General features: G+C 45.3%; 3 protein-coding genes across 3 annotated transcripts; 2 read left to right on the top strand and 1 right to left on the bottom strand.

Moving 5' to 3' along the window:
- The first annotated feature begins 41274 nt into the window (after positions 1-41274).
- On the top strand, positions 41275-44533 carry LOC125545561 (MLO-like protein 1). Its single transcript, XM_048709558.2, has 13 exons — positions 41275-41522; positions 41636-41693; positions 41810-42003; positions 42425-42541; positions 42633-42687; positions 42830-42921; positions 43051-43125; positions 43216-43304; positions 43400-43449; positions 43527-43567; positions 43657-43866; positions 44075-44142; positions 44256-44533. Exons 1-13 carry the CDS (start codon positions 41397-41399, stop codon positions 44527-44529), a joined length of 1449 nt encoding a protein of 482 aa, XP_048565515.1. The 5' UTR covers positions 41275-41396; the 3' UTR covers positions 44530-44533.
- Positions 44534-44638: 105 nt separating this feature from the next.
- Positions 44639-48810, bottom strand: LOC125545563 (protein serine/threonine kinase). The gene is made up of 13 exons (XM_048709559.2): positions 48543-48810; positions 48399-48445; positions 47851-47921; positions 47650-47763; positions 47130-47305; positions 46950-47038; positions 46736-46853; positions 46258-46331; positions 46132-46179; positions 45883-46042; positions 45453-45578; positions 45247-45312; positions 44639-45169 (listed from the first exon to the last, which is right to left on the bottom strand). Exons 1-13 carry the CDS (start codon positions 48624-48626, stop codon positions 44879-44881), a joined length of 1464 nt encoding a protein of 487 aa, XP_048565516.1. The 5' UTR covers positions 48627-48810; the 3' UTR covers positions 44639-44878.
- A 7323-nt stretch (positions 48811-56133) lies between these two features.
- Positions 56134-56970, top strand: LOC125548933 (protein AUXIN-REGULATED GENE INVOLVED IN ORGAN SIZE). Its single transcript, XM_048712448.2, has one exon. The coding sequence runs from the start codon at positions 56439-56441 to the stop codon at positions 56772-56774; it is 336 nt and encodes a 111-aa protein (XP_048568405.1). The 5' UTR covers positions 56134-56438; the 3' UTR covers positions 56775-56970.
- Positions 56971-72089: the final 15119 nt, after the last annotated feature.

The raw sequence follows: 72089 nt of genomic DNA, 5'->3' as shown, positions 1-72089 counted from the left end.
TACGGCACCTCCGAGTTTTAGCACACGTTCATCTCGATGACGATCCCCGGACTCTGATCCAGCAAAGTGTCGGGGAAGAGTTCCGTCAGCACGACAGCGTGGTGACGATCTTGATGTTCTACTGTCGCAGGGCTTCACCTAAGCACCGCTACAATATTATCGAGGATTATGATGGAAGGGGGCACCGCACACGGCTAAGAAAACGATCACGTTGATCAACTTGTGTGTCTAGGGGTGCCCCCTGCCCCCGTATATAAAGGAGCAAGGGGAGGAGGCCGGCCGGCCCTATGGCGCGCCAAGGAGGAGGAGTCCTCCTCCTAGTAGGAGTAGGACTCCCCTCTTTCCTACTCCTACTAGCAGGGGGAAAGGAAGGGGGAGAGGGAGAAGGAAAAGGGGGGCGCCGCCCCCCCCCCCCCTCTCCTAGTCCAATTCGGACCAGGGGGAGGAGGCGTGCGGCCCACCCTGGCTGCCCCTCTCTCTCTCCACTAAGGCCCATTACTTCTCCCGGGGGGTTCCGGTAACCCTCCGGCACTCCAGTTTTCACCGAAATCACCCGGAACACTTCCGGTGTCCGAATATAGTCGTCCAATATATCAATCTTTATGTCTCGACCATTTCAAGACTCCTCGTCATGTCCGTGATCACATACGGGACTCCGAACTAACTTCGGTACATCAAAACTCATAAACTCATAATATAACTGTCATCGAAACCTTAAGCGTGCGGACCCTACGGGTTCGAGAACAATGTAGACATGACCGAGACATGTCTCCGGTCAATAACCAATAGCGGAACCTGGATGCTCATATTGGCTCCCACATATTCTATGAAGATCTTTATCGGTCAGACCGCATAACAACGTACGTTGTTCCCTTTGTCATCGGTATGTGACTTGCCCGAGATTCGATCGTCGGTATCTTAATACCTAGTTCAATCTCGTTACCGGCAAGTCTCTTTACTCGTTTCGTAATACATCATCTCAAAACTAACTCATTAGTTGCAATGCTTGCAAGGCTTATGTAATGTGCATTACCGAGAGGGCCCAGAGATACCTCTCCGACAATCGGAGTGACAAATCCTAATCTCGAAATACGCCAACCCAACATTTACCTTTGGAGACACCTGTAGAGCTCCTTTATAATCACCCAGTTACGTTGTGACATTTGGTAGGACACAAAGTGTTCCTCCGGCAAATGGGAGTTGCATAATCTCATAGTCATAGGAACATGTATAAGTCATTAAGAAAGCAATAGCAACATACTAAACGATCGGGTGCTAAGCTAATGGAATGGGTCATGTCAATCCCATCATTCTTCTAATGATGTGATCCCGTTAATCAAATAACAACTCTTTTGTTCATGGTGAGGAAACATAACCATCTTCGATTAACGAGCTAGTCAAGTAGAGGCATACTAGTGACGTTTAGTTTGTCTATGTATTCACACAAGTATATTATGTTTTCGGATAATACAATTATAGCATGAATAATAAACATTTATCATGATATAAGGAAATAAAATAATAACATTATTATTGCCTCTAGGGCATATTTCCTTCACATGCAACCCAAGCGCCGACGTTAGTGGCGCCGCTCTAAGTCCCGCCATAGCAAAAACAGCGATAACAGCGCAAGAGAGAATAATAGTCCGCTCGACTCTGGAAGAAACAGCAACTGCACCACCCCGGTGGCAGAAAACGATCAAGATGCAAATTGCAAACATAGTACGGATCCGACGTCCGAACACGATGATGCCAAGGATAAGCCTCATCAAACCCCGTCTGGGGAAGAAAGCAGTCTGGACGAAGATGCGCGCATCATGCCGAAAACACACTTGGAGCAAGAGAACCTCCGCAGAAGGCTTATTGCCACAGCGAGGAGCCTGAAGAAACAGAAGCAAAGGCTCAAGGTAGCACAAGATACGCTCAACAGCAGGTGGAACAAAGTAACAAAGTATGGTGGAAGCTACCATAAAAATAGATATCCAAAGCGCAAGCTATTACCGGAATTCGACGATGAGGCCTTAGAGCCCACACAGCCGAAGAATGATACGGCCAACCGGCCGGATCCACAACCTTGTGAGCGCGATAGAGCGGCTAACAAGGTCGCGCATAAGCCAACACATGATCAACATGAGAACTTGCGCCAAAAATCCGGCGTGACTAGATCCATCTATGGATCTAGGAAGCGCACTCCGGTACAAAACCAAAACCGAATACTATAACCGTCCGAACATCATGGCACATCCCAATACAGGGGTGCCGCACACCCCCTATGTTTCACCGATGAAGTGCTGGATCATGAATTCCCAGAGGGATTCAAACCGGTGAACATAGAGGCGTACGACGAGACCACGGACCCTGGAGTCTGGATAGAGGACTTCATCCTCCATATTCATACGACTCGTGGAGACGATCTCCATGCCATTAAATACTTGCCCCTCAAGCTTAAAGGGCCAGCTCGGCACTGGCTGAAAAGCTGTAGCGCCCCGAGACCGATGTGCCAGGTGTCCTCCAGTTATTTGCTGTTGTTTCCTTGTCATTGCTTGCGTGTCACGCATTGCATACCATGTCATCATGTGCATTTCATTTGCATACATGTTCGTCTCATGCATCCGAGCATTTTCCCCGTTGTCCGTTTTTTGCAATCCGGCGCTCCTATGTCACCCGGTGTCCCTTTCTACCTCTTTTCATGTGCGGGTGCCAAACGTTTTCGGATTGGACCGAGAATTGTCATGCGGCCCTGGTTTACTACCGGTAGACCACCTGTCAAGTTTCGTGCCATTTGGACTTCGTTTGATACTCCAACGGATAACCGAGGGACCGAAAAGGCCTCGTGTGTGTTGCAGCCCAACACCCTTCCACAGTGGCCCAAAACCCACCTAAACCCCCTCCATCATCTCGGACGTTCGATCACGATCGCGTGGCCGAAAACCGTACCTCATTTGGACTCTCCTAGCTCCCTCTACCTATAAATATGTGCACCCCGTTCATTTTCACGGACGAAACCCTAGTCTTCCACCTCCCCGCGCCGCCAGACATGTCCGCGCCCGCCGGACGCGTCCAGCCTCCACCTCACTCCGGCGAATCAGGAGATGCCACGTCACCCCGCCGCCGCTCTCCTCCAACAGCGCGCCGCCACGTCAGCCGGCCTCCTCCCTCTCTCTCCTCCGCGCCCGCCGACGGCCCGCGGGGCCCGCAGCCGACCCGCGCGGCCCGCGCGTCGCCCGCGGCCGCCCGAGCCGCCCGCGCGCCCGGCCGCCTCCGAGCGCCGCCGCCCCGCCACGGCTTCCGCCGGATCTCCGCCGCCGCCTCTGCCCTGCTCTTCCGCTCCCGCCGCCGCTTCTCCGCCACCGGTCGGCGCCGCCGCCGCCGCGCAAGCTCGCCGGAGCGCCCGCGCCTCCACGACGCCGGTCGGCGCCGCCGCCATGGCGCTCGCGCCTCGCCTGCCCCTCCTCGCCGCCGGCCCCGCGAGGCTCGTCGGAGCTCGCCGGCCGCGCCCCAGCTCCGGCCACCTCCCTCGATCTCCGGCGACCTCGTTTTCCTCTCCGGCGATCTCCTCGGATTGCGTGCCTCCAGATCCACATTCGAGTCATGGTTGACTTTTTCCTCGGAAACCCTAATTATTTTGCATACTTTGGCATGTCATAACTCTGCATCCGTAGCTCCGATTAGTGCGTGTAGCATATCAAAATGTTCGTCTCGACGAGTATATCATTTCATCTCACTGCATCATTTAATTTTGAGCTCATCTTGATGCCCGAAATGCTGTTGGAAGAGGGCTATGTGATGAATTTGCCAGATCTGTTTCAGCAAATAGCCTTTTGTCATTTTTGCCATGATTAATGTGTGCATGATATGATCCTGAGCTCTACATGAGTTTTGTTATATACCATGCCATCTTTATAGAGGTGCTTGCCATGTATTTTTGTGATATTTGTGGTGACTAGCACAAGCTTGCAAAGTAGCGTAATCGGTAATGTTGATTTCAGGGACTTAGAATTTCACTAAGTCCTTGTCCTGATTTTGTCGTTATTGCATATGTTCATGATGTTTCCTAGTGATCTGTGCCTCTTTTGAGGATGATCAGTAAGGATGATTTGTTAACATTGTGGTGCGCTATCCATCCATGTCTTTGTTTGTACTTATGGAGCACCCTAGCTTGAGTCAATCGAGCTCTACTTTTGCTATAAAATGTTCCTGGCAGATTGTTAACTTGTTTAGCGATTTTGCCGAGGTTGTTGCTATTGATCCCTGTATGCTATGTTGTTGTTCTTGCCATGTCTAGCTCCTATGCCATGTCTTATTGATGGGTGTATGCTTAGTTTGTCATGCCATGCCCTGTAGTGAGTGCATCGAGCTTGTTAACATGCCTACTCGTTAACTGTTTTGCATGCTCCAGTTTTTTCGCGAAGTCTGAATCTGTTTATGTTTTTGCCATGTTCACATGCTTGTAATTGTATTCTCTGATCCCTTTTGGCTCAAGGTCACTAAGGGACTTTTGTTAAGTTCTTAGAATAGCTTCATTCCATGCCTTCCTTTGCCATGATATTTTTCTGTAGCATGTAGTTTTCATGCTCTAAAGATTGCTTCCTGATGATAAATTCCAGACTTGTGTTGATTTCACTAAGTCTGAAACCTGTTATCATTTGCTCTTTTGCCATGCTTGGTTGAACCTGTTAATGGATGAATTAGCCGTAGCTCAGTGTTCATCTTTTGTCAAGCTTCATGAGTGGATCCCTAGCATGTATTTTTTTTGTCATGTTTGAGTGTTGTAGCATATTTATCTTGTTGCATTTAGATGGCTACTTGCTGATTATCGCAGATCGCTGCCATATTTGTTTTGCTTGCCATTTCCAAACCGTGCATCCGATTCCGGTGATCTTTATATCGATTTCAACCGAAATCACCTCACCTTTCCAGTGGCACTCTTGGATATCCAAGTTGAGGCCAGTTTCAATCATTCCTTTGCAAATCATGCATATGCATCGCATACCGCATCCCGCATATCATACCATGTTCGTGTGTTGGTTGTTTACTATGTTGTGTGCTTCTTTCCGGTGTTGCTTCTTCAGGTTGGTTCTGTTAACGTCGCGTTTGTGAGGACCCGTTCGACTACGTCCGTTTGTCTTCTTCATGGACTCGTTCTTCTTCCTTGCGGGATCTCAGGCAAGATGACCATACCATCGAAATCACTTCTATCTTTGCTTGCTAGTTGCTCGCTCTTTTGCTATGTCTATGCTGCGATACCTACCACTTTCTTATCATGCCTCCTATATTGTTGAACCAAGCCTCTAACCCACCTTCTCCTAGCAAACCGTTGTTTGGCTATGTTACCGCTTTGCTCAGCCCTTCTTATAGCGTTGTTAGTTGCAGGTGAAGATTGGAGCTTGTTCCATGTTTGGAACATGGATATTTTGTTGGGATATCACAATATATCTTATTTAATTAACGCATCTATATACTTGGTAAAGGGTGGAAGGATCGGCCTTATGCCTGGTGTTTTATTCCACTCTTGCCGCCCTAGTTTCTGTCATATCGGTGTTATGTTCCCGGATTTTGCGTTCCTTACGCGGTTGGGTTATAATGGGAACCCCTTGACAGTTCGCCTTGAATAAAACTCCTCCAGCAATGCCAAACCTTGGTTTTACCATTTGCACTAACAACCTACCACCTTCCCTTGGGTTCTGCAGACTCAAGGGTCATCTTTATTTTAACCCCCCCCCCCCGGGCCAGTGCTTCTCTAAGTGCTGGTCCGAACCGAGCTGCCTGCGGGGCCACCTCGGGGAAACTTGAGGGTTGGTTTTACTCGTAGATAGTCTCATCTGAGTGTGCCCTGAGAACGAGATATGTGCAGCTCCTATCGGGATTTTTCGGCACATTCGGGCGGTGTTGCTGGACTTGTTTTACCATTGTCGAGGATGTCTTGTAACCTGGATGCCGAGCCTGATCGGATTGTCTTGGGAGAAGGAATATCCTTCGTTGACCGTGAGAGCTTGTGATGGGCTAAGTTGGGACACCCCTGCAAGGATTTGAACTTTCGAAAGCCATGCCCACGGTTATGGGCAGATGAGAATTTGTTAATGTCTGGTTGTAGAAAACCTGAAGTTGACCTTAATTAAAATACATCAACCGCGTGTGTAACCGTGATGGTCTCTTCTCGGCGGAGTCCGGGAAGTGAACACGGTGTTGGAGTTTATGTTTGACGTAGGTTGTTCTAGGATCACTTATTGATTATAGATTCTCAACCGTGCCTTGCCTTCTCTTCTCGCTCTCTTTGCGTATGTTAGCCACCATATATGCTAGTCGCTTGCTGCAGCTCCACCTCATACCATTTCCTTACTTATAAGCTTAAATAGTCTTGATCGCGAGGGTGTGAGATTGCTGAGTCCCCGTGACTCACAGATACTTCCAAAACCAGCTTACAGGTGCTGTTGAACCGTGCAGATGACGCAACCAAGCTCAAGGAGGAGCTCAATGAAGATCTTGTCCTTTGTGTTGTTTCGTTCTAGTTGATCAGTAGTGGAGCCTAGTTGGGGTCGATCGGGGATCTGTGTAGCTTTTGGGGTAGTCTTCTTTTATTTTGGTTCCGTAGTCGGACCTTGATTGTATCTGTATGATGTAATGCTTTATTCATGTAATTGTGTGAAGTGGCGATTGTAAGCCAACTATGTATCTCTTTCCCTTATGTATTACATGGGTTGTGTGAAGATTACCTCACTTGCGACATTGCTTTCAATGCGGTTATGCCTCTAAGTCGTGCTTCGACATGTGGGAGATATAGCCGCATCGAGGGCGTTACAAGTTGGTATCAGAGTCTTCCCCGACTTTAGGAGCCCCCTGCTTGATCGAATCGCAAGCGTTGTTGAGTCTAGAAAAATGTTTTGAGTCATTTAGGATTATATTTATCAGAGAGTTAGGAATTCTTTTTAGTCCTCAGTCCCTTCGTCGCTCTGGTGAGGCATCCTGACGTAGAGTTTTGACTCTTCTCTTCTCAAGTTTTCACTAAAAAAATTTAGGATCACGCTGGTATCTTGGAATTGTTCCGATGGTTTTGTGACGAGAACATTGTTCTTGGTGCCTCCTGACATTTAGGGGTTGTGGCAGTGTCCCGGGGAGTTGAGCTCCGAGGTGTTGTCGTCACGATTTTATCGTTGCGGTTCTGGAATACCTGAGTTTAGTTTCGCCGACATCAAAAATCTCTTTTATGCAGTTGTTGGTGAGATAACCTCGACGTCACCTAGTACTGGGGCAGGAGTTCGGGAGTATTGCCATAACTCGTACAACGGATGCTTTTTGAAGGTTGAGGTAGACGATTTCCGAAGGTTTCTTGGTTATGTGTTGAAGGATGGATACAGCTGGATGTAGGATTTGTTAGTTTGGGTGAGATATTATGCTTCCCCTGTATCCCCAACACCTGATTGCATAACCGGAAAATTTTGGGAGTTTATAAGTGGGAAATCAAGTAGCTCTTAGGATATCTTTCCGATATATGTATGATATGAAATTGGGGTTCGACGTCTAGTGGTCCGCCTATTCATGGTTGGTTTTATAGTGGTCTCGTTGTGTCTTAAGGAGTCCTTGGCTATGCCGACTCGGGGACGCTTCGTATGTCATGTGCACTGCCTTGTACATGATGGTGTTGTACGATCGAGCCCGTGTAGGCCCCACCATGAAAACTTCGGACGAAATCTCTATCATATGTTTGTTCCGGCTTATTCTGCAAGCCAATCCTTTGTTTTGTTTTGAGTTGTGGTATTCGAGTTGCTTCGAAGTCAAATGTGGATTCCATCCCTTTCCTAAGCGGTGTTCTCATATTTCTATGTGAATACTAATCCTTCATGGTAATTGAGATTGTCATGTTAATCCTTTTCAACCGGTGTGTTTCTCTTCAAGTGGATCCGATCATTTTAACATCGCAAGATCACCTCTCGGCTTTCTCAACGGTGTTTGTTTCATCCGTCTCTAAGTTGCCTTTGTTTTTCCTGCCCACCCACCCTTTTTCTTCAAGGATTCAGATTTCTTGATCAAGTGTCCATCTTATTCATGTGAAGTCTCTTCATTATTTTCTTTCGATGTTTGTATCCGGTGATTCTCAGGAAGATTCTAACGGAGATTCAAGTTCGTCACTCTTCACTCATTTTCTTCTCCGGTGGTTTAAATTCAAGCGTTATTGATCATATCTTTTTCCTCGTTTCAAATACCTTCTCTTGCCGGTGCTCCTCATATTCATTCATTTCTCGCTATTCTATTGTTCTGGAGAGCTAAAGATATCTCGAAGATTCATGTTTCCACTCTGCTTTCCTAATCCTTTCAAGCTCTTTCGAGGGTTTTATCTCATACTGGCCATTTAATTCAACCGGTGCTTTCTCTCTTTTAAATCGTTCTACGGTGTATCTTTTCAGTGGGCCATAACCCACAGGTCTTTTCCCAGGATCTTATCTGACTCTTCTTATTTTCCCGGAGCTATCCTCAAATTTCTTTTCGAAGTTTGATGTAAGAATGATTTATCATCAGTCAAATGTCTTTCTCCAAGATCTTTCAAAAATTCTTATCATCATTGGCTCAACCTCTTCGCTTTTGATTCTTCCGGAGTGTCTAAATAATTCATGGTGGTGTTTCTCATCGTCATTCTCTGCATTTGAAGACCGAAGAAGATTTTTCTCTCAATCTTGTTCCATTCTCCTTAAGATTTGTGGTTCTAGTTCAAGGCCATCCTCTCATAATTGTTTTGATTGTGAGAATTCTTTCCACCTATCCAGAGCAATTCAGGAGTCTTTTCAGTTTGTTTATCTGAAGGCCATCATCTCAGGATTATTCATTCCAGCTTTCAGTTATCATTCTCCAATCTTACCGGTGCGACGATTAAATATCCTCTTATCAGTTCGTGCTCTCTTCGTTCTCATGTATCTTAACTCTCTCATGTATGTTCGTTCATTTGTTAATCCTTACCGGTGATTCATCCTTTTAATTTATTCGTTGTTTCAATCCTTCCGGTGGACCGTCGAAGACCTTTTCCCAAGTTGGCGCAATATATATCTTAATCCTTTCTACGAGAATAAGTACTATGTCAAATCCGTTGCTTGTCATCAATTTAAATTGGTGAAGGATACGCATAACGTAATTCTTATTCTTGTTCATCCAAGTGATTAATTCCTTTTTCCGGAGTGGTTCATCATATCACATTCTCAGTTCGAGATGCCTTATCTTTTCTTCCCGGAGTTCCAAGCTCTCATCATCACGAAATTCCATCTTAAATCATTACAAGGTTTCACCTTGTGTTTTCAACTTCACTTTCTTGTCGTTACCCTTTGTTACCGGAGTTCTTCATGAAGGTTCTACATGATGGGTCATCAAGGTTTTATTTCCTTCTCGAAGTGTTCATCAACATTCTTTTCTAAGGAGCTCAAGTATTCTTCTTCGTGCAATCCGGAGTGCAAATTCTTTCTACCATATTATTGGAGATGGTATTATGTCATTCTTGATAATTTGAGTTCATGTTTCATGTTTCACAAGTTATCGAGAATGGGGTATTTTAAATCCATCAATCTCTTCTTTGGAATTACCTTGGGTTATATTTCACCTAAAGCCTTCCCTAAGGATTGTTACTATTTATGGTGCTTATAGAGGACCCAAGTTCTTCTTTCATCCTTCCGGTGAAATAAGCGTTCTCGTCTCCTTGTTCATACTAATCCAATTCTTTTTCCCGTGAGTGGCGGGTTGTCACCTCATAATTTTGAGATGTATTCCATAAGACCATATCAAGCTTATTCTTTTCATTGTGGGTTTTCCAACAACTCCGTCCGAACCTTATCCTAAGGATGCCTTCTCAAACTCTTTTGTGACAGAAGTTGACATTTTCTTCTCCATTCTTTTATTTCAATGATCTATCTTCTATTATTTTCTTCCGAAGGCTTTGTGATGTTGCTTTCTCTCCCATCATCCCGTTTTTTCAAAGATCATGTTCTTTTCATGCCTATACATTTAACCGGAGTGTCGTGTCCTCTGCTCAAGTTCTTTTCATCGTATCAAGTCTTGCATAACTTCTCTAACGGAGTGCTGACCGAATTTGTTCTTCCTTGGTACTCTTCCCTACCGGAGTGTTTTCAACTTCGTTCATCTTCGTTGCATTCTTTTCTCGAAATGGCTAAATCTTTCCAAGGTTCGTTGGTTTCACTCGTTTGTCAAAGGAGCAACTTAGTTTTACCTCTTCTCTTTCTCTTCCGTTTTCCCTCCGGTGCCATTCTAGATCTTGGGACGAGATCCTCTCGTAGTGGAGTGTTGTAGCGCCCTGAGACCGATGTGCCAGGTGTCCTCCAGTTATTCGCTGTTGTTGCCTTGTCATTGCTTGCATGTCATGCATTGCATACCATGTCATCATGTGCATTTCATTTGCATACATGTTCGTCTCATGCATCCGAGCATTTCCCCGTTGTCCGTTTTGCAATCCGGCGCTCCTATGTCACCCGGTGTCCCTTTCTACCTCTTTTCATGTGCGGGTGTCAAACATTTTCGGATTGGACCAAGACTTGTCATGCGGCCTTGGTTTACTACCGGTAGACCGCCTGTCAAGTTTCGTGCCATTTGGACTTCGTTTGATACTCCAACGGTTAACCGAGGGACCGAAAAGGCCTCGTGTGTGTTGCAGCCCAACACCCTTCCAAAGTGGCCCAAAACCCACCTAAACCCCCTCCATCATCTCGGTCGTTCGATCACGATCGCGTGGCCGAAAACCGCACCTCATTTGGACTCTCCTAGCTCCCTCTACCTATAAATATGTGCACCCCGTTCATTTTCGCGGACGAAACCCTAGTCTTCCACCTCCCCGCGCCGCCGGACGCGTCCAGCCTCCACCTCACTCCGGCGAATCAGGAGATGCCACGTCGCCCCGCCGCCGCTCTCCTCCAACAGCGTGCCACCACGTCAGCCGGCCTCCTCCCTCTCTCTCTTTCGCGCCCGCCGCCGGTCCGCGGGGCCCGCAGCAGGCCCGCGCGTCGCCCGCGGCCGCCCGAGCCGCTCGCGCGCCCGGCCGCCTCCGAGCGCTGCCGCCCCGCCGCGGCTTCCGCCGGATCTCCGCCGCCGCCTCTGCCCTGCTCCGCCGCTCGCCGCCGCCGCTTCTCCGCCACCGGCCGACGCCGCCGCCGCCGCGCAAGCTCGCCGAAGCGCCCGCGCCTCCACGACGCCGGTCGCCGCCGCCATGGCGCTCGCGCCTCGCCTGCCCCTCCTTGCCGCCGGCCCCGCGAGGCTCGTTGGAGCTCGCCGGCCGCGCCCCAGCTCCGGCCACCTCCCTCGATCTCCAGCAACCTTGTTTTCCTCTCCGGCGATCTCCTCGGATTGCGTGCCTCCAGATCCAGATTCAAGTCACGGTTGACTTTTTCCCCAGAAACCCTAATTATTTTGCATACTTTGGCATGTCGTAACTCTGCATCCGTAGCTCTGATTCGTGCATGTAGCATATCAAAATGTTCGTCTCGACGAGTATATCATTTCATCTCATTGCATCATTTTCATTTGAGCTCATCTTCATGCCCGAAATGCTGTTGGAAGAGGGCTATGTGATGAATTTGCCAGATCTGTTTCAGCAAATAGCCTTTTGTCATTTTTGCCATGATTAATGTGTGCATGATATGATCCTGAGCTCTACATGAGTTTGGTTATATACTATGCCATCTTTACAGAGGTGCTTGCCATGTATTTTTGTGATATTTGTGGTGACTAGCACAAGCTTGCAAAGTAGTGTAATCGGTAATGTTGATTTCAGGGACTTAGAATTTCATTAAGTCCTTGTCCTGATTTTGTCGTTATGCCATATGTTCATGATGTTTCCTAGTGATCTGTGCCTCTTTTGAGGATGATCAGTAAGGATGATTTGTTAACATTGTGGTGCACTATCCATCCATGTCTTTGTTTGTATTTATGGAGCACCCTAGCTTGAGTCAATCGAGCTCTACTTTTGCTATAAAATGTTCCTCGAAGATTGTTAACTTGTTTAGCGATTTTGCCGAGGTTGTTGCTATTGATCCATGTATGCTATGTTGTTGTTCTTGCCATGTCTAGCTTCTATGACATGTCTTATTGATGGGTATATGCTTAGTTTGTCATGCCATGCCTTGTAGTGAGTGCATCGAGCTCGTCAACATGCCTACTCATTAACTGTTTTGCATGCTCCAGGTTTTTCGCGAAGTCTGAATCTGTTTATATTTTGGCCATGTTCACATGCTTACAATTGTATTCTCTAATCCCTTTTGGCTCAAGGTCACTAAGGGACTTTTGTGAAGTTCTTAAAATAGCTTCATGCCATGCCTTGCTTTGCCATGATATTTTTCTGTAGCATGTATTTTTCATGCTCTAAAGATTGCTTCCTGATGATAAATTCCAGACTTGTGTTGATTTCACTAAGTCTGAAACCTGTTATCATTTGCTCTTTTGCCATGCTTGGTTGAACCTGTTAATGGATGAATTAGCCATAGCTCAGTGTTCATCTTTTGTCAAGCTTCATGAGTGGATCCCTAGCATGTATTTTGTTGTCATGTTTGAGTGTTGTAGCATATTTATCTTGTTGCATTTAGATGGCTACTTGTTGATTATCGCAGACCGGTGCCATATTTGTTTTGCTTGCCTTTTCCAAACCGTGCATCCGATTCCGGTGATCTTTATATCGATTTCAACCAAAATCATCTCACCTTTCCAGTGGCACTCTTGGATATCCAAGTTGAGGCCAGTTTCAACCATTCCTTTGCAAATCATGCATATGCATCGCATACCGCATCCCGCATATCATACCATGTTCGTGTGTTGGTTGTTTACTATGTTGTGTGCTTCTTTCCGGTGTTGCTTCTTCGGGTTGGTTTAACGTCGCGTTTGTGAGGACCTGTTCGACTACATCCGTTTGTCTTCTTCATGGACTCGTTCTTCTTCCTTGCGGGATCTCAGGCAAGATGAGCATACCCTCGAAATCACTTCTATCTTTGCTTTCTAGTTGCTCGCTCTTTTGCTATGCCTATGCTGCGATACCTACCACTTGCTTATCATGCCTCCTATATTGTTGAACCAAGCCTCTAACCCACCTTGTCCTAACAAACCGTTGTTTGGCTATGTTACCGCTTTGCTCAGCCCTTCTTATAGCGTTGTTAGTTGCAGGTGAAGATTGGAGCTTGTTCCATGTTTGGAACATGGATATTTTGTTGGGATATCACAATATCTCTTATTTAATTAACGCATCTATATACTTGGTAAAGGGTGGAAGGCTCGGCCTTATGCCTGGTGTTTTGTTCCACTCTTGCCGCCCTAGTTTCCGTTATATCGGTGTTATGTTCCCGGATTTTGCGTTCCTTACGCGGTTGGGTTATAATGGGAACCCCTTGACAGTTCGTCTTGAATAAAACTCCTCCAGGAATGCCCAACCTTGGTTTTACCATTTGCACTAACAACCTACCACCTTCCCTGAAGGAAATATGCCCTAGAGGTAATAATAAAGTAGAATTGTATTAACCGAAAACATAATACATGTGTGAATACATAGACAAACAAAGTGTCACTAGTATGCCTCTACTTGACTAGCTCGTTAATCAAAGATGGTTATGTTTCCTAACCATGAACAAAGAGTTGTTATTTGATTAACGAGATCACATCATTAGTTGAATGATCTGATTGACATGACCCATTCCATTAGCTTAGCACCCGATCGTTTAGTATGTTGCTATTGCTTTCTTCATGACTTATACATGTTCCTATGACTATGAGATTATGCAACTCCCGTTTGCCGGAGGAACACTTTGGGTGCTACCAAACGTCACAACGTAACTGGGTGATTATAAAGGAGCATTACAGGTGTCTCCAAAGGTAGATGTTGGGTTGGCGTATTTCGAGATTAGGATTTGTCACTCCGATTGTCGGAGAGGTATCTCTGGGCCCTCTCGGTAATGCACATCACATAAGCCTTGCAAGCATTGCAACTAATGAGTTAGTTGCGGGATGATGTATTACAGAACAAGTAAAGAGACTTGCCGGTAACGAGATCGAACTCGATATTGGATACCGATGATCGAATCTCGGGCAAGTAACATACCGATGACAAAGGGAACAACGTATGTTGTTATGCGATCTGACCGATAAATATCTTCGTAGAATATGTAGGAGCCAATATGGGCATCCAGGTCCCGCTATTGGTTATTGACCGGAGACGTGTCTCGGTCATGTCTACATTGTTCTCGAACCCGTAGGGTCCGCACGCTTAAGGTTACGATGACAGTTATATTATGAGTTTATGCATTTTGATATACCGAAGGTTGTTCGGAGTCCCGAGATGAGATCACGGACATGACGAGGAACTCCGGAATGGTCCGGAGATAAAGTTTGATATATATGATAATAGTGTTTGGTCACCGGAAGGGTTCCGGAAATCACCGGAAGGGGTTCCGGATGTTTCCCGAAATGTTTGGGTACGAGAACACTTTATTTGGGCCAAAGGGGAAAGCCCACATGGTTTTTGGAAAGCGCAAAAGGAAGTTTTGCGGAGTCCAGGGGCCAGACGCCAGGATCCCTGGCGTCTGGGTCCAGACGCCGGGATCCCTGGCGTCTGGCCCTGGAGTCCGAGAAGGACTCTTGCCTATCCGGTGAAACCGACTTTGTGAAGGCTTTAACTCCAAGTTTCGACCCCAGGGCTCAAGATATAAATAGAGGGGCAGGGCTAGCACCAAAGATAGATCAAGAAACACAAGTTGATCCACGTGATCTATTCCTTAGCCGTGTGCGGTGCCCCCAACCACCATAGTCCTCGATAATGCTGTAGCGGAGTTTAGGCGAAGCCCTGCTGCTGTAGTGCATCAAGATCGTCACCACGCCGTCGTGCTGACGGAACTCTTCCCCGACACTTTGCTGGTTCGGAGTCCGGGGATCGTCATCGAGCTGAACGTGTGCTCGAACTCGGAGGTGCCGTAGTTTCGGTGCTTGATCGGTTGGATCGTGAAGACGTACGACTACTTCCTCTACATCGTGTCAACGCTTCCGCAGTCGGTCTGCGTGGGTACGTAGACAGCACTCTCCCTTCTCGTTGCTATGCATCACATGATCTTGCGTGTGCGTAGGAAATTTTTTGAAATTACTACGAAACCCAACAGTGGCATCCGAGCCTAGGTTATTTATGTTGATGTTATATGCACGAGTAGAACACAAGTGAGTTGTGGGCGATATAAGTCATACTGCCTACCAGCATGTCATACTTTGGTTCGGCGGCATTGTTGGACGAGACGACCCGGACCAACATTACGCGTACGCTTACGCAAGACCGGTTTCCCCGACGTGCTTTGCACATAGGTGGCTTGCGGGCGACTGTCTCTCCAACTTTAGTTGAACCAAGTATGGCTACGCCCGGTCCTTGTAAGGTTAAAACGGAGTCTATTTGACAAACTATCGTTGTGGTTTTGATGCGTAGGTGAGATTGGTTCTTGCTTAAGCCCGTAGCAGCTACGTAAAACTTGCAACAACAAAGTAGAGGACGTCTAACTTGTTTTTGCAGGGCATGTTGTGATGTGATATGGTCAAGACATGATGCTGAATTTTATTGTATGAGATGATCATGTTTTGTAACCGAGTTATCGGCAACTGGCAGGAGCCTTATAGTTGTCGTTTTATTGTATGCAATGAAATCGCGATGTAATGCTTTACTTTATTACTAAGCAGTAGTGATAGTCGTGGAAGCACAAGCTTGGCGAGACGACAACGATGCTACGATGGAGATCAAGGTGTCACGCCGGTGATGATGGTGATCACGACGGTGCTTCGGAGATGGAGATCACAAGCACGAGATGATGATGGCCATATCATATCACTTATATTGATTGCATGTGATGTTTATCCTTTTATGCATCTTATCTTGCTTTGATTGACGGTAGCATTATAAGATGATCTCTCACTAAATTATCAAGAAGTGTTCTCCTTGAGTATGCACCATTGCAAAAGTTCTTCGTGCTGAGACACCACGTGATGATCGGGTGTGATAGGTTCTACGTTCAAATACAACGGGTGCAAAACAGTTGCACACGCAGAATACTCAGGTTATACTTGACGAGCCAAGCATATACAGATATGGCCTCGGAACACGGAGACTGAAAGGTCGAGTGTGAATCATATAGTAGATATGATCAACATAGTAATGTTCACCGATGAAACTACTCCATCTCACGTGATGATCGGACATGGTTTAGTTGATTTGGATCACGTGATCACTTAGAAGATTAGAGGGATGTCTTTCTAAGTGGGAGTTCTTAAATAATATGATTAATTGAACTTTAATTTATCATGAACTTAGTCCTGGTAGTATTAGCATATCTATGTTGCAGATCAATAGCTTGCGTTGTTGCTTTCATATGTTTATTTTGATATGTTCCTAGAGAAAATTGTGTTGAAAAATGTTAGTAGCAATGATGCGGATTGGATCCGTGATCTGAGGTTTATCCTCATTGCTGCACAGAAGAATTATGTCCTTGATGCACCGCTAGGTGACAGACCTATTGCAGGAGCAGATGCAGACGTTATGAACGTTTGGCTAGCTCAATATGATGACTACTTGATAGTTTAAGTGCACCATGCTTAACGGCTTAGAATTGGGACTTCAAAGACGTTTTGAACGTCATGGACCATATGAGATGTTCCAGGAGTTGAAGTTAATATTTCAAGCAAATACCCGAGTTGAGAGATATGAAGTCTCCAACAAGTTCTATAGCTAAAAGATGGAGGAGAATCGCTCAACTAGTGAGAATGTGGTCAGATTGTCTGGGTACTACAATCGCTTGAATCAAGTGGGAGTTAATATTCCAGATAAAATAGTGATTGACAGAATTCTCTATTCACCATCACCAAGTTAGTAGAACTTTGTGATGAACTATAATATGCAAGGGATAACGGAAACAACTCCCAAGCTCTTCGTGATGCTGAAATCAACGAAGGTAGAAATCAAGAAAACATCAAGTGTTGATGGTTGACAAGATCACTAGTTTCAAGAAAAGGGCAGAGGGAAGAAGGGGAACTTCAAGAAGAACAGCAAGCAAGTTGCTGCTCAAGTGAAGAAGCCCAAGTCTGGTCCTAAGCCTGAGACTAAGTGCTTCTACTGCAAAGGGACTGGTCACTGGAAGCGGACCTACCCCAAGTGATTGGCGAATAAGAAGGATGGCAAAGTGAACATAAGTATATTTGATATACATGTTATTGATGTGTACTTTACTAGTGTTCATAGCAAACCCTCAGTATTTGATACTAGTTCAGTTGCTAAGATTAGTAACTCGAAACGGGAGTTGCAGAATAAACAGAGACTAGTTAAGGGTGAAGTGACGATGTGTGTTGGAAGTGGTTCCAAGATTGATATGATCATCATCGTACACTCCCTATAATTTCGGGATTAGTGTTGAACCTAAATAAGTGTTATTTGGTGTTTGCGTTGAGCATGAATATGATTTGATCATGTTTATTGTAATACGGTTATTCATTTAAGTAAGAGAATAAATTGTTGTTCTGTTTATATGAATAAAACCTTATATGGTTACACACCCAATGAAAATAGTTCGTTGGATCTCGATCGTAGTGATACACATAATCATAATATTGAAACCAAAAGATGCAAAGTTAATAATGATAGTGCAACTTATTTGTAGCACTGCTATTTAGGTCATATTGGTGTAAAGCGCATGAAGAAACTCCATGCTGATGGGCTTTTGGAATCACTTGATTATGAATCAGTTGATGCTTGCGAACCATGCCTCATGGGCAAGATGACTAAGACTCTGTTCTTCGGAACAATGGAGCGAGCAACAGATTTGTTGGAAATCATACATACTGATATATGTGGTCCGATGAATATTGAGGCTCGCGACAGGTATCATTATTTTCTTATCTTCACAGATGATTTGAGCAGATATGAGTATATCTACTTGATGAAACATAAGTCTGAAACATTTGAAAAGTTCAAAGAATTTCAGAGTGAAGTGAAAAATCATCGTAACAAGAAAATAAAGTTTCTACGATCTGATCGTAGAGAAGAGTGTTTGAGTTACGAGTTTGGCCTTCAGTTAAAAAACAATGTGAAATAGTTTCACTACTCATGCCACCTGGAACACCACAATGTAATGGTGTGTCCGAACGTCATAACCATACTTTATTAGATATGGTGCGATCTATGATGTTTCTTACCGATCTACCACTATCGTTTTGGGGTTATGCATTAAAGACAGTTGCATTCATGTTAAAAGGGCACCATCAAAATCCGTTGAGACGACGCCTTATGAACTGTGGTTTGGCAAGAAACCAAAGTTGTCGTTTCTGAAAGTTTGGGGCTGCGATGCTTATCTGAAAAAGCTTCAACCTGATAAGCTCGAACCCAAATCGGAGAAATGTGTCTTCATAGGATATCCAAAGGAAACTATTGGATACACCTTCTATCACAGATCCGAAGGCAAGACTTTTGTTGCTAAATTCGGAAACTTTCTGGAAAAGGAGTTTCTCTTGAAAGAAGTGAGTGGGAGGAAAGTAGAAAACTTGATAAGGTAATTGTACCTTCTCCCTTGTTGGAAAGTAGTTCATCACAGAAATCTGTTCTTGTGACTACTACACCAATTAGTGAGGAAGCTAATGATGATGATCATGTAACTTCAGATCAAGTTACTACTGAATCTCGTAGGTAAACCAGAGTGAGATCCGCACCAGAGTGGTACGGTAATCCTGTTCTGGAAGTCATGTTACTAGACCATGATGAACTTGCGAACTATGAGGAAGCGATGATGAGCCCAGATTCTGCGAAATGATTTGAGGCCATGAAATCTGAGATATGATCCATGTATGAGAACAAAGTATGGACTTTGATGGATTTGCCCGATGATCGGCAAGCCATAGAAAATAAATGGATCTTCAAGAGGAAGACGGACGCTGATAGTAGTGTTACTATCTACAAAGCTAGAATTGTCGCAAAAGGTTTTTCGACAAGTTCAAGGTGTTGACGACGATGAGAGTTTCTCACTCGTATCTATGCTTGAGTCTGTCCGAATCATGTTAGCAATTGCCGCATTTTATGAAATCTGGCAAATGGATAAACAAAACTGCATTCCTTAATGGATTTACTAAAGAAGAGTTGTATATGATGCAACCAGAAGGTTTTGTCAATCTGAAAGGTGCTAACAAAATGTGCAAACTCCAGCGATCCATCTGTGGACTGGTGCAAGCATCTCAGAGTTGGAATATACACTTTGATGAGTTGATCAAAGCATATAGTTTTATACAGACTTGCGGTGAAGCTTGTATTTACAAGAAAGTGAGTGGGAGCACTACAACCTTTCTGATAAGTATATGTGAATGACATATTGTTGATCAGAAATAATGTAGAATTATTCTGTAAAGCATAAAGGAGTGTTTGAAAGGAATTTTTCAAAGAAAGACTTCGGTGAAGCTGCTTACATATTGAGCTTCAAGATCTATAGAGATAGATCAAGACGCTTGATAAGTTTTTTCAATGAGTACATACCTTGACAAGATTTTGAAATAGTTCAAAATGGAGCAGTCAAAGAAAGAGTTCTTGCCTGTATTACAAGGTGTGAAGTTGAGTAAGACTCAAAGCCCGACCACGGCAGAAGATGGAAAGAGAATGAAAGTCATTCCCTATGCCTCAGTCATAGGTTCTATAAAGTATGTCATGCTGTATACCAGATCTATTGTATACCCTGCACTGATTAAGCAAGGAAGTACGATAGTGATCTAGGAGTAGATCACTGGACAGCGGTCAGAATTATCCTTAGTGAAATAAGGATATGTTTCTCGATTATGGACATGACAAAAAGGTTCGTCGTAAAAAGTTACGTTGATGCAAGTTTTGACACAGATCTGGATGACTCTAAGTCTCAATCTAGATACATATTGAAAGTGGGAGCAATTAGCTAGAGTAGCTCCATGCAGAGCATTGTAGACATAGAATTCGCAAAATACTTACGGATTTGTATGTGACAGACCCGTTGACTAATATTATCTCACAAGCAAAACTTGATCACACCTTAGTACTCTTTGGGTGTTAATCACATAAACGATGTGAACTAGAGTATTGACTCTAGTAAACCCTTTGGGTGTTGGTCACATATCGATGTGGACTATGGGTGCTAATCACATGGTGATGTGAACTATTGCTGTTAAATCACATGACGATGTGAACTAGATTATTGACTCTAGTGCAAGTGGGAGACTGAAGGAAATATGCCCTAGAGGCAATAATAAAGTTATTATTTATTTCCTTATATCATGATAAATGTTTATTATTCATGCTAGAATTGTATTAACCGGAAACATAATACATGTGTGAATACATAGACAAACAGAGTGTCACTAGTATGCCTCTACTTGACTAGCTCGTTAATCAAAGATGGTTATGTTTCCTAACCATGAACAAAGAGTTGTTATTTGATTAACGAGATCACATCATTAGTTGAATGATCTGATTGACATGACCCATTCCATTAGCTTAGCACCCGATCGTTTAGTATGTTGTTATTGCTTTCTTCATGACTTATACATGTTCCTATGACTATGAGATTATGCAACTCCCGTTTGCCGGAGGAACACTTTGGGTGCTACCAAACGTCACAACGTAACTGGGTGATTATAAAGGAGCATTACAGGTGTCTCCAAAGGTAGATGTTGGGTTGGCGTATTTCGAGATTAGGATTTGTCACTCCGATTGTCGGAGAGGTATCTCTGGGCCCTCTCGGTAATGCACATCACATAAGCCTTACAAGCATTGCAACTAATGAGTTAGTTGCGGGATGATGTATTACAGAACGAGTAAAGAGACTTGCCGGTAACGAGATTGAACTAGGTATTGGATACCGACGATCGAATCTCGGGCAAGTAACATACCGATGACAAAGGGAACAACGTATGTTGTTATGCGGTCTGACCGATAAAGATCTTCGTAGAATATGTAGGAGCCAATATGGGCATCCAGGTCCCGCTATTGGTTATTGACCGGAGACGTGTCTCGGTCATGTCTACATTGTTCTCGAACCCGTAGGGTCCGCACGCTTAAGGTTACGATGACAGTTATATTATGAGTTTATGCATTTTGATATACCGAAGGTTGTTCGGAGTCCCGAGATGAGATCACGGACATGACGAGGAACTCCGGAATGGTCCGGAGATAAAGTTTGATATATATGATAATAGTGTTTGGTCACCGGAAGGGTTCCGGAAATCACCGGAAAGGGTTCCGGATGTTTCCCGAAATGTTTGGGTACGAGAACACTTTATTTGGGCCAAAGGGGAAAGCCCACAAGGTTTTTGGAAAGCGCAAAAGGAAGTTTTGCGGAGTCCAGGGGCCAGACGCCAGGGATCCTGGCGTCTGGCCCTGGAGTCCGAGAAGGACTCTTGCCTATCGGGTGAAACCGACTTTGTGAAGGCTTTAACTCCAAGTTTCGACCCCAGGGCTAAAGATATAAATAGAGGGGCAGGGCTAGCACCAAAGATAGATCAAGAAACACAAGTTGATCCACGTGATCTATTCCTTAGCCGTGTGCGGTGCCCCCAACCACCATAGTCCTCGATAATACTGTAGCGGAGTTTAGGCGAAGCCCTGCTGCTGTAGTGCATCAAGATCATCACCACGCCGTCGTGCTGACGGAACTCTTCCCCGACACTTTGCTGGATCGGAGTCCGGGGATCGTCATCGAGCTGAACGTGTGCTCGAACTCGGAGGTGCCATAGTTTCGGTGCTTGATCAGTTGGATCGGGAAGACGTACGACTACTTCCTCTACGTTGTGTCAACGCTTCCGCAGTCGGTCTGCGTGGGTACGTAGACAGCACTCTCCCTTCTCGTTGCTATGCATCACATGATCTTGCGTGTGCGTAGGAAATTTTTTGAAATTACTACGAAACCCAACATTCCCTTGGGTTCTGCAGACTCAAGGGTCATCTTTATTTTAACCCCCCCCCCCCCCCGGGGGGGGGGGGCAGTGCTTCTCTAAGTGCTGGTCCGAACCGAGCTGCCTGCGGGGCCACTTCGGGGAAACTTGAGGGTTGGTTTTACTCGTAGCTAGTCTCATCTGAGTGTGCCCTGAGAACGAGATATGTGCAGCTCCTATCGGGATTTGTCGGCACATTCGGGCGGTGTTGCTGGACTTGTTTTACCATTGTCGAGGATGTCTTGTAACCTGGATGCCGAGCCTGATCGGATTGTCTTGGGAGAAGGAATATCCTTCGTTGACCGTGAGAGCTTGTGATGGGCTAAGTTGGGACACCCCTGCAAGGATTTGAACTTTCGAAAGCCATGCCCACGGTTATGGGCAGATGAGAATTTGTTAATGTCTGGTTGTAGAAAACCTGAAGTTGACCTTAATTAAAATACATCAACCGCGTGTGTAACCGTGATGGTCTCTTCTCGGCGGAGTCCCGGAAGTGAACACGGTGTTGGAGTTATGTTTGACGTAGGTTGTTCTAGGATCACTTCTTGATCATAGATTCTCGGCCGTGCCTTGCCTTCTCTTCTCGCTCTCTTTGCGTATGTTAGCCACCATATATGCTAGTCGCTTGCTGCAGCTCCACCTCATACCATTTCCTTACCTATAAGCTTAAATAGTCTTGATCGCGAGGGTGTGAGATTGCTGAGTTCCCGTGACTCACAGATACTTCCAAAACCAGCTTGCAGCTGCTGTTGAACCGTGCAGATGACGCAACCAAGCTCAAGGAGGAGCTCGATGAAGATCTTGTCCTTTGTGTTGTTTCGTTCTAGTTGATCAGTAGTGGAGCCCAGTTGGGGTCGATCGGGGATCTGTGTAGCTTTTGGGGTAGTCTTCTTTTATTTTGGTTCCGTAGTCAGACCTTGATTGTATCCGGATGATGTAATGCTTTATTCATGTAATTGTGTGAAGTGGCGATTGTAAGCCAACTATGTATCTCTTTCCCTTATGTATTACATGGGTTGTGTGAAGATTACCTCACTTGCGACATTGCTTTCAATGCGGTTATGCCTCTAAGTCGTGCTTCGACACGTGGGAGATATAGCCGCATCGAGGGCATTACAAAAGCCTCCCCAAAACTCAATTGGAAGTTGGGAGGAGCTCGAGGACGCTTTCCGGGACAATTTTCAAGGTACTTATGTCCGACCTCCGGATGCAGACGATTTAAGTCATATAGTCCAACAGTCCGGAGAGCCCGCCCGAAAGCTTTGGAATAGGTTCCTCACCAAGAAGAACCAAATCATCGACTGTCTGGACGCCGAAGCCTTAGCAGCTTTTAAACACAGCGTCCGAGACGAATGGCTCGCCAGACACCTCGGCCAAGAAAAACCAAGAACGATGGCAGCCCTAACAATCCTCATGACCCGCTTTTGTGCGGGTGAGGACAGCTGGTTGGCCCGTAGCAGCACCAGCGACCCAAGCACATCCGAATTTAGGGATGGCAATGGTAAACCACGACGCAACAAAAACAAGCGTCGAAATAAAGAAGGTAGCCCAAATAACACGGCGGTAAACGCCGGATTCAGGGGCTCCCGACCAGGTCAGTGGAAAAAGCCTTTCAAAGGCAGCAGAGAAGGACAATTTGGCCTAAACAAAATTCTTGACAAACTCTGTCAGATTCACGGCACCCCAAACAAACCTGCAAATCATACCCACAGAGAATTGAGTCTTCAAGCATGCCGGTAAGCTAAACGCCGAACACAAAGGGGAAGGGACACCAAGCAAAGACGAGGATGAACCTCGCCAGCAAAGCGCCGGAGGACAGAAAAAGTTCCCGCCAGAGGTTAAAACCGTAAACATGATCCATGTGACAAAGAGGAGAAGCAATCATGCACTCCGATGCACACGAGCCATAGAGCCCTTCACCCCTAGGTTCAACCCCTGGTTGGCCTGCCCGATCACTTTTGATCGTAGGGATCACGACACTAATATCCGGCGCAAAGGACTGACGACCTTGGTGTTAGACCCAATCATAAATGGGCACCATTTCACACGAGTCCTCATGGACGGCGGCAGTGATCTAAATCTGATATATCAGGACACAGTCCGCAAAATGGGGATAGACCCGACACAAATAAGCCACAGTAATACTACCTCCAAGGGAGTAATACCAGGCCAAGAGGCCCGCTGTATGGGCTCTCTACTACTAGAGGTGGTATTCGGTTCTCCCGATAACTTCCTAAGCGAAACGTTAACTTTTCACATCGCTCCATTCCAAAGTGATTATCAAGCACTACTCGGAAGGGCGGCTTTCGCTCGTTTTAATGCAATACCGCATTACGCTTTTCTCAAGCTCAAGATGCCCGGTCCACGTGGCATCATCACAGTTAGCAGAAATACCAAACGCTTTTTACGTACGGAAGAGGACGTGGCGGCTCTAACAGCCGCGAACTAGACGGCCTCACCAACCAGAAAAAATGGCAGGTCGTCAAGACCACGGACACAGTTAGACGAGTCCGGCGTTCCATCACATATACATGAGACGGGTTTGATGGTCAAACCCTCATAAACGGTACCAGGGGCTCTCCACGTGTAATCAGGGTCAGCCCGGCTCAACTTGACTTCTCCTGAATTTTGATAGTTCATTGATAATAACCAATTCTTCCTTTTTTTGGCACGGTAACTTTCACCTAAGTTCTTTCCTTTTACATATGATAATCATGCTACACCCGTCCAGGACATGGCACAACGGAGACACAGGCGCAGACGTGCAGCAGGGACCCGCCCAAAGGTTTCTTTTTAGATTAAGACCCTGTGTAAACCTTTTTTACTGTCTCTTGTTGCTCATATCCTCCGGATACTCCGCACAACCGAGAAGGATGCTAGCGTTATTGGCATGTGGCCACGCCGGGATTTTGCACGTACTTGGACACATGGGGTTTCTTATTAAGGGCATTGTTTAGCCCGGTATATGTTATAAAGACCGAACACCTTAGGGAGTGTTCGGCGTCGCGAGTTTGGCCCTATATGCATCAGCTCCGAATCATGTCTTTGGTCAAATGTTGGGTTTGCCCGGCTCCCACGTTTTGGTACCTTGCGTTCCGTTATATCGGCTAAGGTAGCACTGAGAGAACTAATGCGATTGTGCCCTGGTTCATCCGGATGAGCACCTCAGTAGAGAAAGCCGAAAACTGACTGTCATGATATAGCGAGAGACTGGTCAACCACTCACTGACTCATCGGAATCTTCGGGATTCCTCCGCATTAACGAAGGGTCGTTTCCTGGTCATGTACGTACGCGCCCCGTATTCGGACTAGCGCAGAAGTACCAGGGGCTATATAGTAGCCCCATTGTCAAACTCCTATGGCTAAGTGAAAGTGTTAAAGCAATATAGTCCGATTGCCTCGTTCGCTGCGCTATCACCTCCTTAACGGACCAAGATGTTGGATCAAGTGTGGATACGCATTTTTTGCGAACACCCCCGCATTATATGCGTGGGGGCGGAAGCCGACGACTGCAAACTTTCAGGTTATATACATATATACATAAACGGCCGCACTGCAGGCATCATAGTACTTTCGGGCAAAAGTATAAATAAAGCCTTGATAAGTCAATAAAACATTGTTTTTACAATGGGAATACATGCCACTAGAACATAATATTCTTCGAGCACTGAGTCTCTATCGAACGAGCGCCTTCAAGAACTTCTTCAAAGTAGTGCTCGGCAGCCACTCGGCCTACGGCCGAACCCTATGTCGCAACAGTGGTGGCCTCCATCTCCGCCCAGTATGTATTGACACGGGCAAAGGCCATCCGCGCACCCTCTATGCACGCAGATCTCTTTACAGCATCGATGTGTGGCACAGTACCAAGGAATTGTTGCACTAAACTAAAGTAGCTATTCGGCCTTGGCCCTCCCGGCCACAGGTGATCCACAACGGACCTCATGGCAAGTCCGGACAACCTATGGAGCTCGGCCCACTCGGCCAATCGCTCATTCAACAACAGCGGATGAACTGGAGCGTGAAACTGTGACTAGAACAGCTTTTCCACTTCGGGACCTTTCTGATCCTTGAAGTACTCGGCCGCATCAGCAGCACTTGCAGCCAGATCCATGTAGGCATCCGCAGAACTCCATAGCCGGTCCAGAGGAGCATACTTCGGATCTCCGAACTTAGTCCGCAATAAGAAGGGCTTCCCAGACACGATATCTGAAGCTTGATTCAGCTCCTCCTTCATCGCTCTAATTTTGGAGCGGGCTTCCTTGGCAGCCACCAGAGCCTTCTCCAGGTCCGTCGCCTTCGCCCGGTTTTCTTCTTCAAGAAGCTGGTAACGGTCAGCGGCATCTTTTAACTCTACAACCATCTCGGCTAGTTTTTCCTTGCTCTCGCAATGCGCGGCCCGTTCGGCCCTTAACTCTTTGGCCGCCTTTAGAGCGGCCGCATTGCTACTCCTTGCTTGCTCCTTGGCTCGGGCAAGCTCCGCCCGAAGGGTCTCCACGGTGGCAGCTCCATCTACAGTCACACAACATATTAAAGATACCGGCATCATGCTACTCTTATTATGTGACGATCGCCAGAGAAATCACTCACCCTGTACCTCATCAAGACGCTTGTTGACAAGCATGATGTCGGCGTCTGCCGCATCAAGTTGCTGCTTTAGCTCGGCAAACCCATCAGTCCGGCTAGCCACCGGAGCTTCAGCCACCTACACATAAAGGCGGTCTGGTTATTACCTGGGACTATGATCCTCTGTTTGCTGCCGTTTTCGACGACAACCAGAGTCTCAGGGGCTACTATCTGTATAGGGCACACCTAATGTATGCGGTACTATCAAAAACATACACTATTTCACGTACCTCGAAGCCTTTCAGCAGACTCATAAAGGCTTCATGCAAACCGCTTTCAGCGGATGAAATCCTTTCAATTACCATACCCATTAGCATACGATGCGCTTCCGAGACGGCCGCTTGCCCCAGAAGATCCTTCAGCGCGTCCGACCGCACACTGTACGGACCCTTGTTGTCGCTCTCTTTAGGAGCCGGATACTGGGAATCCCGGGTAGCCAAAGGGTTATCCTCCGGCCTGAGTGGATCCGGAGATACCCTTCGCGACGACACTTCAAGGTCGCCTGCTTCGTGAGGCGGGGTGTCGGGGGGAGGCGTTTCGCTCTCCATCATCTCCGGAAGAATATCCCCCGAAGACGAACTCTGTCGAGACGGGCTACGGTCCGGACTACAATTTATAAGCACTGGTTATTGTCTTCGGAAGTAAGGCAGAATATTTCCTTTATTAAAGTACTTTTAGATTACTTACAACTCGGTAGAGGGTTGATCTCCGCGCATACACTGTGCGGCAAGAATACCCTCCGAGGCAGGACCCTCTGATGAAGATTTCTTCTCCCGTTTGGAAACCTTAGTTTCCGGATCTTCAGAGGTAGTCCTCTTCCTTCCCCGGGGAGAGAGAATGTCAGATTCTTCCCTTTGATTGTCCTCCTCGCGGAGGTGCTTATCCCCCCGGCTGGAATGAGTAGCGAGTGAGGCCCGCTTTCGCCCTCTTTATTCCCCCCCCCCCATCATCTTCCTTCGAGGGCACTGGATAAGGCGCCGGCTCGAGCATCTTGTCCAGTACCGGAATGTCCAAGCCCTCGGGAAGGGGGGCCGAACACTTGATCATCATCGCCTTTGTTATTCAGTCCTGGTCAAAGAGCGGCTCTTTAGAATGATGCCATGATAAATAAAAGGACAGCAAGTTCGGCATGGGATTACTTACTTGGGCAGCGGGGCGGTTGCAGCTCAGGCCCATGTCCTCGGTGGTGTCCAAACACTCTACTTGGGGTCTGAAGAACGATCTATACATCTCTTCATGCGTCATGCCGAGGAAATGCTGAATAACTCGCGGTCCTTCCGGGTTGAATTCCCACATGCGGAGGGGCCGGCGTTTGCAAGGTTGGACTCGACGAACCAGCATAACTTGCATTACCATAACCAGACTGAAATTTCCCTCGAAGAGATCTCGGATACGGCTCTGCGGTATTGGCACGTCCTTGGCTGGACCCCAGCTCAGCCCCCTGCTGATCCATGACATCAGTTGTGGTGGGGGCCCGAGCGAAAGATGGGGGCAGCTACCCACTTAGCACTTCGGGGAGCTGTGATGTAAAACCACTCCCTCTGCCATAATCCGGACACCTCTGGGAAGGAACCCTCTGGCCATGGAGCGTCAGCGATTTTGCTTATTAAAGCACCTCTGCACGATGCATGCTGCCCCTTGATCATCTTCGGCTTCACATCGAAAGTCTTGAGCCACAGGCCGAAGTGAGGGGTAATGGGGAGGAAGGCCTCACACACGACAATAAATGACGAGATGTGAAGAAGGGAATCCGGGTCCAGATCGTGAAAATCCAGCCCGTAATAGAACATAAGACCCCTAACAAAGGGATCTAGAGCGAGGCCTAGTCCTCGGAGGAAGTGGGAGACGAACGCACCGCTCTCGTTGGGTTCGGGAATAGGGACGACCTGCCCTCGGGCTGGCAGCCTATGCGAAATTTCGGCGATCAGATATCTGGCCTCCCTCAACTTCTTGATGTCCTCCTCCGTGACGGAGGAAGGCATCCACCGACCTTGAAGGTTGGATCCGGACATAGTTGAAGGTCTGAAGCACCTGACCTGAGCTTTGGGTGTTAGGACTCGAGGCGGGGGAAGGATTCGATTGAGCACGGGAGGGAAAAAAGAAAAAGCCTCGTCCCCATTATAAAGAGGGTGAATATCAGGCATCCTCCTCGTGGCCGTTTGGGACTTGCCTAAGATCTAGGAGTCATACCAATAGGCACGGTTGGGTTACCCACGTTTGTATTGATGAGAATCCCGTGATAAGGGGGACACGATCTCTGCTTTGACAAGACGTGTCAAGAAAACCGCCTCACGTTATGTGCGGAGCTGGTTGAGAGAAACGGTTCGAATGATGACTGGGTCATGGCGTGATTTCATGCTGTCAAAACGTGTCAGCAGATTAGATTTGTGGAAATATTATTCTCTCTACAGTGGTATGTGGAACTTATTTTGCAGGGTCGGACACTGTCCTTGTATTCAAACTCTTCCATGGTGTATTCGGAGGAGGAACCCGCCTTGCAATGCCGAAGACAACACTGCGCGCCGAACCCATCGTCATTGTAGCCTGGTTCAGGGGCTACTGAGGGAGTCCTGGATTAGGGGGTCTCCGGACAGCCGGACTATATCCTTTGGCCGGACTGTTGTACTATGAAGATACCAGTTTGAAGACTTCGTCCCGTGTCCGGATGGGACTCTACTTGGTGTGGAAGGCAAGCTAGGCAATACGGATATGTATATCTCCTCCTTTGTAATCGACCTTGTGTAACCCTAGCCCCCTTCGGTGTCTACATAAATCGGAGGGTTTTAGTCCGTAGGACAACATACAATCATACCATAGGCTAGCTTCTAGGGTTTAGCCTCTTTGATCTCGTGGTAGATCAACTCTTGTAATACTCATATCAACAAGAACAATCAAGCAGGACGTAGGGTATCACCTCCATCAAGAGGGCCCGAACCTGGGTAAACATCGTGTCCCCTGCCTCCTGTTACCATCCGCCTTAGACGCACAGTTCGGGACCCCCTACCCGAGATCCGCCGGTTTTGACACCGACAAAGGGTATGAATATGCACTCCCCTCTCACTCTCGTTGCTAGTTTCTCCATAGATTGATCTTGGTGACGCGTAGAAAATTTTAAATTTCTGCAACGATCCCCAACAGTGGCATCATGAGCTAGGTCTATGCGTAGTTTCTATGCATGAGTAGAACACAAGTTGTTGTGGGCGTCGATTTTGTTAATTTACTTGCCGTTACTAGTCTTATCTCGATTCAGCGATATCGTGGGATGAAGCGGCCCGGACCGACCTTACACGTACTCTTATGTGAGACTGGTTCCACCGACTGACATGCACTAGTTGCATAAGGTGGCTAGCGGGTGTCTGTCTCTCCCACTTTAGTCGGATCGGATTCGATGAAAAGGGTCCTTATGAAGGGTAAATAGAAATTGGCATATCACGTTGTGGTTTTGGCGTAGGTAAGAAACATTCTTGCTAGAAACCTATAGCAGCCACGTAAAAACTTGCAATAACAATTAGAGGACGTCTAACTTGTTCTTGCAGCATATGCCGTGTGATGTGATATGGCCAAAAGGATGTGATGAATGATATATGTGATGTATGAGATTGATCATGTTCTTGTAATAGGAATCACGACTTGCATGTCGATGAGTATGACAACCGGCAGGAGCCATAGGAGTTGTCTTAATTTATTTATGACCAGCGTGTCAACATAACGTCATGTAATTACTTTACTTTATCGCTAACCGTTAGCCATAGTAGTAGAAGTAATAGTTGGCGAGACAACTTCATGAAGACACGATGATGGAGATCATGATGATGGAGGTCATGGTGTCATGCCGGTGATGATGATGATCATGGCGCCCCGAAGATGGAGATCAAAAAGGAGCAAAATGATATTGGCCATATCATGTCACTATTTGATTGCATGTGATGTTTATCATGTTTTACATCTTATTTGCTTAGAACGACGGTAGCATAAATAAGATGATCCCTCGCAATAATTTCAAGAAAGTGTTCCCCCTAACTGTGCACCGTTGCTAAGGTCCATTGTTCCGAAGCACCACGTGATGATCGGGTGTGATAGGTTCTAACGTTCGCATACAACGGGTGTAAGCCAGGTTTACACACGTAATACACTTAGGTTGACTTGATGAGCCTAGAATGTACAGACATGGCCTCAAAACACGGAAGACCGAAAGGTCGAACATGAGTCGTATAGAAGATACGATCAACATGAAGATGTTCACCGATGATGACTAGTCTGTCTCACGTGATGATCGGACACGGCCTAGTTGACTCGGATCATATATCACTTAGATGACTAGAGGGATGTCAATCTGAGTGGGAGTTCATTAAATAATTTGATTAGGTGAACTTAATTATCATGAACATAGTCTAAAACTTTGCAATATGTCTCGAAGATCAAATGGCCCATGCTAATGTTGCCCTCAACTTCAACGCGTTCCTAGAGAAAACCAAGCTGAAAGACGATGGCAGCAACTACACAGACTGGGTCCATAACCTGAGGATTATCCTCATAGCTGCCAAGAAAGCATATGTCCTTGAAACACTGCTAGGTGACGCACCTGTTTTCCTAGCAACTCAAGACGTTATGAACGCCTGGCAGTCGCGTAGTGATGATTACTCCCTGGTTCAGTGCGGCATCTTTACAGCTTAGAACCGGGGCCCCAAAAGCGTTTTGAGAAACACAGAGCATATGAGATGTTCCAAGAGCTGAAAATGGTTTTCCAAGCTCATGCCCGAGTCGAGAGATATGAAGTCTCCGACAAGTTCTACAGTTGTAAGATGGAGGAGAACAGTTTTGTTAGCGAGCACATACTCAAAATGTCTGGGTTGCACAACCGCTTGTCTCAGCTGGGAGTCAATCTCCCGGATGACGCGGTCGTTGACAGAATCCTTCAGTCGCTTCCACCTACCTACAAGAGCTTTGTGATGAACTTCAATATGCAGGGGATGGAAAAGACCATTCCTGAGGTATATTCAATGCTGAAATCAGCGGAGGTGGAGATCAAAAAGGAACATCAAGTGTTGATGGTGAATAAAACCACTAAGTTCAAGAAAGGCAAGGGTAAAAAGAACTTCAAGAAGGACGGCAAGGGAGTTGCCGCGCCTGGTAAGCAAGCTGCCGGGAAGAAGCCAAAGAATGGACCCAAGCCTGAGACTGAGTGCTTTTATTGCAAGGGAAACGGTCACTAGAAGGGGAACTGCCCCAAGTACTTAGCGGATAAGAAGGCCGGCAATGCCAAAGGTATATGTGATATACATGTTATTGATGTGTACCTAACCAGTGCTCGTAGTAGCTCCTGGGTATTTGATACCGGTGCAGTTGCTCATATTTGTAACTCAAAACAGGAGCTGCAGAATAAGTGGAGACTGGCGAAGGACGAGGTGACGATGCGCGTCGGGAATGGTTCCAAGTTCGATGTGGTCGCCGTCGGCACGCTGCCTCTACATTTACCTACGGGGTTAGTTTTAAACCTCAATAATTGTTATTTAGTACCAGCTTTGAGCATGAACATTGTATTTGGATCTCGTTTAATGCGAGATGGCTACTCATTTAAATCCGAGAATAATGGTTGTTCCATTTATATGAGAGATATGTTTTATGGTCATGCCCCGCTGGTTAATGGTGTATTCTTGTTTAATCTCGAACGTGATGTTACACATGTTCATAGTGTGAATACCAAGAAGTGTAAGGTTGATAATGATAGTCCCACACACTTGTGGCACTGCCGCCTTGGTCACATTGGTGTCAAACGCATGAAGAAACTCCATGCAGATGGACTTTTGGAGTCTCTTGATTATGAATCATTTGACACGTGCGAACCATGCCTCATGGGAAAAATGACCAAGACTCCGTTCTCAGGAACAATGGAGCGAGCAACCAACTTATTGGAAATCATACATACTGATGTGTGCGGTCCAATGAGCGTTGAGGCTCGCGGTGGCTATCGTTATGTTCTCACCCTCACAGATGACTTGAGTAGATATGGATATGTCTAATTAATGAAACACAAGTCTGAGACCTTTGAAAAGTTCAAGGAATTTCAGAATGAGGTAGAGAATCAACGTGACAGGAAAATAAAGTTCTTGCGATCAGATCGTGGGGGGAGAATATTTGAGTCACGAATTTGGCACGCACTTAAGGAAATGTGGAATTGTTTTACAACTCACGCCGCCTGGAACACCTCGGCGTAATGGTGTGTCCGAACGTCGTAATCGCACTCTGTTGGACATGGTGCGATCTATGATGTCTCTTACCGACCTACCGCTGTCATTTTGGGGATATGCTTTAGAGACTGCCGCATTCACTTTAAATAGGGCTCCGCTGAAATCCGTTGAGACGACGCCGTATGAATTATGGTTTGGGAAGAAAACTAAGCTGTCGTTTCTGAAAGTTTGGGGATGCGATGCTTATGTCAAGAAACTTCAACCTGAAAAGCTCGAACCCAAATCATGAAAATGCATCTTCATGGGATACCCTAAGGAAACTATTGGGTATACCTTCTACCTCAGATCCGAAGGCAAGATCTTTGTTGCCAAGAATGGATCCTTTCTAGAGAAAGAGTTTCTCTCGAAAGAAGTAAGTGGGAGGAAAGTAGAACTTGATGAAGTGTTGCCTCTTGAACCGGAGAGTAGCACAGCTCAAGAAAATCTTTTTATGGTGCCAGCACCGACTAGAGAGGAAGTTAATGATGATGATCATGAAACTTCAGATCAAGTTGCTACTGAACTTCGTAGGTCCACAAGGACACGTTCTGCACCAGAGTGGTACGGCAACCCTGTCCTGGAAATCATGTTGTTAGACAATGGTGAACCTTCGAACTATGAAGAAGCGATGGCGGGACCGGATTCCGACAAATGGCTTGAAGCCCTGAAATCCGAGATAGGATCCATGTATGAAAACGAAGTATGGACTTTGACTGACTTGCCTGATGACCGGCGAGCCATAGAAAACAAATGGATCTTTAAGAAGAAGACAGACGCGGATGGTAATGTGACCATCTATAAGGCTCGACTTGTCGCTAAGGGTTATCGACAAGTTCAAGGGGTTGACTACGATGAGACTTTCTCACCCGTAGCGAAGCTGAAGTCCATCCGAATCATGTTAGCAATTGTCGCATTCTATGATTATGAGATATGGCAAATGGACGTCAAAACGGCATTCCTTAATGGTTTCCTTAAGGAAGAACTGTATATGGTGCAGCCAGAAGGTTTTGTCGATCCTAAGAATGCTGACAAGGTGTGCAAGCTCCAACGCTCAATCTATGGGTTGGTGCAAGCATCTCGGAGTTGGAACATTCGATTTGATGAGATGATCAAAGTGTTTGGGTTTACGCAGACTTATGGAGAAGGCTGTGTTTACAAGAAAGTGAGTGGGAGCTCTATAGCATTTCTCATATTATATGTGGATGACATACTATTGATGGGAAATGATATAGAATTCTTGGAAAGCATAAAGGCCTACTTGAATAAGTGTTTTTCAATGAAGGATCTTGGAGAAGCTGCTTACATATTAGGCATCAAGATCTATAGAGATAGATCGAGACGCCTCATTGGTCTTTCACAAAGCACGTACCTTGACAAGATATTGAAGAAGTTCAATATGGATCAGTCCAAGAAGGGGTTCTTGCCTGTATTGCAAGGTGTGAGATTGAGCACGGCTCAATGCCCGACCACGGCAGAAGATAGAGAGAAGATGAGTGTCATCCCCTATGCCTCGACCATTGGGTCTATTATATATGCCATGCTGTGTACCAGACCTGATGTAAACCTTGCCGTAAGTTTGGTAGGAAGGTACCAAAGTAATCCCGGCATGGAACACTGGACAGCGGTCAAGAATATCCTGAAGTACCTGAAAAGGACTAAGGATATGTTTCTTGTTTATGGAGGTGACGAAAAGCTCGTCGTAAAGGGTTACGTCAATGCTAGCTTCAACACAGATCTGGATGACTCCAAGTCACAAACCGGATACGTGTATATTTTGAATGGTGGGGCAGTCAGCTGGTGCAGTTGCAAGCAAAGCATCGTGGCGGGATCTACATGTGAAGCGGAGTACATGGCAGCCTCGGAGGCAGCACATGAAGCAATCTGGATGAAGGAGTTCATTACCGACCTAGGAGTTATTCCCAATGCGTCGGGCCCGATGACTCTCTTCGGTGACAACACTGGAGCTATTGCCCTTGCCAAGGAGCCCAGGTTTCACAAGAAGACCAGGCATATCAAGCGTCACTTCAACTCCATTCGTGAAAATGTTCAAAATGGAGACATAGATATTTGTAAAGTGCATACGGACCTGAATGTCGCAGATCCGTTGACTAAACCTCTTCCTCGAGCAAAACATGATCAACACCAGAACTCTATGGGTGTTCGATTCATCACAATGTAACTAGATTATTGACACTAGTGCAAGTGGGAGACTGTTCGAAATATGCCCTAGAGGCAATAATAAAAGGGTTATTATTATTATATTTCCTTGTTCATGATAATTGTCTATTTTGTTCATGCTATAATTGTGTTATCCGGAAATCGTAATACATGTGTGAATACATAGACGACAACATGTCCCTAGTGATCCTCTAGTTGACTGGCTTGTTGATCAATAGATGGTTACGGTTTCCTGACCATGGACATTGGATGTCATTGATAACGGGATCACATCATTAGGAGAATGATGTGATGGACAAGACCCAATCTTAAGCATAGCACAAGATCGTGTGGTTCGTCTGCTAAAGCTTTTCTAATGTCAAGTATCTTTTCATTAGACCATGAGATTGTGCAACTCCCGAATACTCTAGGAATGCTTTGGTTGTGCCAAACGTCACAACATAACTGGGTGGCTATAAAGGTGCACTACGGGTATCTCCGAAAGTGTCTGTTGGGTTGGCACGAATCGAGACTGGGATTTGTCACTCCGTATGACGGAGAGGTATCTCTGGGCCCACTCGGTAAGACATCATCATAATGATCTCAATGTGACTAAGGGGTTGGTCACGGGATGATGTGTTACGGAACTAGTAAAGAGACTTGCCGTAACGAGATTGAACAAGGTATCGGTATACCGACGATCGAATCTCGGGCAAGTGCTATACCGGTAGACAAAGGGAATCGTATACGGGATTGATTGAATCCTCGACATCGTGGTTCATCCGATGAGATCATCGTGGAACATGTGGGAGCCAACATGGGTATCTAGATCCCACTGTTGGTTATTGGCTGGAGAGATGTCTCGGTCATGTCTGCATGATTCCCGAACACGTAGGGTCTACACACTTAAGGTACGATGATGCTAGGGTTATAGGGAAAGTTTGTATGTGGTTACATAATGTTGTTTGGAGTCCCGGATGAGATCCTGGACGTAACAATGAGTTCCGGAATGGTCTGGAGACGAAGATTTATATATGGGAAGTCCTTATTCGGTCGCCGGAAGTGTTTGGGGGTTTATCGGTATTGTACAGGGACCACCGAAAGGGTTCCGGGGTTCCACCGGGAGGGTCCACCTGCCCCGGAGGGCCCTATGGGCTGAATATGGAGGGGGGAACCAGCCCCTAGGTGGGCTGGGCGCCAAACCCCCTAGGGCCCATGCGCCTAGGGTTTGGGGGAACCCTAAAGCCCCCCCCCCTTGGCTTGGGGGGCAAGCCTCCCCCCTTGGCCGCCCCCCCACCCCCCTCCAGATCCATCTGGAGGGGGGGCGGCCCCCCTCTCCCTTGCCCCTATAAATAGAGGGGAGGTGGGAGGGCAGCCACACCACATCCAAGGCGCAGCCCTCCCCCTCCCCAACACCTCCTCCTCCCGCGATGCTTGGCGAAGCCCTGCCAGAGTACCAAGCTTCTCCAAGGCCACCACGCTGTCGTGCTGCTGCTGGACGAAGTCTTCCCCAACCTCTCCCTCTCTCCTTGCTGGATCAAGTTATGGGAGACGTCATCGGGCTGCACGTGTGTTGAACGCGGAGGCGCCGTTGTTCGGTGCTTTGATCAGAATCAACCACGATCTGAATCGCCACGAGTACGACTCCCTCATCCGCGTTCTTGTAACACTTCCGTGTCACGATCTTCAAGGGTATGAAGATGCACTCCCCTCTCACTCTCGTTGCTAGTTTCTCCATAGATTGATCTTGGTGATGCGTAGAAAATTTTAAATTTCTGCAACGATCCCCAACAACACTAGGTACTTACTTAATAGATAATCATTACATAGAGAGGCTCATGAACTCAACAAGTTGATATTAAACTTCACAAAAGTTCACTCAAGTACTCTAGTTACTCGATCATCATCAACTAATAAGATGAGCTAGCTACTTAAAAAACTAATCTTCAGCAAGGAGTATGCCCAGTTGCATCAGCTTCTTTCTATCTACTTCTCCTTCTCTTCTGAAATGATCTATGTCCATCTTCAGGTCAATCCTCTCACCCTTGAGGCGTCTCCTATCCTCCTTCAGTTTATCCCGATCCTCGACGAGCTTATCCCTCTTGTCCCTAAACTGATTAGTCTCCTGAACGAGCCGAACAACATCCTTGCGTAGCTCTTTAATCTCCCCTTTAGATTGGCATTTGCCCCTTGCACGCTCTTGATGAGATACTCAAAAGTGTTTAAGAATTCATTGTTGGTCATGTCCACATCGCACACCGACTTGTTGTTGCCTCCAAAATTGGCCATGGCCTACAGACACATCGCGTGTATATATATGATCAAGATAATATGCAATATAAAATAGTTCATGTGTTGGAAAGATATGATTTGTAAAGTTTCATTATCAAATACTTGGTGTGAGCTGTATCAAAACAAAATCAGATACTTTTATAGTGAATAGTGCATGTGTTGGAAAGACATGATTTTGTTAATTAAGTAGAATAGATAAAATTATGAATCTATTTTGATAAATAAGATATAGCAAACTGACTTCTATGCATACGCATACGATCATATATAAGAATAACTTCTGTATGCAAAGCTATTCGATTTTCATATACCAGTCAACCTATACATAAATGTGTAAAGAAAACTAAAATGATAACTTTGAAGAATATACATAACACATTCTATAAATTTCTACTAAACTTGCTCAGATCCGCCAACGGAAGATTGTCACTACAATTTCCAGCCGTTTGGCGTGTCCGCGTGAACGGAGGAGTGGATCTAATCTTGGCGCCGGCGAGGGGCGGCGGCGGTGACGGGGGTGGAGACGGGGCGGCGGCGGGGCGGCGACGGGGGCGGCAGCGGCTTTGGTCCAACGGGAGTTGTGTCTAGCTATGACTGGGCCCGGTGGGGTGTGAAATGAGAGCGGGCGGTGGACTTAGGTATTTTACTAGATCATTGTTGGTGTTGGATAAAATGACAACACCATAGCTAATCACGGGCAAAATAAAATGATGGCAAAAAAATATAATGTAATTATATACTATGGTGTGCAAAGAAAAATAACGCCAACACTAATAAAATAATTATGGCGTGCAAACAAAACCAACATCACTATTGGTTTCCAAACGGTGAGTGTATATGAGCCAATAGATTTGTGACGTTTACAAAACAATCAACGCCAGCACTATGCTTGTAAAGCTGGCATACGGATTTGGCCTACGCAACACTATTTGAAAAAAAAAATGCTGACACGGATGTAAAATGCCATGCCATCTATAAAAGTTATGGCTAGCACTTTTTCCAATAGTAGAATACTCGCGTGAAGCGAGATATAGTCCTGGCATAGTAGAGGGAGGTCCTGGTTGGCGCCTTAAACGCCACGAAGACTACTGGCGCTCACGCGCTCCCCCTAGTGGATCGTCACGTATAGCTGGCTCGATAGCTGTTCTTCCTTCGTTCTCACATGATGTGCTCGTTCGATCCATTTCTATGCAGGGATGCTTGCTAGGGTTTTTTCTCTCTCTTGTGAGCATGTGCTGTGAAAAAGTTCATGAACGAAAAAATGTTCCCAAATTCAAAAAAAATCATCAATTTGAAAAAAGCTCATGATTTGGAAAATATTTAGAAAATTAAAAAAGTTCATGAATTTTAAAAATGTTTGTTAATTCGAAAAAATCATGAATTTGAAAAAAGTCAAGATTTTTTTAGAAAAAACATAAATTTGAAAAAAAGTTCACTATAAAAATTTAGCAAAAGCTGAAAACAAATCACGGATTTGAAATAAAACCATAAATTTAAAAAACACTAAAAAAGTTAGCAAAAACTGTAAAAGTTCGCAGATTTGAAAGAGTTCACAAAAAAGAGTTAGCAGAACTGAAAAGGTTCACAGATTTCAAAAGGATTCATGAAATTAAAAAATCATAAAGTTGAGAAAAAAATTACAATTTGTGAATAAGTTAATGAATTTGTATAAGTTTTTAATCTAAAAGTTCACGCAATTGAAAAAAGAAAGAAGATGAAAAAAGGAGAAAATGAAAAGAAGAAAAATGAAAAAAAAAGATAAAACTGAACAAAAACTGGTTTAGAAAACTAGAAAAAAACGGAAGCTTAAAGAAGCTTCGCAAAACCGGGCTGGGAAGCTTCACAAAACCAGGATGAACTTCTCCGCCTCCTGGATGTGCGCCGATTTGCAAAACATACTAAAACCGGCGCTTAAGGGGCCATATAGGATTTGGCGCATGGATGTGCAGCTCGAGTTTTTGGGTTCGGGGCGATAGAAAAAACACACCCCAATGGGATGTGAAAGTGGGCTCGTTTTCTTCTCCGGATGAGCTTGGCTCGGCAAACCCATCGATCTGATCACACCAATGATACTATACCTACTACTTTAAGTTGGGTGGGCCCTCCTACCCTCACACCCAATCACAGTTTGCCAAATGGCTAATTACATAAAACTTAAACGTAAGTTTGTGTGGGTGTAGCGAGTAAATAGCATAAAATTGCTAGTTTACAGGCTAGGGCTTCAAAAAACTATCACATTTTAATTTTTCTCAAAAACCTATCAAACGTGTGGTCGGCTGTTTCAAAAAATCCAAAACCACAGTGACTAGCGATTTAACCGTTTTCCTGACCTATTGGGCCCACCGGTCAGCCCACGTGGCCCAGCGCGCGGACGGAGCAGCAGTTAACGGCCGTTAGCCGACCGGTCCGGTCGGAACCAAAGGTGCCGGTCGGGCCACCCTCCCTCTCACTCCCCCCCTCCTCCCTTCCTCCTCTTTGACCTAGGTGCGATGGCGGCGCCGCAGCCAGATGTCGTCGGCGGCGTGCCTTTGAGCCAAGGCGTTACCGTCGAGGAGGGCGGAGGACATTCAGAGGTGGAGAAATGGCTAGTTATTACAATGTCATGGTTAACTTGGAATTTTCTACCAATAAATAACATAACTGAAATATGATAGGGTTATTACAGTGCCATGATTAAGTTTGCAAAGTAACAAAGAATAACATAAGTGAAATAACAAGTTACATTGTCATATCATCCACAAATTGCACTCAAACTGCTGCATCATGTGCTACGCTGAACATCCATATGTAACAAACATAATTGACATCTAACCTGGACTCGGCAGCCATAGAAACGCCTTCCTGTTAAAGTGCCTTCAAAAACCACACACTTAACATGCCTCATGTGGTGCAAAATGCAGTTGGGTTCAGAAAGCTCAAGTTGATCACAGAAAAGGGGCTCCACAATGGTGTCTGGTTCCTCCTGCAACCAAAAAAAATCAAAACAACACTGGTTCCAATCACCACTCAAAAGCACAATAAATTTGCACTGTTCATTAACCCTAAACAATCAATAAATCTCCAAATCAGCAAGAACCCTAACACTGTACAAAGATGAACCCTAAGTTAGCTCAATCCTACAACCAACCCCCGCCCTCACTAATCAAGATCCATATGAGAGAGACAACAATAACCCTAAACTAATCAAGATCCATGGTTGTATCCTAGGCCTACTAGCACTTAACCCTAACCCTAGGTGGCAAGGAGTAAACTTACCATAAGTCCCATGTCCATGCTGACGACCTCGTAGTCATCGTCGAAGCTCGTTTCCTCGTCGTTCCACGAAGACATGACGGCAAGGAGGCCGACGGCAACCGGCCTCGAAGATGGCGAGCGGTGGCGAGCTCGTACTGAAGCAGGGGAGTGGGAGCAGGGGAGTGGGAGAGTGGGCAGGGAACGGACCGACCGACGGAGGGGTATTTACCCAGTTCCGACTGGACCGGTCGGCCTAACGGCCGTCAATTGCTGCGCCGTCAGCGCACGGGGCCACGTGGCCTGATCGGTGGGTTCGGGCGGTCAAAAAACGGTTAAAACGCTAGTTGCCTGCGTTTTGGATTTTTTGAAACAGCCGACCACGCATTTGATAGTTATCTAAGAAAAAATAAAATATGTTAGTTTTTTAAGCCCTAGCCTATAAACTACCCTCCGTTTAGAAAAACTTGTCTCTCAAATGGATATATCTAGCATCAAGTTAAAGCTAGATACACCCATTTAAAAGACAAGCTTGAGACAATCTTTCTCGAACAGAGGGAGTAGTTTTATGCTATTTACTCGGGTGTAGCATTGCTCCTGATCACACACCCCTATCGATCGGATCGCACGGCCGAACACCAATCACGCGGGCGCTCCGTGCGTACGAGCGAACGGCCGGGCGGCCGGACACCGGCGCGGACGGCACGGGCGCCAAACAGTGGCATGGACGCGTGGGCTCACGCTGTGCAGCGATCGGGACAACACGATCAACGCGCTCCTGTGTCCGAACGGACCAAGCCCACACTGCCGATCGCGAACCACGACTCCACCTCCACCGGCGCGGCGGCCCACGACGTCTCTTCTGCGTTTCGCGGCCAGATGGCCGGAAGGTGAGGCCGATCGCCTGCCGGCGGCGGCGGCGGAGGGCGGGCGACCGGGATCATGGAGGGCGGGGAGCTGGAGGTGGACGCGCTGGAGTACACGCCGACGTGGATCGTTGCGGGGGTCTGCTCCCTCATCGTGACCGTCTCCCTCGCCGCCGAGCGGTGCCTCCATTACCTCGGCAAGGTGACCCCCGATCCCCGTCGCCCTCCTCCGCGTTTCCGAACGGCGTTTCGCCGGCCGATGATCTCTCGCGCATCGACGCGCCTAATTTGGAGTGCATGCGTGCATGCATGCAGACGCTCAAGAGGAAGCACCAGAAGGCGCTCTTCGAGGCTCTCCTCAAGGTGAAGGAAGGTGCGGCAGCATTCAGCTTTTCCTTCAGAGCAGAGGGAAGATGAACAACATTTTGCAGTAAGAAATGTTCTTGAGACGCCCCCAGCTTCAGACCGTCTTTGGGTGTGGTGATGCAGAGCTGATGCTTCTGGGCTTCATCTCCCTGCTGATGACGGTGTCCCAAGATGTGATCCAGAGGACGTGCATTCCCCCTAGCTGGACCAACTACCTGCTGCCCTGCAAGAGGATGGAGGAGCGTTCTGTCGTCGATCTCGGCGGTCGCCGGCTGCTTCCTAAGAGCGTGCCGCGGTCCGACCATTGCAAGAACAAGGTGGATGGACCATGGGTTTTTAAACAGTACATCTTGCTTCATTGTGCAGTTCATAATACGTACAGTTTCAGTATAATTCAGGTCATGCCAGTGCACTGGCGCCTATGCTTCATGTAGTATGCTGCAGGTTTATAATTGAGCTACTAGTTGTTTAAATGCTTTTGTAAAGGTAAGTGATGTGGAAAACCAGCGACAATTAATATGGATCGGAGGGAGTATATGTTTTCCAGCTGCTAACTACAGATCTTAGCTTGCTCACTGAATTTTAAAAGTGGATGAGCACAAAGATAAAGAGCCAATAGTCCTTGCACTTCCATATGCTATATGACATCATCCCCAGTTCTTCCAACATCTTAAGAGATGTGCAATGCTGGAATGATCCTAGGTAACCTTGTGCTAACTCCAGTTTCTGTGTTTGCAGGGAAAAGTTCCTTTGCTGTCACTCGAAGCGTTACATCAGTTGCACATTTTCATTTTTGTTCTGGCTATCACCCATGTGATTTTCAGTGTTCTGACCATGGTTTTAGGAGGAGCCAAGGTAGTCTTTCATAACACTGTTCTTTTTTCTTAAACTACACTAATGATTAATTTTAGCTGCAAGTTAACTTGAACACGGTTCTATTGCGCAGATTCGCCAATGGAGACACTGGGAGGCTGAAATTCATAAAAACGATGCAGGAAACGGTCGGTTGCTGCTCCACATTTTGATCTAATAAATACCTTTACTTCAGAAATAATTTAATCCTAGAAATGTATGTATATTTAAGGAAAAACAGGCTGCCTTCTTAATACCAGTTATGGCTGATGCAATCCTGTGCAACTGCAGGACCTAAGAAGTTGACCAACGTTCAACAATTTGAATTCATCAGGGAACGTTTTAATGGCGTTGGCCAGGAGTCTACGATGTTGAGCTGGATGGTAAGAAAATGCATCCCATATAATCAATCATACGGTTCTCAGTCAAAACACCATGTATCCTCTTTATACTAACACACATATCTATATTTTTTTGTTAAACCTACCCTACTAATCAAAACATTCCTTCAGCATTCTTTTGTTAAGCAGTTTTACGCGTCGGTCACTAAATCGGACTACGCGACCATGCGACTCGGTTTCATCATGGTAAGGATGATATATAGTTCAACAGCACGCTGACACTCTATCCCCTCTTCATTTATGAAAATTAATAACAAGAGATCCTTTTCTCTGCAGACGCATTGCCGGGGGAACCTGAAATTTGGCTTCCACAGATACATGGTGCGAGCCTTGGAGGCCGATTTCAAGAAGGTGGTTGGCATAAGGTGAAAATTCTTATGTTTTGGGGGTTCATTTACCAGTAGTTGTTGAGCAGCGCAGCCGAGTGGCCTGATCATTTCTTAACCTTGCTTCCACCTAGGTGGTACCTGTGGATATTCGTGGTGATATTCATGCTGCTGAACGTCAATGGTAAGTTGCAATCACATTGCCATCTCCAGTGATTGCAGCTCTCAGGATCATATACCAACTTGCTGATTGACCTGCAGGCTGGCACACCTACTTCTGGATCTCCTTCCTTCCTCTCATCGTAAGTGTCCCTGAACCCCCCAGCACGCATGTCAAAGTGTGAATTTCTGTAGGTAAGCCTCCTTGTGCTGTTGCTGCTGCTGCCTGCAGCTCCTGCTGGCCGTGGGCACGAAGCTGGAGCACGTGATAGCTCAGCTGGCGCACGACGTCGCGGAGAAGCACTCGGCGATCGAGGGCGACCTGGTGGTGAACCCGTCCGACGAGTACTTCTGGTGCGGTAAACCCAGGGTGATCCTCTACCTCATCCACTTCATCCTCTTCCAGAACGCCTTCGAGATCGCGCTCTTCTTCTGGATCCTCGTAAGTGTCTTCTGTTGCCGCATAAATGCATAGCCCATCTTTTTCCCATCAGCTTGAGCTTTTTGGGTGAACTGGCTGGTGCACGCAATTCTACATCTTCTGCAAAAGTGTATCAGTAGAAGAGCATCAGGGCATGGACAGTTCTTTGATGCTCCTACTAATGACTAACTGAGATGTCTCTGTTGGGTTGCAACTGGATCGATCCAAGACCACCTACGGGTTCAACTCGTGCATCATGGACCACGTCCCCTTCATCGTGCCGAGGCTCGTCATCGGGTCGGTCGCAATCCGTCGTTTCACTCTTCTCTCATCACCAAGAAGAAGCAAGCAGCCATGTTTTCTTCTAAGGCTCGGGCTCAAAGACTACTGCTGTTTGCATTTGCTTGCAGGGTGGTCATCCAGCTGCTGTGCAGCTACAGCACGCTGCCGCTGTACGCGATCGTGACACAGATGGGGACCTTCTTCAAGAAGGAGATCTTCGACGATCACATCCAGCAGGGGCTGGTGGGGTGGGCGCAGAAGGCCAGGATGAGGGCAGAGTCATCCAAGGATGCTGCTGCCGCTGCCGCCGCCGGAACCACCAGGCACGGCGCCTCCTCCCGGCTGGAGATGCTGCGGCGAGCCGCCGCCATGATGCAGTGCCGCCGCGCGCTGCCAAGGTAGCTCCAAAAGAACCAAGATGAAGTGTCATGTCTCAGCAAGACACGATCTAGCAAGAACGGCAACTAGTTACACCTCAGAGGATTGATATAGGCTTGGTTTTGCTTTAGTAAACTGTCAAAGAGCAAGAAGTGTATAGTACTTATAGCTGATAATAGTACAAGATACCAGTATCACATATATTTTTTTTACTACAGCTCAGCGGGTAAAACCCTGGAGAAGCACCAGTACAACAACCAAAACTGACAACGGAAATATACTCATACGACTAGCGAGTCCGCTCGGCGCACTCAAGACCGCACCAAACCGTCTTGAGATCTCCAGCCAGAAACAAAGCAGACCAACCAACTATTCACCATTGGCAGGCTTGCCTCTGGATCTTGGAGTTCATGGTGCCCTTGCCCTTATCCTTGTAGGCGTTCCTCGAGTTGAGGGGCCTTCTCCGCCCGAGGGCAGCTGCCATCGCCCTTTTCCTTTGCTTGTTCAGCTGCTTTGTCAGCAATGCGTCGTCCTCATCCTCAGTATCCTCAGACGAGTCATCGTCGTCGTCGCCTCCTGATTCGGCTCCCTTAGGGTCCTCGATGCCATCGTCGGTTGGATCTGTCGATTTGTTCTCGCCACTGGGACTTGTGCTTGTTGCATGCTGCAAGGTAGATCAGCAGAAGTAAGCAATATCCATTGATAAGTTTGTCTAGTCAGTCAAATGAATATATTACTAACCTCTTTAGATGAAGTTTCATGTTTATCTGAATCCATCACAACATGATCAGGCACACCTGCAGGGTCCTGAACAATATCCACCAAAACATACTTCAAAACCTAGTAACTGAGAAAACTGAATCTGCTGGATGATAGCTTCAGCTTGGCAGCGGGCAAAGCTTGGTGACACATTTAAGTTAGAAAAGTATTTAGATGCAGATTAATACCTGGTCTACTATTTTCAAGGAACTGATTTCAGCAGACACGGCATCACCACCTTCACTTTCCTGTTCTGATGTTGAATCCTCATCATCTGAGCCGGAATCGTGTTCTTCAGCATTCTCATCAATGAACTGTAATCACGTGAAAGGAAGACAACGTCAGCACTCACCAGGATCAAATTATCCGATATTTAATGTAAAATTAATACGACTGCACATGAGAAGGAACACTCCATTTTTATCTAAAACTTTAACATAATTTTGTGATCTAAATGGTATTGCCTTCAAAAAGTGCATTGTCACAAGATCCCCATATGGTCACGTCCACATTATCAACATTAACCAAATGACATACTTCTGCCTTTATAGTAAAATCTTATAGATCTTCAAAATGAGAAACTCATCAATATGAGTTTTGTACCAACATCTGACCCACCTTTTCTATCTCAACTTGCTCTTTTTTGGTGAAGCCACTGGCAGCTAGTTCTTTGTCCAAGGCACCAGAAGACTTTTGAATGGACAGAAAGGACGGCCTGCCACTGTCATCATCATCAGTTTCAGAACCATCTTGTCCACCTTTCTCTGTAAGATTGAACCTAATACAAAAGGAAGACAAAGCTTAATAATAAAATCAGTTGTAGTGTATAAGATGATATTTTTGATATTACACTCGGTAAGGTGATACCTTTTGTTGAAGAACTTGTAGATACACCCAATATCTCGATCAAAATACCTGCAAAAACAAACCTCATGAATACTGAACAGAAAGCAGTCCTCTGATAGGCTTTAGCTATTAGAATATGCTACATACATCTGGGCATTCCGGTGCGAAACAGATACCATCTGTGGGAAGTCGATCATCGTAACAGTTTCATCATCGTCAATCTGCAGAACATCGATACGCATGAAGGATAAAATATAGGGTAAGAAACTAAGATACATACTGACAAATCAAAAAACTTCAGTTGAAGAATTAAATACTGAAAACACCATTATGTTCAACTAGAAATGGCAGTTTGAAGGCATGTGTTTTCTTTCATACACATGGCAAATCTTGATAAAGGTGACGATCCAAAATCACTATATTTCTCTCTGAAACCTCCAAAACCACTGACATCAGAGCATACTTCAAAGAAGCAGCACCGAAAAAACATAATTGGTTCATAAACATGATGTAGAAACTACAGAATCTCAAACATTGCAAAGGCAATACAAGAAAGAGAGAAACGAAAAATGGACAAGCTGACTTATCCGAGTGTAATAATGATAAGAGAGGGTAAAAGTAGTACCATGATATTGAATTCATTAAAATCACAATGTATCAGCCCATGCTCCGCCAAACGAATTACAAGACCAAGAATTTTGTCAAAAACATCATCTGGATTTTGCAATTCTCTTATCTGAACACTGCATAACAGAATGCGACACTTATGTCAGTCTCTGCGTAGAAGGAAAAAGACTCGTGAATAAAATTAAAATTCATTTACAATAATGCCAACTTACAGTGGATATCCCGGCACAAGTGACATAATCACACAGTGCCGATTGCAGTCCACCGCTGTGGGAACAGGGAATCCATGGTCCCCTAAAGCCTTCAAGCGGAATGAGAAAACAGTATAAGAGTGTTAAACAATTAAGCAGTTAGACAGATAAAATGAATGAAAAGTATAGCCATGCAAAAACCTTCATAAAAGCAAATTCCTTTAGGGCCGCAAGTCGTGATAGGTACAGCCAGTTAAAGCTCCTCCGGTGGGCTAAATAGTCACGCTTTGATTTGACAGCCCTAAAAGATGTCCTACCCAACCTATGAAGCTTCATGGCCAACACTGTTCCATCCTCCGTGGCAACCTCAAATATATCTATAAGAAAAATAAACATTCCACATAAAGCACTTGACATTTGCTAGGTACAATCTAGGATTCGATATGGCATTGCCATGGATTATGATAATCTAGTTTTGGTTGGGCTGTGTTTACATGATTGGGTGTTTAGAACTTCAGATAGCTGTTCTTTTTCTTAATCAAGTTACAAACTGATATGTCATCACAGATAGTATATAACAGAACATGCAAGGACAAGCAGTGACTCGCATGTTCCACAATGTCTTTCTTGTGCAACTTTAAAATATAAGTAAAGCACAGGATAACAACCATAAACTGAGGCAAAATATATAAAATGAGCAGGACATCAATAATCCATGTACCTGACTCTTTTCCAACACCGATTTGGCGACCAACCGAAGCAAAGACTCCACGATTAACCAAAGTTTTTATGGCGAGGAAGTCATACCCAAGGTATGTGAGCCGAAACCCATCATCTATAACCAAGAAAAGAAAAGCAACTATGATAATCCAGATATCCATCTAAGCATAAAATGAAGCAAGATTCGACATCAATGACTCACACTTTTTACAATCATGGTGCACCAGTTTGTTCTTCAACAGATTCCGCAGCACTTTATATGTGCCTCCATGCCTAAATCCACAAAGAATTATAATACACTCACCAAGATAACGGAGAGATCCATTAAACCAAACAATATGATCCATTTGAAACTGGTTTCCAAAGAATACTGAGCTCTAACACACAGATAACCTAAGTTGTTTTAAGTCGTGGTCTTGGACCTCGACTTTTTCAACACGCAGTGGACATTACATTACTGCAGCCAAAAGTTCTGACAGTGAATTCCAACTTCGTTTTAATCAACAGTTATGGATACAACTATTGATATTGTGAATCACAACTTCCAAAAGTGCAAAGCTTAACCAAAACAATGTGTGAAGTTCAGACCCACGAGTAACTTTAGATGACAGCCCACGAGCTATCATATCAACTAGTCTGAGAACGCTAATCACCATCCCCACTCTTGGCAGCTAAATACAACTACCACAAGCATTAATTTCCCAGACCACATACAGCGAAATTCACAGCATAGCATGCGGCACAACTCACTTCAATCCGGCGATGCGGTCGACGAGCTCCGCGGGCACGATCTCGTGCTGCGAATTTCAAAACCAAAAGCACAAAGCGTCAGGGCGAACAGTCTCACATGGCGTCGGGTCAAGGCTGGCCGAGGTGTAGGGTTTAAGGCCTTACGTTGCGCATGCCCATCTCGCAGGCGGTGAGGACGCGGAAGTCATCCTTGGAGAGGTAGCGGAGGGCGTTCACGTCGAGCTTCATGGTCTCCTCCTCGCAGCTGCTGATGGGAGTGGAGAGTGGCAAGCCGGCGGGCGGGCGGGCTGGCGGCGCTAGGGCTAGATGGAGAGGAGGAGGTGGTCGAGGAGGAGGAGGAGGAGGCGGCGGCTTGAAACGGCGGCGAGGAGGGCGAAAGCGGCGGTGGACGGCGAGGGGCCGATGGGGAGGGCGGCAGGCGGTGACTGGGATGGTGGATGGGCTCGGCGGCGTCCTGGCGGCTAGGGTTGGTGTGAGGCGAGACTCCCCGACTGTAGTGGGCCGGCCCACTCTGACGATAAGAGCAGCGCTGCTTGAGCGGTTTTCGTTGTTCAGTTTTCCTGTCTGTTTTAGCCCGATAACCGGCTGTCGAATCTTTTTTACATTTACACACATATGTGTGTGTGTGTGTGTGTGTGTGTGTGTGTGTGTGTGTGTGTGTGTGTGTTACTGTAAAATGTTCATGGTGTGTATAAAAATGTTCAGAAATTTAAAAATCGCAAAAACATAAAATTCTAGAACAATTAAGAGTAAATTTTATGATTTTGTAAAAAAATATTCATGATCAGTAGAAAAAAATGGGGAAAAAGAGAAGAACGAAATAAATCCGAAGTAACCGAGAAAAGCCCATAGGAAGTCTGCTGAGAAAAAAAAAACTAGTTGAGAAGGAATATATTTTTTGCGGGTTAGTTAAGAAGGAATAAAGAAAGAAGGAAGAATAAAAAGTACGGAAATGGAAGCGGAAAACCCAGCAAACCAAAGAAAAAATGAAGTAAACAATGAAAACCAGAAAATGAAAGATGAGCCAGAATTGTTGGAACGAAATGAAACTGCTTCCGAGTCACTTCCCGAGTTGGTTTGTCCCGCTATGCTTTGCCATGTGTGTTTGTCGAACAATTTGACACAATAAGCATCAAATAGGGAATTTCCTATGCCAAATCACTAGTTAACCCTCAAAATGAAAAAAAAAATACTAGAGTTGTAAGGTGGATGGGAGTAGATGTTAAAAAATGTCGACGGATTTCTAAAAACTGAGGAATTTAAATACTCGTAATATGAAAAGATTGCTTAATTTTAGAAAATAGCTACAAATTTTAAATGTTTGTGAATTTTGAAAAATATTCACTGCATATTAAAAATATATAAAGTGTTCAAATACATTGCCATGTTTAAAAAATATTTGAATTGGCATAAATTTCATCGTGTTATTGTAAAATGTTAACAATGTATATAAATTTTTTCATAAATTTTAAAAATTACCAAAACATAAGATGTTCAAAAATCTTTAAAAAAAATTACGACTTTATAAAAAATATTCATGATCAGAATTCAGAAAATAGAAAAAAATGGGTAAACAAAGAGAAGGACAAAATAAATCCAAAGTAACCGAGAAAAGCCCAAAGGAGTCTGTAGAGAGAAAAAAAACTCGTCAAGAAAGAATAAAGAAAGAAAGAAGGATAAAAAGTAAGGAAATGGAACCAACAAACCAAAGAAAAAGAAAAAAACGAAGAGAAAAAATGAAGTAAACCGTGAAAACCAGAAAAGGAAAGATGAGCCAAAATTGTTGAAACGAAATGAAACTGCTTCCGAGTCGCTCCCCGAGTTGGTCTGTCCCACTAGATCTGCCATCTGTGTTTGTCGATCAATTTGACACAATAAACATCATATAGGGAATTTCCTATGCCAAATCACTAGTTAACCCTCAAAATGGAAAAATACTAGAGCTGCAAGGTGGATGGGACTTGGCTTCATGGGTTAGGTAAATATAGTACTTACACTAATAAATATAGGGGTGTTCTCTTGAAAATGATAGAAAAACTAAGGATGCCCTTCCTTCAAAAAGAAATTCCTTACAACTTAGACATCTTATAAAACAATTTTATTCATCAAATATATAATATTACGTCAGATCAAAGAAACCAAAATACACTTACAAAAAAGATTTCTCATACAACTAAAACCTGCACCAAAGTTCCTTGATGTCGTCGCCTCTAACTTCATCTTTTGCATTTTAACATTTTTTGGAGCCCTCGACGAAATTGCAGAAGACTAAACCTGCATAAGCTAGACTAACCTCAAAGGTTTTAATAAGCCTGATGAACCATCCACACTGGTAAGTAAGAATAGAAGTTCGTTGAGTGCATTGTGATCGTACACAAACCCCTTGCAAGCTAGATTGTCGAACTGCTGCACACTGTTGTATTGTCGAGGAAGACGATCGGGCGAATAATCATTGACAGGCCAAAGCGTCGAACAATGACCCAACAGGTTATAGATATGTCATTTCGTGGGACAAAAGCACCACAAGCTACATGATGTGTTTTGTCTTGGCCATGAGATCACACCAGGATAGAGTGAGGCTTTTTATTATGACTTAGCAAGACTTGATGTCACTTCCATCATTGAGACACCACCGCGATAATCATAAAACTAGCGTTGAGAAAAAAATAGACTATAACCCAACGGTGATATGTGGTTCCTCCCATCTTTTGGTGTTGATGTGGCCACCAGAGAGTAGGGGAACTGATGGAAACATGAACGATTCAATTGAGATGCTATCACTCTTGTGGCTAGGGTTTATCTCTTATGGGTTATGCTTCTTTCCCAAATCACAATTGATTGGATCAAGCAACGACCAACCTCAATATGTTACATCTAGAAAAGTTTATGTGCTTTTTATTTCAGGTCCCGCCCTCTCTTACGCTGACCAACGGGTTACCTGCTACCACCACTGGCATTGTCTCGTCGCCTTGTCCAGCCACCATTGTTGTCAGTCATGTTATTGCTTCGATCATCCATCTATCTTTTGGTGGACATGTTTCTTCTCCAGCGTCGTCGTCCCACCTCCCATCCCCACTCTCACACCACGAACCCAACCCACCATTCTTGCACCCACCATTTTCCTCAATTTCTCGTCATCATGGGCGTTTGGTTCACGATCAAGGATGGCTTGGCTGAGGATATCCTTAATCATGTGGTTGGGATATCCACTTTTTGCCGTTTGGTTGTGAGGGATTAGGAGAGTTGGATAACCACATTTTAGTGTTTGGTTGGAAGGATAAGAGGTGGCTAGGGATAGCCATTTGTGTGTTTGGTTGAGGGGATGAAGAATAGATAATTGCTGTAGTGACCATTTTTGGTCGAAGTGGTGAGGTTATATATATGCCAAGTTTGGTAACAATGTTTTTCTTTGCATGGTATATGTGTCTCATTCATATAATAAAGAATAAAGTACAAGTCACGTAAAGACCGACATGACAAAATTGAAAAGATGACAAAACATCTCTGAGCTTGACATAAACGCCCGTCACTTGCCTCAGGCACCACCACAGCAGCCACCGAAGAAAATAATGACGGATCACCTCCTCACCCGAGCTCGACGCGGCTCCATCGCTGATATGCAGCTTTGCGGACCTCCAAGGTGGCTCACTAAAAGTGAAGTCATTGCCGTTGAACGAATCAGACCGGGGCAACACCCCGGACACGTCATCAAACTCCAGATCTGGCACCCCACCATGACTAAGATGCCGAAGGAGGAAACCATACCTGCCATCCACGAACCACGAAGCCAGCACACGTTCCGTCTTTCAGATGTTGTCGATGCAGACCACAATCTGCATCTGCTCCTGGACTATCTCCCAAGCTCCGCGCCGACGCTAGAGCAAACACCGTCACAACGGGGAGCCCGATGACACAGGTCCACCACGAGGATGCCGCCGCTGCCACGCCATCCTTACTTGAATAGACTGGTTTCCAAATCCATCCCCAACCATAGGACCGATGTCCTCGTCGAGGAAGGATCCGAAGAATCTTTATTCAGCGTCATCATCGTCGTCGCCGAAACCAAAACGATGAACAATCTAAAAACCTAGACTACAAGGGAGTAAAAATGATCCACGCACGTGGATCCGGTGACACCCCCTCCCCCCTCCCCCCCCCCCCACCGACGACCGAAGTCGTTGATTTTAAATTTTATTACTAAACTTTAACATTATACAGCCCAACATAACACATTGGAACAATAGTTTTGAAAGCAGGAATCGAAGATGAACCTCATAATCCAACATCATAAAACAAGTTGCAACTATTACATGCATTAGTTAAACTAGTACTTGAGACATAGATACAGAACCATCATATCTAATCGAAGTGGTGAGGTTATATATATGCCAAGTTTGGTAACAATGTTTTTCTTTGCATGGTATATGTGTCTCATTCATATAATAAAGAATAAAGTACAAGTCACGTAAAGACCGACATGACAAAATTGAAAAGATGACAAAACATCTCTGAGCTTGACATAAACGCCCGTCACTTGCCTCAGGCACCACCACAGCAGCCACCGAAGAAAATAATGACGGATCACCTCCTCACCCGAGCTCGACGCGGCTCCATCGCTGATATGCAGCTTTGCGGACCTCCAAGGTGGCTCACTAAAAGTGAAGTCATTGCCGTTGAACGAATCAGACCGGGGCAACACCCCGGACACGTCATCAAACTCCAGATCTGGCACCCCACCATGACTAAGATGCCGAAGGAGGAAACCATACCTGCCATCCACGAACCACGAAGCCAGCACACGTTCCGTCTTTCAGATGTTGTCGATGCAGACCACAATCTGCATCTGCTCCTGGACTATCTCCCAAGCTCCGCGCCGACGCTAGAGCAAACACCGTCACAACGGGGAGCCCGATGACACAGGTCCACCACGAGGATGCCGCCGCTGCCACGCCATCCTTACTTGAATAGACTGGTTTCCAAATCCATCCCCAACCATAGGACCGATGTCCTCGTCGAGGAAGGATCCGAAGAATCTTTATTCAGCGTCATCATCGTCGTCGCCGAAACCAAAACGATGAACAATCTAAAAACCTAGACTACAAGGGAGTAAAAATGATCCACGCACGTGGATCCGGTGACACCCCCTCCCCCCTCCCCCCCCCCCACCGACGACCGAAGTCGTTGATTTTAAATTTTATTACTAAACTTTAACATTATACAGCCCAACATAACACATTGGAACAATAGTTTTGAAAGCAGGAATCGAAGATGAACCTCATAATCCAACATCATAAAACAAGTTGCAACTATTACATGCATTAGTTAAACTAGTACTTGAGACATAGATACAGAACCATCATATCTAATCGAAGTGGTGAGGTTATATATATGCCAAGTTTGGTAACAATGTTTTTCTTTGCATGGTATATGTGTCTCATTCATATAATAAAGAATAAAGTACAAGTCACGTAAAGACCGACATGACAAAATTGAAAAGATGACAAAACATCTCTGAGCTTGACATAAACGCCCGTCACTTGCCTCAGGCACCACCACAGCAGCCACCGAAGAAAATAATGACGGATCACCTCCTCACCCGAGCTCGACGCGGCTCCATCGCTGATATGCAGCTTTGCGGACCTCCAAGGTGGCTCACTAAAAGTGAAGTCATTGCCGTTGAACGAATCAGACCGGGGCAACACCCCGGACACGTCATCAAACTCCAGATCTGGCACCCCACCATGACTAAGACGCCGAAGGAGGAAACCATACCTGCCATCCACGAACCACGAAGCCAGCACACGCTCCGTCTTTTAGATGTTGTCGATGCAGACCACAATCTGCATCTGCTCCTGGACTACCTCCCAAGCTCCGCACCGACGCTAGAGCAAACACCGTCACAACGGGGAGCCCGATGACACAGGTCCACCACGAGGATGCCGCCGCTGCCACGCCATCCTTACTTGAATAGACTGGTTTCCAAATCCATCCCCAACCATAGGACCGATGTCCTCGTCGAGAAAGGATCCGAAGAATCTTTATTCAGCGCCATCATCGTCGTCGCCGAAACCAAAACGATGAACAATCTAAAAACCTAGACTACAAGGGAGTAAAAATGATCCACGCACGTGGATCCGGTGACACCCCCTCCCCCCCCCCCCCCCCCCCCCCCCACGACCGAAGTCGTTGATTTTAAATTTACTAAACTTTAACATTATACAGCCCAACATAACACATTGGAACAATAGTTTTGAAAGCAGGAATCGAAGATGAACCTCATAATCCAACATCATAAAACAAGTTGCAACTATTACATGCATTAGTTAAACTAGTACTTGAGACATAGATACAGAACCATCATATCTAATCGTGTTGGATGGATAAAAGTGTCCGGGCCGTCTAATCTGGACATTTGCGAACGATTAGGTGTTCCGCGTTGAAGTTGCCCTTATTTTGCGAGCTAGCGTCGAGGCTGATCACGCTTTACAGAAAGAGAAAGGCAGTCACCTGCCGTCTAAGAAATTGCGTAGAAAAATGGCGATCATGCTCATCGGATGGCACCACGGTTACGTTTCCAGGCGAACGTCTTCCTTTTTCTTGGGCATATACCTTTTGGCGCCGTCAAGTCACTGTCAAAGAATGTGACTAAAAAAAAGAGCATAAAGTGCAGCACCAAAGACTTTCGACGAGTAATTTGCAAAAAAGAAAAGGACTCTAGACGAGTCGTCTTGGATACAGAACAACATATGGTCAGGCTTCTGATGTCACTAGCACATATCAGCATGTACGTGATATATTTTCGAAGACGAACTATTCTCGTACATGGCGATTCTTCTTCTTCTTCTTCTTCTTCTTCTTCTTCTTCTTCTTTTGAGTAAGATTCTTCTTCTTTCAGTTTACGCAATTTGCATACTCTCGAAAAGAAAAGTTATGTGTATGATTTGTTGATTTGCTGGTCACTTGTGATAATCTTCACTGTGCAAAGTCCTTGCGACGCCCGTTCGTACGCACGCACGCTTTTCAAACGCTTGAAACCTGAACACGCAGACGATAACAGCTCAGCATCCATGCACACACGCTTAAGCCCGTGCGTAGAAGCTGACGTCGTCGCTCCAATCTTCAGCCGAGTCGCCTGCTGCAATCAGCACGTGTTCTTCCCAGCCAAGAACTAGTACAGTACGAGCACATGCTGTCTCCTCCAATTAATCAACAAACTAAATTAGCACGCCACCATTCCAACAACCGTGATGACGACGACGCGTCGGCGCACGATGGTGTCCCGAATTAGAAAGCGGCGGCGACAGGGAAGGCACACCCGATGCCGCGCCGTACGTATGCCCCGGGACACTGAACCTGCGCGCGGGCAAGCTGTCGGACGGCCGGCGGCGACAGATCGGGGACGGGAAAGGCGACCGCCGACTGCACGCACTTGGTCAGGTGCGTCGCCCCCTTCCCTCAACCAACAAACACGTCCTAATTGGGAGGGACGGGCCGCAGTAATGCGCCGCTAATACGACCTGGGATTCATGCTCCCCACACGCGTCCGTCCACTGGCTCCTCCACATACGCCGCACCTGCTGCCCCCCACTGCACGAGACGCCGAGATCTCCACGTCGCCGGCCCCGGGCGCACGCGATCTCCGACCCGATCTCGCCGTACGGAGCCACGACCCGGCGTGTGCTTGCATGGGAACGGAGATGCGACTATACGAGGTTGGGCGTGGCTGGAGCCCGAGTCCAGTCAAAACATGCAGCTTAGCCATCACGTTGTTCAACGAACCTGCCCCGAAGCAAGCAGCCGCCCCACTTTGATCCTGCTCCTACTCCTACTACTAATAAAGCCGTTGAACCACCACCAGCTCGATCCCCCCTTCTATTGCGTGCAGCCTCCTTCCTCTTCCAGAAGCACAATCCATCGCAGCCTCCCCCCTCCTCCGCTGAAGCCTCATACCTCCCCCGACGAGCTCGTCCGACTGGCCGGCCGGAGAGTCTCTCGTGGTCCGTCAGTTGCCTTCGCGGTACGATCCCTGCGCCTACAAGGATGGAGAGGAGAGCGGCGAGGGGCACCTCTGATCACCGTCGGCGAATGCAGATGCCGCCGGCGCAGGTGGAGCAGAAGCCGCAGCGCCGCGGGGGGCCGAAGAGCTGCCAGAGAACGCCGCCGCCGCCGGGCTGCTTCACCATCCAGCTGCTCATGGTGTTCCTCTGGGTGGCCGCGTCGCTCGCCTTCCTGCCGCTCGTGCTGCCGCCGCTGCCCCCGCCGCCGCTCTCGCTGCTGCTCGTGCCCGTTTGCCTGCTCGCCGTCCTCGCCGCGCTCGCCTTCGTCCCGCTGGACGCCCACAACAACGTCGTCGGCGGCGGCTCGTCTTGTTTGTAGAGAGGCTGCATTTTTTCTTTCTTTTCCGTGTCGGTCAGAGCTAGCTGTTTCAGATCTAGCCTGTAGTACAAACTGTGAACCTTTTTTTTCTAGATTAGATTAGAAATTAGGATTGATTAACAGAGGACTACTTTTTGGCTTTGTAATCACTTGAATTCCGGCAATGTCAATTGAGATCTCACGGTATTTATGCTTATCAAGTGGAATCCATAAATCATTTGTTGAATAAAGAAAGAAAATACTCCGCGTGTCCCATAATAAAAGCCCATTTTGCAAGCTATGTTAGACTGCAAACCGAACACCGCATCCGTTGACAGACAGGGACCGGTTTGCGGGCACGGATGTGGGAGCCGGCCATCCAAGACTAGCCGAATACATCAGCCACCAATTCTTTTTAAGAAGTCCACATACATCCGCATGTTCAAAATAGCCGTAGGTTTAAATATGTTGTCTTCGTTCATAATGTCCATGTTTAGTGCTAGTTCCTACTGCTGATGTGTAGTGTGCTCCACTCTTACTGATGCTTACGCTTGTAGGAAATGAGCATGCAAAAGTTTAGTCAGGCCCTTGCTATGCCCCAAAGCCAGTTCGTGGCCTCCAATGCCGAGGACTCCCAGCCTCCCATCGACAACCAGATGCCTCTTGATTTGGATGTTTTCGAAGTGTCACCTATGGTTCCACCATTCATGGCTACATCATTTGTGCAAGCTCAACCAATGCTACAACTCAAAAGGCAGCCACCAAGGAAAAGAAAGAGGGCAAGGGGAACTCAATGAAATAGCAACCGTTTCTGTCGACATTCGTGCTTAAAAAGATGTGTAATATCAACCAGTGGGGTGAGGACTGACAAGGGCTTCAAGGAGGTTGAAAGTACATGTAGTCTCCATGTGTGGTTTTGGTAATTAAATAACAATCCTATAGGACTAATGTTTGCATTGAGATGTACATTTGAAGGTTAGTCCCATTGAAAAATGATTGAAGAATAATGAAAGACAACTCCTTTGAAGCAACAATTACATCGAGATGATCAAAATGGAGTTCATTGGAGTATCTTAAGGGTTGCCATGCTTAGAGCTATGGTTTGAGCCATAATGGATCAAGATCTTAAAAGGATGATTTGTATGATGAATTCTAGGAGTGGCTCAATGATATGATCATAATGGACTCATGTGTTGAGTCATGATTGAGCAAGCTATTCAAGTGAAGAATTCAATATACCCTTCATGAAGTCAAGATTAAACATGGAGTAGAGATATCGGTTGACCAAGATGAAGCTCAGAGATCGAACTCTAAATCGTCAACACACGAGTGCAAATGATGCACCACATAGGATCTTGTGGTATGTTTTTTAGGGTTAGGTGATTCTCATGGGCTCGCAGAGAGAGAGAGAGAGAGAGAGAGAGAGAGAGAGAGATCAAGTGTCCATGAGAGGATGACATCAAGTGTTGATGATCATGGTTGACAAGGGCAAGTTCAAGATAGCTATCCTGAAGGATTGCATGCTTGAAGCTTGTGGATGATCACATGATGAATGTATGAAGATGAATACAATGCAATGCTCCCCGCATGGCTTATGGGGGAGCTATTTGAAGCCTTCACCAAGTGTCATGATCAAGATTATCATTCTGACTTGAGTCAAGCATAAACGTCAACATCAAGCTCAATTGGAATGCTTTAGTCAAAGATATTAGTTCCTTTGGCTTTAGTTGTGAGGATCGATGACCATCGAAAAGGACATATGCTCAAGAATGAGTTTCCGGAAGCTATCTAGTATAGTTTTTTTATGATTCTTGAGTTATATGGATCCCGCACTATTAAGAGGGGATCAAAGGGGTTAGTGATAGATTTGCTCAAGTCAACATCTTCTATTTCTACTTCCTCACATCATATTCCAACATAGGCATATTTCACTCCTATCCAATACAAATACAAAATGCCTATACATCCACCAAAGAAAAATCAAAGCAAAGTAGGTTACCCAAATACATGATAAAACCTTTGCATAATTTGCATCCTCCATTTTTGTTGATCTTGGGTGGTTCTCCATGTGAGGACCTGGGTTTTTTTCCATAGATTCAAAACGAGCCCAAGATCATCAAAATCGAAGTCCGGATGTGAAAGTTATGCATGTTTTAGTTTTGGGGTTTCTACAGTTTTTGGGTTAGCCTGATATCCGGGACTTGGCCCGGAAATCCGACCGTAGATGTCCAGAAACCTTACCGAAATGTTGTTTGTGTATGCCAGATGTCCGGCACTTGGCCAGATGTCTGGGGCCCCAAGTTTGGCCAGATGTCCGGGCCCCGTAACCTGTTTTTCCGCGTACCTGTGTGCACACTTCACAACGCCGAATGTTCAGCCCCAGGCCCGGATGTCCGTCCTGGCACAACCACTTACACTCCAACGGCCATATTTGCACTACCACTATATATATCCCTCTACCCATCCGGTAGAGGGTTGACCACTTCATCCCAAATCGCCCCAAGAACACAAGTGGCCCCCTCTCACTTCTCCTACACCAAATCTTAGATCTTGGAGAGATTCGAGAGAGTTCTTGAGAGTTTTTCCAATCAAGTGATAGATCCACTCCCTCTCCCTCTCCCGACCAAAGGAATTAGTGATTTGAGCAAGTCTTGAGCATTTCCCCTTTGTTCTTATTACTCTTGGAGGTTGGAGACTCCTAGGCGGTAAGAGTGCTCTGGTGAACAATCAACTTGTGATTTGTCCCCCATAAAGTTTGTGAAGGTTTGGAGGCCGTCTAAAGGTCTATCACTAGTGGTTGAGAATCGCCTTTGTCGTGATATCTCAAGGAGAATAGGGTGAGCCTTCGTGGCGTTGGTGTGCCTTCGTGGTAACATCCACCTCTCTAACGGTGACTAGTTTCCCTCCAAGGAAGTGAACATCGGGATACATCCTCATCTTCGTGACTTTGGTTATCCCTAACCCTAACTCCTTACTTGTGGTTTACTTTGTTCACTTGACCGTGCATTCACTATATCTTATTGTCCTCATTATATTGCGTTGGCCATTCCCTTGAAGAGATTATTTAGGCCTACACTTTATATTCGCAATTCATACTTTCTACTATTGTTCTACCTTATGCTTAGTGTGAATTGCTAGCTTGTAACATTCATTTCCATATCTCATGACATAACTTGTGTAAGCTTGTAGTGCTTACTTGAGTTTGCTTGTATCATTCAATTCCATATATTGTGATACGATTTGTGTAAGCTTGTATTGCTTACTTGTGGTTGTGTGTATTATTCATTTCCATATCTCGTGATATACATTGAGTAAGTTTGTGTGACTGATGACCCACAAGTATAGGGGATCTATCGTAGTCCTTTCGATAAGTAAGAGTGTCGAACCCAACGAGGAGCAGAAGGAAATGATAAGCAGTTTCCAGTAAATTATTCTCTTCAAGCATAGAAATTATCGGTAACAGATAGTTTTGTGATAAGGTAATTTGTAACGGATAACAAGTAATGAAAGTAAATAAGGTGCAGCAAGATGGCCCAATCCTTTTTGTAGCAAAGGACAAGCCTGGACAAACTCTTATATAAAGAAAAATGCTTCTGAGAACACATGGGAATTATCGTCAAACTAGTTTTCATCACGTTCATATGATTCACGTTCGGTACTTTGATAATTTGATATGTGGGTGGATCGGTGCTTGGGTACTGCCCTTCCTTGGACAAGCATCCCACTTATGATTAACCCCTCTTGCAAGCATCCGCAACTACAAAATAAGTATTAAGGTAAACTTAACCATAGCATGAAACATATGGATCCAAATCAGCTCCTTATGAAGCAACGCATAAACTAAGGTTTAAGCTTCTGTCACTCTAGCAACCCATCATCTACTTATTACTTCCCAATGCCTTGCCCTAGGCCCAAACAATGGTGAAGTGTCATGTAGTCGACGTTCACATGACACCACTAGAGGAAAGACAACATACATCTCATCAAGATATCGAACGAATGCCAAATTCACATGACTACTTATAGCAAGACTTCTTCCATGTCCTCAGGAACAAACGTAACTACTCACAAATCATATTCATGTTCATAATCAGAGGGGTATTAATATGCATAAAGGATCTGAACATTTGATCTTCCACCAAATAAACCAAATAGCATCAACTACAAGGAGTAATCAACACTACTAGCAATCCACAGGTACCAATCTGAGGTTTTGGGACAAAGATTGGATACAAGAGATGAACTAGGGTTTGAGAGGAGATGGTGTTGATGAAGATGTTGATGGAGATTGACCCCCTCCCGATGAGAGGATCGATGGTGGTGATGGTGGTGATGATTTCCGGATGGATGTTTTCCCAGCAGAACAGCTCCGCCGGAGCCCTAGATTGGTTCCGCCAAGGTTCCGCCTCGTGGCGGTGGAGTTTCATCCCGTGAGCTTTCTTATGATTTTTTCTAGCGCGAAAGACCTCATATAGCCAAAGATGGGCACCGGAGGCCTGCCAAGGGGCCCACGAGGCAGGGGGCGCGCCAGGGGGGTAGGGCGCGCCCCCACCCTCGTGGATGGTGGGTGGCCCCCCTCTAGTGCTTCTTCCGCCCAATATTTTTTACATATTTTGAAACTGACTTCCGTGGAGTTTCAGGACTATTGGAGTTGTGCAGAATAAGTCTCTAATATTTGCTCCTTTTCCAGCCCAGAATTCCAGCTGACATTCTCCCTTTTCATGTAAACCTTGTAAAATAAGAGATAATAAGCATAAGTATTGTGACATAATGTGTAATAACAGTCCATAATGCAATAAATATCGATATAAAAGCATGATGCAAAATGGACGTATCAGTGACTTACTTGTGGTTACTCATATCCTCGTTGTTCTCATCTTGTTTATCCTAAGTTGTTGGTGCACTTAGTGAGCCTAGTATATTTAGGATTTGTGCTTGAAAAGCATCCGCTTAGTTTATTTCCGCATTAGGATATAGTCAAATCCGCAAAAGATTTTAAAACGCTTATTCACCCCCCTCCAGGCGACATCGTGGTCCTTTCAGAGGTGCATTTGAACGTTGCTGCAAAATAGGTGTTCGAGTTTTGTGGGAAGGAGGTCACCTCAACCCAAGTCTACAACAACCTTAGGAACCGGAGAGCGAGGTGGATCACTATGTCCAAGCTCAGAGACCTGAGCAGCGCTTCATGGGATCAGGAGGACTGCTCGATCATTTTGGGAGCTAGAGCACTACCAGGGCCACACAACGGTTAACTCACGAACCACCACCAGATGCAGTAGATCTTCTCCTTCGGGATGGCAACCGACAAGCATGCCTTGGGCTCCGGTCAGCCGATTGGTTCTACTATCCTGAGTATCCAGTCAGTTAGGAATTAGAGAACATCGTCCTTGATGGTCGTGACAAGGATGCTGACCACGTCTGTGTGCTTGATATTGTTTTTTTCCTTTTCACCGGTTTTTCTTTGTTTGTTTCTCTGTTTTTACTGATTTTTTTCTCTGGTCTTTCTTTTATTTCATTGTTTTCTTTGGTTTTCTTCATTTCTTGCTTTTTTTTTCTTTTCTTTCCTTTTTTTCATTTGTCTTTGGTTTTGTTGTCTCTTTCTGGTTTTCATTTGTTTTCTTTTTGTTTTCTCTCGGGTTTTCACTATTTTTCTATACAGTTTTTTGTATATATGTAATACATTTTTTAATACACATTCAATATTTTTCAAATAGAAGATTAACATTTTCAATACATGGTCAACATTTTTATATACACATTTCACATTTTTCAAATACTAGATTCACATTTTTAATACATGGTCAACAGTTTTTTCTATACACATTTTACATTTTTTTTCGAAATGCTCAAGTGACATTTTTCAAATACCAGGTCTACATCTTTTTAATACATGATCAACATTTCCTCTATACACATTTAACAATTTTTAAATTTTTTTGTGGGGCATTTAACATTTTTTTTCAAATGCATGAGTAACATTTTTTAAATATCAGTTCTACATTATTTTAAAGTTTGGTCAAAAAAATTCTATACACATTTGACATTTTTTCAAATGCTTGGTTAACATTTTTCAAATATATGTTAACATTTTTTAATACATGGTCACATTTTGCCTATAACAATTTAACAATTTTCAAATACTTGTTAAACATTTTTTTGAAATGCTTGGATTTAACTTTTTGAAAGTACATGATCAACTTTTTTCACACACACCGTATATATTTTTTGTACACATGACAAACATTTTCTTTATACACATTTAACATTTTGTAAGTACTTGGTTAATTTTAAAAATATAATGTTTTTACAGTATATTTATTTAGAATATTTGAAAGTACAAAAAAGTAGAAAAAAGGGGAACCAAAAAACATGAAAAATATAAAAGTAAACGAGGCTGTGGTCCCCCCACGCCTGGGCCGGCCCATCTAGCGCCTCGAACTCACGAGAAGTGGGATTCGAACTCCGAACGCCAACGTGTGAATGCCCACACACTCCTGGTTTGTTGATTACTAGTGAGGTAAATACACTAGAAGTCAAAGAACTTGCACGTAATATTCAGTTTAGTGTATAAATTTGTAAAATACGTATTTCTGATTATCTAACTTGTTCTTTTGTTCATATACGGTGCTTTCTACGGTATCCAGTCGTATCCCTATGCATGCCACATGGAGGGGCCCACTGTCAGTGGCTGTGATGGTGGTAATTCGCATGCATTTTTTTAGATAGCACCCTATTTGAGACTCCTAAGATATATCAAAGAGTAAAAGTACACATTCTGAACTATGTTTTCTCTTATCTAGATTATTAATTTAAAATTATTTGAATTCAGACAAAATTTTCGTTGATTTGTCCGAATTTTTTCATTACTAAAACCAAAGTTACTTGGACTACTATTATGAAAAAGTTCAGACCTCGGGCTCGAGGATGTACATTCATTCTAAACTATATTTTCTTTTATCTAGATTTTAATTTAATTTTTTTCGAATTCAAACAAAAAAATATTTGATTTGTCCAGAATAATTTATGTACATCCATTCTGCACTGTACGTACTTTTATCTAGATTTTTAAATTTACATTTATTCGAATTCAAACATAAATTGAGTTTATTTGTCCGAAAACATACGTACATTCATTGTGCACTATATTTCCTTTTATATAAATATTTAAATTTAGAATTATTCAAATTCAAACAAATTTTTTGTTGATTTGTCCAAAAGAATTTACGTATATTCATTCTACATTTTATTTCCTTTATCCAGATTTTATAATTTTAAAAAATCAAATTCAACCAAAATTTTCGTTGGTTTGTCCAAAAGAATTTGCATTCATTCATTCTGCACTATTTTTTGCGGGAATATATATTTAAAGTTAGGTACTATGTGCAAAAAAAGATCTATCTTTGCGTAAAAAAATTAAACATAGCTCACTGCCATTGGAATACATAAATTTTATACTATACAATACATAACACTTTTATCATTTTTATCTCTATTTATCACTAATAAACTAAAATCAAATCTATCTTACATAGAAAAAACAATATACAAGATAAAATTTGTTTGTGTTACTAAGTGTCGGTGTGGCCTGATGGTTGGCACTTGTACACGACGCCATAGTATCAAACTGGGGCTTTCCCTTTTCAGCAAACCCTTTTGTCGTTTTAATTTATATTTTTTTATGCAGTACGTGTTAAATAGCTTTAACTGTGCATTTTAGCGTCAACTGTTAGATTTTCTTTTTTGAGGAAGCGTCAACTGTTAGTTGGTCTAGTCGCTCTCTACGCTAGGCGGATCGTGCTAGCTCATCGGTTTGAATCCCATCATGCGCTGCAGCTTCTTTCATTTTATTTAAGGATTGTTTGTGTAAAAATAAATAGAATGTATGGGTTCTTTCTTAAAAAAAAACAGCCTCGGCCACTGATGGTGGCCCTGCCACGTTGGCACTCGTAGGGATACGGTTGGAAGCACCGTATATGCACGAGATGACGAGTTAGATGACCAGAAACACGTATTTTACAAGTTTATGCACTAAACTAAACATTGCGTGCAAGTTCTGTGACTTCTAGTGTATTTACCTCATTACTAGTGGAAACATAGTTGTTTTGACTATTCATTTTGTACAAACATTAAATATATATTTCCTCCATACTAAAATAAGTGTCTCAACTTTAGTATAACTTTATACTAAAGTTAGCAGAAAGTTAAGACTTATTTTTAGGCGGAGGGAGTACTAGTATTATATAGGCACTATAATTATTTGAATAAAGAAAACAAAAATTTGAAAAAACATTCACAAAAACCACGAATTGAAAGAAATCAAAAATTTTAAAAAGGTTTTTACCAATTAAAAATATTCATGAATTATATAATTTCTTTGAATTTGAAAATAAGATCAGGAAAATTTTAAAACTGTTCATTGATTTTTTTTAAAAAATAATCAATTTTTAAAATAGGTTTATAGGATTTTTTAAAAGATTATAAAAATTGAAATAAGTTTATCAAATTTGAAACCAAGGTCTTCAAAATGAGAAAAAGGTTCATCAAATCTGAAAAAGATTCAATTTTTTTCTAAAACAAGTTCATCGATTCTGAACAAAGTTAATCTATTTTAAAAAAAATTCATCAGTTTGAAGAAAAAGTTCACTCATTTAGAGAAAACAAAAGGACAAAACCGTTAGAAGAAAAAAGAAAAAAGGAAAAGAAAAAATGATTGAAACTGTTCCAAGAAAAAAGGAAAAAAAGAATGAAGAAGAAAAGTACTCCCTTCTTCTCGTAATACAAGAGCGTTTTTGGTACTACACTTGTGTAGAACACGCTCTTATATTATAGAACGGAGGGAGAACACAAAGGTAAGGTGGCTTAGTTGGTTAGCGCAGCATTTTGATAGCTAGGAGGTCGTGGTTCGAATCATGTCCATGCATTTACGAAATCCTATTTGACGCATGCTCCGTCAAAGTGCTGGTGTTACCCACAGGTGAGCGGCCGAATCGACATGATGAGCCGGCCCCGTTTGCTTCCACAACGTACCTATAACTTCATTCGGTTTTGGAAACTTACAGAAGGTTTTCTGTTTCTTTTTTCTTTTTGGTTATCATGTTTCTGTTTTTGTTTCTTTTTATTTTCGTTTTTTTCTTTCATTAATGTTTTAGGTTTTGAAGTTCATTTTATTTTCATAAAAATGATCTTTTTTTAAAGTTCGTCCTTTTAAGGAATAATAAAACGGTTCAGGAAACGAGCAAGATGGGCTGGCCCAAATGTTCGCAGCGGGAAGCGGGGGGTGCGCGCGCGGTTGCTACCTTGCGACCCGCGCGCCAAATATGAATTCCGCAGAGGCGCCCGTCGGTCGACTGCTTGCTCCGCGCCTGCGCCTATGACCCGTGTGACTCGAGCACGCCGGCTGTGTCCACATGGGCCGACGTAGTGACGCACTGCTGTGGTCGAGGATGTCCGAACTCAATGCATGCGCCATGGTTTTGCTGTGCTCGACTTTGTTGCTTGCTGTACACTGTAGTAGTGTTGATTACTCTCGCATGCATAGACCGCTGAACGCATGCTTTGGCTCGATTGATGTTGCATGGCGTGCTCCTGTGACATGTGATCGTACATGGGGAAGTGTAAATCTCAGCATGATGTTAATTTAAATCATCCCTATCCGCATCCCGGATGAAACCCTATCAACTCCACTCCACTCTGCCCCAAGCTCCTTTTCGGTGATATTCGGCCATCTCCAGCGTGGCGTGCAGGGGATCCAACTTCGAGATTTCCTGATCCGTCGACTAAGACCTCGTCCCATACGGGGACGAGGCGGGGATGGTCGTCTGCATGGCTCTGTGCCGCTCCCAAGAGGAGACCGCCTGACCGCGACCAGACTCGATCCGGTGGGAATCCATTGCATCGGCGCAAATGACACATGGATCCCTCGGTGCTGTTGGCTCGAGGCGCGTGACAGTGGCCTCGCCGGACGCGTTGACCACCATCTAACGCCACGACTCTGGGGTGCAACGCAAACCCTTCGATGGCGCTTCGTCCCCGCGGCATCGGGCTCCGAGTCAGTGGCCCACACTAGCATGCCTCATGGCCCGACCATTGCAGACGCACGACGTGCTCGCTACGCAAGGCAGAGGATGCGAGAGGCTGCGACAACCCTTGAGGCCGAGGCCGCGGAGGCAGAGTCGCACGCCACCTTGGACGAGGAAGCCCTCCGTGCCCGCATCGTCGAGAAGCGGCAAAGGAGGACGACGTGTGCCCTGACAAGGGGGCAAAACCGAGAAGTCCATGCCGTGGCCGGACTGCACCCAAAAGAAGAGGAGGAAAGCAGTGAAGGGTCAAATAGCTCCAGCAATGAGAAGATCCGCTTCTACTTCCACTACAAAGACGGCAAGGATAATGAAAAGGGCAAGTGCAGCCGTGGATGAGCTTTCTCTGTTGTTTTAGTATGTAGAACATGTTTGTTAGTCTGACGGCACGTATGATGTAGTGGAGCATGCCAGTTTTTTGTAGTCCAATGGCATGAATGATGAAGTAGCTGGACCTTATGTGTGGGGTCAAGATGTGCTTACGTGAGTTAAAGTTTATGTTGCATGTGATTGTATGGATTTAAGGATTTAATAATAAGGTACTCGACTATGGATGCGGACATTTAGGGGGGTGGATTAGCTACGTCGGATGTAGATGCTCTAAGGTAGTAAGGCAGCCCTCTGTTATGAGGTGTGATACGACGTATTAGTGGTGGAAGGCCAACAAACATCTTAACACATCCCAAAGGACTCGAACATGAAGAGGATTGTTTCATTATCAGCTAATTCTCCGAAACTAGTTAGTGACCTTATTGATCGCACAACCGCTATGTGAAAAGATAATTATATCTCAGCCACATTTCTCCCAATGGACGTAGAAGCTATTATCGGCATTCCTCTATGATTTTGGGCATGGAACTATGATACAAAGGGTACTTTCTCAGTCAGGTCAGCCAATTGTATGATTATATCTACAAAACTTCATCATTAGAAGTATGTTGAGAGCAATGCTGGTGGGTCAAACCTGTAAGTGGAGAAGAATGCATGGACAAATATGGAGAATTAATGTACCTTCAAAGATTAGGGTTTTTCTTTGGAGGTTAGCTCGGCAATCTTTGCCTAGAGCGGATGTTTTGGAGGATCATAATATGGCAACATGAAATTGTTGTGTGCTTTGTGGTGGAACCGATTTATGAAGGCACTCGTTGATTGAATGCTAATGTTGAGGTGTGTTTGGACCCCCTGCACAACAAATTAATGGTGGAATAGATGGTCGCCAACATAGAACTGAGCGCTAAACATTGGCTTTTTGCCATAACCGAGTCATTCCCACATGACGAGCTCACAAAGTTGACGGCTACTCTATGGACGAGCTGGTATCCAAGGAGAAAAGCAATTCATGAGTATATTTTTGAGCACTTGATGATTGGCTTAATCAATTTGTATATATCAGAGTTGAACGGGTTGCCAAGTTCAACAGTTCATGTAAACATCCTTGATATGGACTGGTGTCTAGGATCTTTCCATGAGAGGTGATAAATATGATTTTTGAGGATTTGACCCTCATGACCCGGCTATCAATCGTACATGGAGAACCGTAAATGACTAGTATCCACATCAATCGCTGAACAAACTCCATGATGTTATTGATCAAGCCAACGAACGATCGGCATATCCACGAAAGGATTTTCTTGCAAGCAAATCGAATAACTGAAAGATAATAATAGTAAAAAAATTCTCAAATTACGAATATGGTAGTTGGATTAAAATCTCACAAGACCAAATATTTAAGGTTTTAATAGGATGTCTTGACCATGTCTTGACAATGTCTTGACGGTCGCACTTACCGCTACAAGCGAAGACAGATGAAATTAACATTAGCTTTTTAAAAAAAAGAAGGATTACCCCCGGCCTCTGCATCCGAAAGATGCATGCAGCCATATTATTAAAAAAGTTCATCGAAAACAAAGTCTGGTATCTGAAGTACAACTCACATCAGGAGCACAAAAAAGGATAAAAAAAAGCAAAGCCACAACCGGCTAGATGCAGTGGACATCAAGGACCTATCCTATTATGCGACTGCCATCCAAACCGGATGAATATAGCTCGTGCTACCATCTCTCATTGGTTGCACCCAGTATCCAAATGCCCCCTGGAGCAGTGGCAGAGGACTCCGGTGGGCAAGGTGTGGCATCCACCACACCTTGATTTGGTCCAGTTTTCCTTTTATACCTACGCGTATATACATGCTCTCTCGACTAGCTACACATCCTAGGCTAGGGGTGTTGGGGAACGTAGCAGAAATTCAAAATTTTCTACGCATCACCAAGATCAATCTATGGAGTAATCTAGCAACGAGGGGAAGGAGAGTGCATCTACATACCCTTGTAGATCGCTAAGCGGAAGCGTTCAAGTGAACGGGGTTGATGGAGTCGTACTCGTCGTGATCCAAATCACCGATGATCCTAGTGCCGAACGGACGGCACCTCCATGTTCAACACACGTACAGCCCGGTGACGTCTCCTACGCCTTGATCCAGCAAGGGGAGAAGGAGAGGTTGGGGAAGACTCCATCCAGCAGCAGCACGACGGCGTGGTGGTGGTGGAGGAGCGTGGTACTCCAGCAGGGCTTCGCCAAGCACCGCAAGAGACGAGGAGGGAGAGGGGTAGGGCTGCGCCAAGAAGGAGATTGAATCGTGTCTATGGCAGCCCAAAACCTCAAGTATATATAGGGGAAGGGGAGGGGCTGCGCCCCCACCTAGGTTTCCACCCCTAGGGGTGGCGGCCAGCCCTAGATCCCATCTAGGGGGGGCGGCCAAGGGGGGAGAGAGAGGGGCGCACCACTAGGTGGGCCTTAGGCCCATCTGAGCCTAGGGTTTGCCCCCTTCCACTCTCCCTTGCGCCTTGGGCCTTGGTGGGGGGCGCACCAGCCCACCTGGGGCTGGTCCCCTCCCACACTTGGCCCATGCAGCTCTCCGGGGCTGGTGGCCCCACTTGGTGGACCACCGGGACCCTCCCGGTGGTCCCGGTACATTACTGATAAACCCGAAACTTTTTTGGCGACCAAAACAGGACTTCCCATATATAAATCTTTACCTTCGGGCCATTCCGGAACTCCTCGTGATGTCCGAGATCTCATCCGGGACTCCGAACAACATTCGGTAACCGCGTGCATACTTTCCCTATAACCCTAGCGTCATCGAACCTTAAGTGTGTAGACCCTACGGGTTCGGGAACCATGCAGACATGACCGAGACACCTCTCCGGCCAATAACCAACAGCAGGATCTGGATACCCATGTTGGCTCCCACATGTTACACGATGATTTCATCGGATGAACCACGATGTCGAGGATTCAATCAATCCTGTATACAATTCCCTTTGTCCAGCGGTATTGTACTTGCCCGAGATTCGATCGTCGGTATCCCGATACCTTGTTCAATCTCGTTTCCGGCAAGTCTCTTTACTCGTTCCGTAACACATCATCTCGTGATCAACTCCTTGGTCACATTGTGCACATTATGATGATGTCCTACCGAGTGGGCCCAGAGATACCTCTGTTGGAAATATGCCCTAGAGGCAATAATAAAAGGATTATTATTATATTTCCTTGTTCATGATAATTGTCTTTTATTCATGCTACAATTGTGTTATCCGGAAATCGTAATACATGTGTGAATACATAGACACCAACATGTCCCTAGTAAGCCTCTAGTTGACTAGCTCATTAATCAACAGATAGTCATGGTTTCCTGGCTATGGACATTGGATGTCATTGATAACGAGATCACATCATTAGGAGAATGATGTGATGGACAAGACCCAATCCTAAACATAGCACAAGATCGTATAGTTCGTTTGCTAGAGTTTTTCCAATGTCAAGTATCTTTTCCTTAGACCATGAGATCGTGTAACTCCCGGATACCGTAGGAGTGCTTTGGGTGTACCAAACGTCACAACGTAATTGGGTGACTATAAAGGTATACTACGGGTATCTCCGAAAGTGTCTGTTGGGTTGACACGGATCAAGACTGGGATTTGTCACTCCGTATGACGGAGAGGTATCTCTGGGCCCACTCGGTAATGCATCATCATAATGAGCTCAAAGTGACCAAGTGTCTGGTCACGGGATCATGCATTACGGTACGAGTAAAGTGACTTGCCGGTAACGAGATTGAACGAGGTATTGGGATACCGACAATCGAATCTCGGGCAAGTAACGTACCGATTGACAAAGAGAATTGTATACGGGATTGCCTGAATCCTCAACATCGTGGTTCATCCGATGAGATCATCGAGGAGCATGTGGGAGCCAACATGGGTATCCAGATCCCGCTGTTGGTTATTGATCGGAGAACCGTCTCGGTCATGTCTACATGTCTCCCGAACCCGTAGGGTCTACACACTTAAGGTTTGGTGACGCTAGGGTTGTAGAGATATGAATATGCAGTAACCCGAAAGTTGTTCAGAGTCCCGGATGAGATCCTGGACGTCACGAGGAGTTCCGGAATGGTCCGGAGGTGAAGAATTATATATAGGAAGTACAGTTTCGGCCATCGGGAGAGTTTCGGGGTCACCGGTATTGTACCGGGACCACCGGATGGGTCCCGGGGGTCCAACGGGTGGGGCCACCCATCCCGGAGGGCCCCATGGGCTGAACTGGGGAGGGGAACCAGCCCATAGTGGGATGGTGCGCCCCCCTTGGCCCACCCCCTGCGCCTAGGGTTGGAAACCCTAGGGTGGGGGGCGCCCCACTTGCCTTGGGGGGTACTCCAACCCCCCTGGCCGCCGCCCCCTTGGGAGATCTGATCTCCAAGGGCCGGCGCCCCCCAAGGGGGCCTATATAAAGGGGGGAGGGAGGGGCAGTCGCACCCTTAAGCCTTGGCGCCTCCCTCTCCCCTGCTACACCTCTCCCTCTCATAGAAGCTCGGCGAAGCCCTGCTGCGGTGACTGCTGCATCCACCACCACGCCGTCGTGCTGCTGGATCTTCATCAACCTCTCCTTCCCCCTTGCTGGATCAAGAAGGAGGAGACGTCACACTGACCGTACGAGTGTTGAACGCGGAGGTGTCGTCCGTTCGGCGCTAGGATCTCCGGTGATTTGGATCACGTCGAGTACGACTCCCTCATCCCCGTTCTTTGAACGCTTCCCCTCATGATCTACAAAGGTATGTAGATGCAATCCGATCACTCATTGCTAGATGAACTCATAGATGGATCTTGGTGAAACCGTAGGAAAAATTTTATTTTCTGCAACGTTCCCCAACAACCTCTCCGTTACACGGAGTGACAAATCCCAGTCTCGATTCGTGCCAACCCAA

This window comes from Triticum urartu, chromosome 3A, assembly GCF_056163025.1.
Source record: "Triticum urartu cultivar PI428250 chromosome 3A, HENAU_Tu73, whole genome shotgun sequence".
Classification (NCBI taxonomy): Eukaryota; Viridiplantae; Streptophyta; class Magnoliopsida; order Poales; family Poaceae; genus Triticum; species Triticum urartu.
Note: the sequence above shows the minus strand (reverse complement) of the source record. Positions and strands in the feature narration are given on the sequence as shown.

Bases quoted from the DNA above. Each gene is read 5' to 3' on its own strand.
- LOC125545561 (XM_048709558.2), top strand. From the start codon at position 41,397: ATGGAGGGCGGGGAGCTGGAGGTGGACGCGCTGGAGTACACGCCGACG. The intron at 42,542-42,632 runs GTAGTCTTTCAT...TCTATTGCGCAG, and splicing joins TGGTTTTAGGAGGAGCCAAG to ATTCGCCAATGGAGACACTG. The intron at 42,688-42,829 runs GTCGGTTGCTGC...GTGCAACTGCAG, and splicing joins TAAAAACGATGCAGGAAACG to GACCTAAGAAGTTGACCAAC.
- LOC125545563 (XM_048709559.2), bottom strand. From the start codon at position 48,626: ATGAAGCTCGACGTGAACGCCCTCCGCTACCTCTCCAAGGATGACTTC. The intron at 48,446-48,542 runs GTAAGGCCTTAA...TGAAATTCGCAG, and splicing joins GCGAGATGGGCATGCGCAAC to CACGAGATCGTGCCCGCGGA. The intron at 46,043-46,131 runs GTATCACCTTAC...CTTTTGTATTAG, and splicing joins TACAAGTTCTTCAACAAAAG to GTTCAATCTTACAGAGAAAG.
- LOC125548933 (XM_048712448.2), top strand. From the start codon at position 56,439: ATGGAGAGGAGAGCGGCGAGGGGCACCTCTGATCACCGTCGGCGAATG.